At 38.5% G+C, this 59,024-nt stretch overlaps 1 protein-coding gene across 1 annotated transcript; it reads left to right on the forward strand.

Moving 5' to 3' along the window:
• Positions 1–1,722: 1,722 nt before the first annotated feature.
• On the forward strand, positions 1,723–37,817 carry poc1bl (POC1 centriolar protein homolog B (Chlamydomonas), like). Its single transcript, XM_030147818.1, has 11 exons — positions 1,723–1,875; positions 9,785–10,227; positions 14,132–14,301; positions 16,908–17,097; positions 17,668–17,853; positions 19,744–19,861; positions 22,920–23,096; positions 25,221–25,352; positions 27,596–27,706; positions 30,348–30,500; positions 36,097–37,817. The coding sequence occupies exons 2-11, from the start codon at positions 9,851–9,853 to the stop codon at positions 36,226–36,228; spliced, it is 1,746 nt and encodes a 581-aa protein (XP_030003678.1). The 5' UTR covers positions 1,723–1,875; positions 9,785–9,850; the 3' UTR covers positions 36,229–37,817.
• The last annotated feature ends 21,207 nt before the right edge of the window (positions 37,818–59,024 follow it).

Genomic DNA, 59,024 nt, shown 5'->3' on the forward strand with positions numbered 1-59,024 from the left:
TCAAAATGCAGTAATGTCCCATCAGAGTTAAATTTAATTGATTGCCATTCCAACATTTATTTCAATATAAAGTAGCTCCTTGTTTTGGATAGTCCCTTATGGACCAACTAAAGCAAAAATGCATTTAAAAGTAAAAATGTGGGTCAAATTGTCTCTAAAATGTCCCTTCAGAGAGATTTTGAATACCGTTTTTTGACCCTAATCAAGATATTTTTCCTGAGTGTTTTTATTCCTCTTTAGGCATTAAAAAAACCCCAATGCGAATGAAATTTGTTTTATGAACCTATTTTTCATGGAGTTGCAAAAATATCCACTCAGCTGGACATCATGCATTTAATTTTTAAAGCAAAGAAACATGTATTTACTAACACACTGTGTGAAAAGTATGAAATAATTTTTTTTAATGCTGCTAATCTGGTGTTTTGTCACATTTTAACATACTCTAATATCAGTTATTATTCACTTTATGAAGATATTATGCAACAAACAAACAAGCTTTTTTGTTTAAGAAAAATGGTTAATTACAATCTATTAACAATAACAAGCAATTGATTTACCCTCAGACCTGTTACTGTAGATCAGGTTTATCAAGAACAGCAAAGTTACAGTAATGGTATGAATGTCAGTGTATGGGATGATGCATGATGTCCACTGCGTTGGCTGATATGGAACTAAAACAATAAAATCCATGAATATATAAGAGAACCGCTGTAGAATAGCAGTCCACTGTAGTGACCACTATGCATGAAAGGGTTAAAGGTTGTTTTCCATACATCAGTCCACAACATAACCAATCATATTAGCCCTAAATTCTGACAAGTGTAGTTGCAGATGTGTTTTAGTATTAGCACAAAGATCAATAGCCTGAAAAATTGTATCTACTTCATATTAATTTTATTACACACATGCATTATGTTGCTTTGTTAACAGTGCACCTGACTGCCGAGTGTGCAAACAATGACACCCTCTGCATACAGTCTAAAGTTCATTAACTCAACTAGATGGCCCATAAAACTTTACTGCTAAAATAAAACTGAGAATACAAATGGGGTATTTTATGGGTACACACTCAAGGACACAGTTAGGATATAAAAATTACAGCACCCTAACTTTATCAATGACAAGGCATGTGAATGTATTTCACAGCTTTGTAACCCTAACTCAAAGCTGTTGTAAACTTTAGTGTTTTCAATATGTCCACGACTTACAACTTTTTCTTTTAATTCTCAAACATTTGCATATTGTGCTAATCAGTGTCAGTGTCACAGTCTAATCATTTCTATTGAGAAATCGCAGAGCAGCTAACAGTGGCTAACGTAAAGTGCGTCAAGTTACATGGAAATGGCCCAATGAAACCGGAAGTAGATAACAATAAACGTCACCCTTTTCATTTTTTGGAAGTTTAATACACGGAAGTAATAAGTCGATACTTAATAGTCAAAGCTATTCAATAGGCAGTGTTGCACATTTTAATGTATGGTTTACCGATTTTTACGCTAAGTTAAAATACTTCAAAGCTGTTTCTATGGGGAATGTACAAAATATTTTTAGATGTAAAGGTATTTGAAGTTCTTACATATTATTTTGGACGTGTTTGACTGATTCATTGTATTTTTTTTGTAGTTTGTAGAAAATAAAAACATTACGTTACAATCGGTCGGGCTCTTATTGTGACAGGTCTGACCGGAAACTGCGCAGTTTGTGCAGCTGCTTCGACAAAATGTCAGAAGCCCAACGTGGAGGAGGAGAGGAGGATGTGGGTATGCTGACATCTGCAAGCCAGAGGTGTAAGTGGAAGGAGACCGAGGGGAAGCTGTCGAACTACGGACTGAGTCACCTGGAAGAAAACTCCGAGACATGTAACTTGTTGTGAAGGTAAGAACACTTTACTCCACAGGCGAACTCCGCACTTTTCCGACTGACATGTGTTAGTGTAACTGTCACGTACACAATGTTCAAAAACAATCTTGTCACGGGGTTGTGTTTTTCAGAGTAACCTTTGGTGTCACAGTTTGCATTTCTGACTTCCTTTAGTGGAGTTAAACCATTGTTTGGCTCGATATTGGATTTGCAATGAAGTTAATACAAACAGGAAGTCATTACTTAGTTATTAGTTAGTTGTACTTAATCGATTTTCTCAATATCTCCCACTCAGTTATTGCTGCCATACTATACGTATTTAAAATTACGATTATAGAGAGATTAGTATGAGATTTATAAGTGGAATATATGATATGTCGCAAAGGGACGACCTGTTGCTGAACTCTAACTCTGTTCTTTTCTCTGACATGTTTGGTTGTAACACCTGTAGGTCCAGTCTGCTCTCATTACATGCAGTAAATCTCCTGCGGATATTTGTGCAGCTAGATCAGATGTTGAACCTTGAAAACACACTTCAGCCTTACCATTTCATTTCATGTAGTTTAACAACAGTGGAGAGTGAGTTTAACTTTTCCTTTCAAGTGGTGAAGGAAAATGAGAGTTGGTGAAGTGAGTGAGAGAACAGAAGCACTATTAGTTAAAGCTGTCTTCTTTCTTTGTGACTCAGTTCAAGTTGTGTTTATTTGGATGTGTGTCAGAAACCATGAGATGAAAAAGTCTCCATCCAACTTTTAAATTAAGCTGACATCACTCACTGCAGCCAGGCTCCTTTAAAACAGTTGCTGTCAGTGTTGTATACTCTGAATGTAATCAGCTAAGAGCTGTTTGTGTTCTGAAGAGGAGTCAGCAATTCTGATCTGTGAGTTTTTGGCAAACAGGGCAACATCAGCCGGTTAGTGGGAAAACCTGCTTCTTTCAAATGTTTGTGTAACCTGTATCACTGCTGCTTATTGGATGTTGCACATGCTACATCTATCTGTAATGGGCTGTAAGGGTAAATGAGCCATGCATTGCAGCCTGTTCATTCCTGACTAACCATGGAGAGAAATGGGATCTGTTCATGTGCCACAAAGTAGTTAACCTTAATGCTGACATCAAGATGTCTCTTTTTCTTCTCTACATCATGTTGCACTGGGCCATATTTCTCTTTGCTCTCTCCTTTTAGTTTGTTTTTAGTTTAAAAGCATGAAGCAAGCACCAGAGATAGCTGCCTATGAGGCAAATACAAATCTTATTCCTCTCCTCTTTTTTTTTTTATTGTTTCACTACAATTTGCCTAAAAGTGGGGCAGGGTTTAAGCTGCATCCTAAGCTCTGTGTCCCATCCTGTTCCAAATAGCTCCCCAGTAAGGCTATCAGATTCAGAGAGAGTGGAAGGTGTGATGGACAGCCAATAAAAGGGGGTTTTGTTTGCAGGCGTCTCCATTTTGTAACCTCAGGACTCCCAAGTCCTTTGGCCACGGCCCAGGATGGAGTGAAAGGGCTGTGGTGCTGCCATGAAGGACGCCAGTTGAAACTGAGTTTCCTCTGACTCTGAGACTCCACAATGCACTGCAAAAGACCTCCAATCTATAGACTCTCAGAGAGCACTAAGCCTATATGCAGAATTGCCCACTGTTTACATGATTATGAAATGTTCATCCCTGTACCGTTGTAGGGGAGAGGAGAAGGATGGCTAGTGTGTGTGTCTGTGTGCATCTGTATTACTGCTAAGCCTGGCTGGCACTTGCTGGAACTTCTGTAAATGGCACCCTGCTCTAATATTAATGCTGAACAATTATGTGATTACATTCATTGCAATGTAAACATTGCTAAGTGGTTGGCTTTCGCTCTGCAGCCCTTTTCAAATCCTGCCATGCTAAGCTCATCTGTCAGACATGAATGTCTTAATTGCTAGCTTCATGTATCTACAAACCACAGCTAATCCTATTTTTAAAACAGCTCAATAGGCATCTGTACTCGTACAAATATTCCACCCTCCCAGGTTTTTGGGTAACTATTATTGACTGTTTAGAAGAGAACGGAAATCTCTAAAATGAGGAACCTTTCAAAAGAAAAGAAACACATAATTTCATTTTAAAAAAGTCTGCGTGTGTCATGTTCAAAATCCTGACTCACTGTGAATATATTGGGAATCTTGTACAGCTTATGCTTGTACATCTTATATTGAAAACACTTGATGCTTCCACCATGGCAGTATGAGGTTAAATCTCAGATTTTTCTAAAATGATTCAGTTCAGTTCCATTTGTATATAGCTCCAAATGATACTCTTTATGTAGTAAGGTCAAGACATTGTAATAATATTGAGAAGTACAATGTGTCTATGGAACAAGCACTTGATGACAGTGAAAAAGAAAAAAAACTACTTTTTTAAAGGGAAGAAACCTTCACCCGAGTGTGGGCAGCCATCTGCTTTGATTGGTTGGGGTGAGTGGAGTTCAGAAAGTGAAAAGAAAAGCACGGACAGTACAAACAATCACTGCCAGCTCTGGAGACAGGAATACCTTCAGCAAAGGAATAAGGAGAGACAAGTTAGAGAAGAAACAAACTACAGGAGACAGAAGACACAAATAACACACAACGGTGGCCTATAGAGGAGAAGAGAAGAGAGCATCATGGGAGGGACCCCAGCAGTCTAAGTTTACAGCAGCAAAACAATAGGATAGGTCAGGGTCAGCCAAGCCAACTCTGACTATAAGCACTGTACAAAACAAAAGGTTTAAGCCTAATCTGAAAAGTAGAGAGGATGTCTGTCTGCTGAACCCAAAGTGGGAGCTCATTCCACAGGAGAGGAGCCTGATAACTGAAGGATTGGCCTCCCATGATACTTTTCAGAACTCTAGGAACCACAAGTAAACCTGCTCTCTGATGGCTAAGTGTTCTATTAGGATAATATTGCACCATGAGATCTCTTAGATTGGATTGAGCATGGTCATTAAATTCTATACTTGATTTTACAGAGCACCAGTGAAGAGAAGCTAATGTGAGGGCAATGTAATCTCTATTGGTGGTTCCTGTTAGCACTGTGAAGATAATGACTTTTCATTACAATAGTGGTCAATTTTTTTTTCTATTCATATTGTCCTATAATCCTAGCAAAAGTTTATATACACACACAAGCACACCAAATGAAGAATTTATTTATTATCTGTTTATTATCTATTTATGGGCAGTGAAACATACATTGAAAAAAATACAGGGTGGGGAAGCAAAATTTACAATATTTTGAGGCAGGGATTGAAAGACAGTGTATGACCAATTAGTTTATTGAAAGTCATGAGAATTTATTTGCCACAAGAAAATGTACATAATAGAAAATGTTTTTATTCTATGTGTCCTCCTTCTTTCTCAATAACTGCCTTCACACGCTTCCTGAAACTTGCGCAAGTGTTCCTCAAATATTCGGGTGACAACTTCTCCCATTCTTCTTTAATAGTATCTTCCAGACTTTCTCGTAATAGTTTTGCTCATAGTCATTCTCTTTACATTATAAACAGTCTTTATGGACACTCCAACACTCCAACTATTTTTGAAATCTCCTTTGGTGTGACGAGTGCATTCAGCAAATCACAGACTCTTTGACGTTTGCTTTCCTGATTACTCATATGGGCAAAAGTTTCTGAAAAGGTATGGATAATAGGTGTTAGGTATGATTATGACATCAATATGTGTTTGGTTTCAAAACAACCGACATAGTGCCTGCTGAGAAAAAACAACTAAATGTTCATTGTAAATTTTGCTTCCCCACCCTGTATATAAAATTCTTTTTTTTTTTTGCCTTTTTAGGCTTTGGAAACAACAGTTGTACAGGCTAGATTCAACACAAATGACTTTATAATACACAAAGTGTACTCCTTCACTTCTATTGATATCTGTTGTTATTAGTAAATTTCCTGGATTTTAGTATGATATTGATTAGTTTCTTCCATCTATTTTTATACTTGACAATTAATAACCATAATTGTGGTATGGTAGGCCCAGTCCCTGCAAGTCCTCACATGATACAGAAGAATTACATAAGGACCCAAACAGATGACTCTTGAGGTGCTGTTGACTGATTAAATTAAAGCTTCAATTAAAATATATGGAGTTTTTTCAGTTTGATTGCAATGCTTAAACCATGAAAAGACACGCAAACTCTTATTGCTTTGTCAGAACCTCTGAAGTCCCTGAGATGAACCATGTCATACATCATCTTCACTCAGACAAAGGAGAATATTTACAATTAGACTAGATTAGACTATCCATTAATAATTTGTTGGTTGACCTTATCAATCGATTAACGATTAATTGATAAGTGGAAATTTTCCCAAGAACTTGAATTTCTCTTTTGATAGGGTCTATAAGAATAAAAGCTAAATATTGTTTATATACTTCATGAAAAAAGCATGTCATATTCCTTAATGATTGATTTATTGTACCATTGGGGATACAGTACAGGCAATGACATTTATGGAGTAGAACTAAAGAAATTCTGCAGAGAAATTCCATAAAATAAATGGATCTGAAGAGGGGCAGTTTAGAAGAAATGGGCATTTCTGACTTTGCATTACTACCTGACATGATGGAGTCAGATTTCAGCGGAAAGGCTGATAATTGATAGTCGATTAATTGTTTATATCCCTAAATTAGACGTAAGTGGCTTTTCCATTTGTCATCTGTGCAAAACTTTACTGATGTTTACTAAATGTCGAAAAAACAGAAGTGCATAATATTGGTTTTTCCATTAAATCACAAATACGATGATTTATTTATTTATTGCCGCGAGATGACACAAGAAGTCATTCCATAAACATGGCGATGAACATAAATATCATGTTGAGATATATTCATTATTATTATATATTGCCCACTATCCTGTACTAAATAAAAAATGATTTGGTATCCTGGTGTGTCCACACATACCACGCCATGTTTCTTTTAAAACTCTTCTTTGCTTGTTGTAACATCCATCATCATCTATTTTTTTTTTTGTTCATGTGACTCTAGTTGTGGACAAAGGTCTTTCCATTGCAGTTTTGTGTGATATACCAATTTCGCAGCGCCTTGCCAGTGTAAAAACTTGTCATCGAAAAACGATTTTTGGCGAAATTGTCATTTTTCCATTAGGCAAATTTTTATGTGCAACTTATATTCACGCAATTTGAGGGTCAGTGGAAAAGCAACAAAAGACACATGTATCCTCCATGCAGCCTCCTTATGAGAGACATAAAACTAATGCAGCAACCTGGATATGTTATGGCTGGATCTGGCCAGCCTATCTCTAAAACGGCTCATCCTTTCCACTTACCCTCCAATCCTGCGTCCTCAGGGTCACATAGTCCAGGAGAATGATAAGAGGCTGTGCAGAAGGGATTGGGATGCTCTTTCAGCATTGCAAAGAGTTGCATTCCCATATATAAAATGACACACAGCTTGTATGTTTCTGAGAAATGGAAAATGTACACCAAGTATAACATGAACATACACAGAAATGTCATTTTTTAAAATGTTGTGTCCTTTAGACTCACTGCAGCATTTTGCAGAAACTAAAGCTTTTCAGGGGATTGCTGGGACAGCCTGATAATAGGGAATTACAATAGTCCACCCCACGCTAGAAGAAACAAATACTCAGTCTAGTTTTTCTGCATCACTTTGAACCCCCAGTAGGTCTGAATCAGCTGACTGGAAAATGCATAAGACATTAATTTTGTAAGTAAGTGTGAGTAAAAGTTTACAGCTGTAATGAAGTTCTTTAGTTTGAAACATTTCTTACTGCAGTGCTTCACAGGCTTGAATTATTCAGTGCATTACTGGACTGTAAACCATCATTTAGCCTCAGCGGTCTTTGCAATTTGTATTTAATGAGTCTCTTAATGCCGCCCTGAGCCTGTGATTATATTTATGATGTCAGTGTTGATTTCTTACTACTGTTCTGATCTTGTGGTTCAGTGTCCTCAGAGCACCAGGAGTCAATGTAGAGGAAAAACACACTCTCTGTTCAGTAGAATAACTGTGACAGGCTAATGCATGAGGGGAACATTGATTAAAGAGTTCAGTTTTATAAATCTTCCATTGACAGTGTTAATTATGTTGCTTTTTGTGTTTATTTTTTTATTTATTTATTTGTCATGCTTACATTTAGGGCTGCACAATTTGGCCAAAAATAAAATCCCAATGTTTTTCCTCTAAAAACTCGCTTTTCCATTTTGATTAGGGCTGGTTGTGACGTTTTAGCTGGCATGTCGTTTTTGAAGCCCACAATGCAATGCACTGCTCCCACTCTAGCGTGTGATGAAATTTTAGGTGCTGAAATAAGTTGGTTAAGCTGTTGTCTTTCATAGATACCGCCTTCAGGCTGAGTTTGCAGCGAGGAATGATTTGGTCTAGGGATGCAAATTATCGATTAATCCATTAATCATTAGTTGGTTGACCTTATCGATCGATTAACAATTAATTGATAAACGGCGATTTTCCTGAGAACGTGAATTTCTCTTTCGATAGGGTCTATCAGAATTAAAGCTAAACATTGTTTATATACTTCATGAAAAAAGCATGTCATATATCTTAATGATTGATTTCTTGTACCATTGGATACAGTACAGGCAGTGACATTTATGGAGTAGAACTAAAGAAATTCTGCAGAGAAATTCCATAAAATAAATGGATCTGAAGAGGGGCAGTTTAGAAGAAATGCCGTTACTTACTTACTTACTTACTTACTTAATGTGCATTTCTGACTTTGCATCACTACCTGACATGATGGAGTCAGACTTCAGCGGAGATGCTGATAATTGATAGTCGATTAATTGTTTACATCCCTAAATTAGACGTAAGTGGCTTTCCCATTGGTCATCTGTGCAAAACTTTACTGATGTTTACTAAATGTCGAAAAAACAGAAGTGCATAATGTTGGTTTTTCCATTAAATCACAAATGCGATGATTTATTTATTTATTGTCGCAAGATGACACAAGAAGTCATTCCATAAACATGGTAATGAACATAAATATCATGTTGAGATATATTCATTATTATTATATGTTGCCCCTCTAAATAAAAAATGATTTGGTATCCTGGTGTGTCCACACATACCACGCCATGTTTCTTTTAAAACTCTTCTTTGCTTGTTGTAACATCCGTCAACATCTGTTTTTTTTTCTTTTTTTTTTTTTATTCACGTGACTGTAGTTGTGGACAAAGGTCTTTCCATTGCAGTTTTGTGTGGTATACCAATTTCACAGCGCCTTGCCAGTGTAGAAACTTGTCATTGAAAAACAAGTTTTGGCAAAATTGTCGTTTTTCCATTAGGCAAACTTTTATGTGCAACTTATATTCACGCAGTTTGAGGGTCAGTGGAAAAGCAGCGAAAGGCCCCCCATCACCGCCAAAATTTTATCAGTTCTTCCTTGTGCCAGTATCAACATTTCCTGAAAATTTCATGAAAATCCGTCCATAACTTTTTGAGTTATCTTGCTAACAAACAAACAAACACGCACACAAACACACAAAGCAAAGTGATCACAATACCTCCTGGTGGAGATAATTAATTGATAGTCGATTAATTACTTACATACCTAGTTTGGTCTTCATCGGAAACTTTGAAGCCATACGAATTCCACACAACCGACTTGCTCTTGCTTTTTTTAGCCACAAACCTCTCACTCTCCTTAGCAAACGGCATTTTTGTACTGGTGTGTGGAGACCAAAGATTGTGGAGACTGCCAGAGACACAAGAAAGATGAAATCTGATTTGACAATTACCCTTTTATAAATGTCGTCCTCATTAAATAATCAGATTTCGATTTAAAATTCAATTAATCGTCCAGCCCTACTTACATTTAATGCCTGTTTTCACTGTGTTTTTCCCAGACCTGATTTTAAATATTAATGATGATGTTGTGTTTTGTGCCTCTGTCTTCCAGTGGTTCGTGTCCTGTAGGGCACCCTGACACTCAACCGGTCACAGTGCCTCCCCGGGGCTTGCTGCCATGAGGGGCCGCTGCTCTCGAAAACTGGGCGTGCTGGCCAAGGCGATCTTCCTACTGTGGCTGCTGTGGCTGGGCTACCTTTTCTTAGCACGTTCCACTTTTCCCTCCTCCTCCTCTTCCATAGAGGATGATGTTGACGACCATCATGTTGTGGCGCACCAGCGGGACGTAGAAGACAGCCAGCTCGCTAAACCCCTCTACAGTAAACCACTGCCGGACAACAATGCACCAGGGGAGTGGGGTCGGGCCACACACCTCAACCTCAGCCCTGAAGAAAAGAAGCTGGAACAGGACAGTATAGAACGCTATGCTCTCAATATCTACGTCAGTGATAAAATTTCCCTTCACCGGCACATCCAGGACCACAGGATGACTGAGTGAGTAGAACTATTGAGAAATGAGTCAGCGACCCACTAATGGAAACATAGGCCTCGGTTGAGTGAAACTGTTTTGTTTGATCAGATCAATATTTTCTTTATGATTCTAGTAAAAATACTTATAACTACATATCTGGCCTTGAATGCTTTGTGGAGCTAATGGTTTTTCTCCAGTTGTCAGGGATGCATTACTCAATAGAGATTAAGCGGAGCTCTTTACTGGAATCAGTTTTCCACCGTCAGAAACAAGGATGAAAGCTCTTATAATGTATTGCAGGGCTTATTAAGGTTAGTGTAAGCGGCTCTCTGCCTGAATGGATTTATTCCATCCAGAGTTGTTGTCCACAGCTCTTTTCAGCTAAACCTCTGTGATGCTGGCACACACAGTTATGACGAGGATAGCTTTTAGTCATTGTTTTTCTTTTCCGCCTTTGCTTTATCCCTTACTGATTCCCCCCCTAATGAAGCCCAGATGGTGTATCTATCAGTGCGGTGAGAACCATCTTTCATTGGGTTAAAAGTATGCATTTGTACTTTATATTCCTTACATGTACTGTGTGTGATTACATCTTAGCATGCATTTTCTGAATGTCCAGCCCTTAATATGCTGTGATACATTTTTATACTTTGATGTTAAATGTCACACACGGAGAGAGTGAATCTCAGAGGTCACCCAGGGGAAACTAGAATCCCACCTTTTAGAACACAGACAGTATAGGTAGGCAGAGAAGATGCTTTGATCTCACTGCCTGGGAGAAGAAGCTGCCTGGGAGGTTAAAAGCTTAATGGCATTCTGTTGCAGCATCTGGAAGACTTGAAAACAGACTCCAGCACTTAGGGACTTCTGACTTGATTTCACTTTGTGCTAGCAGTCTGAGGTTTTTGACACATGCACAGCCTCCACTACTTTTGGGCATTTTAGAAGCTCAGTAAGGCGTAATAGCAGACATCAGGGAAATCTTTTTTGCTGTGGTTATCTGCCTGTTCATACAGGATGTCCCAAAAAATGTATACGCACTTTAAATAATTGTAAAGTAGGTGTTTATTAAAATGTAGGGATGCACCGATACCACTTTTTTCCAGACCGAGTATGAGTATGAGTATGAGTACTTCAATTTGAGTACTTGCCGATACCGAGTACTGATATGAATACTTAATAATCCCATTCCTGTTCTTAGTTCCTTTTGTAAATGTGCTTTATTGTCGTTGTCATTAGTCTGACTGGAACAAAGTGTTGCTACTGACATTTAATGTGTTGGAATGAGTGTTTCTCAATTAATTCACCAGGGGGCGCTGCTCTGAATTAACCATACTGGACAAATACCACGAAGAAGAGTAAAGTTTTTTGAGAAGAAGGAGAAGAAAGTCAGTAATAACAAACCTGTAGACGACAGAGGCAACACTAATGTGATAGTAATATTGCAGTGTTTTCGCTGGTAAGGTTTAAAAGCGAAGCTTCAGCAGGTAGAGAAAAGAGAAATGAGCGATAAGTTTGGTTTTCACTTCCTCTGGCGGCGGTCTGCACTGCTCCATACTCTTGGTGGTATTCTCCATGTGGGTACTCACCTGCCAGCACCTGGAAAACAGATGGAATGTACGCAGAGGATGGACAGAACGTTGCGTCCGTATCTGCCTGTGTCTTTAACATTACTTGCAGTCAGCATTACTTTTATCACCGTCATTTATTTTGAAAAATCTCCACACTCTTCAAACTCCACACACATTATTCCTCCTCCTCGTACCTGCTGCACTGAACTGTGAATGTCACACGGCTGTAAGTGGTATCGGTGCATTTGTATTGGATATCTTTTACGAGTACAAATACAAGTACACACACTGAGTATCGGAGCCGATGCCTGATACTCATATCGGTATCGGTGCATCCCTATTGAAATTCATTTAATTTTCAAAATGTAATAGAATTTACAAACATCATTTTTTTGTTTTGTCACCTCCTGTTCTCAAGCTGACGTCCGTTCTGGTCCAGACACTGCTGACAATGTGGAACAATGGAATCGCACACATCACAAAACAGTATCCTTGGTATTTGTGCGCATTCATGTTCAATGGCTGCTCTAAATTCAGCGACTGTTGCAGGTCTCATAGCGTAGACTTTGTCTTTTAGGTATCCCCATTAAAAAAGGCTAGTGGTGTGAGGTCTGGTGAACTTGCCAAACAGGTGGATCGGATGGAGGGGTTTCATTGAATGCCCTCCACATTCATCAGAGAGCAGCCATTGAACGTGAATGCAAGCAAATACCAAGGGAATTGTTTCGTGATGTGTGCGGTTCCATTGCTTGGCGTTGTCAGCAGTGTCTGAACCAGAACGGACGTCAGTTTGAGAACAGGCGGTGACAAAAACAATAAAATGATGTTTGTAAATTCTATTACATTTTGAAAATTAAATGAATTGTAAGAAACACCTACTTTACAATTATTTAAAGTGTGTATACATTTTTTGGGACACCCTGTATTGGTGGATGATACATGACACAGTGGTGAGACTGGTGTCCATTAGCTTCCTACTCTGTGTAATTATACTTAGAATAAGAAAGAGTGATTCATGCTAAACACACAAGGGAGTACCACACCCCAACAAGAAGACAGTAGCAAGAGTGTGTGTGTATTGTATGAGCACAACCTCTAGTAAAATCAGAATTAGATAGACAGACTGATAAGACGCAGGTTCAAGGTGAGGCATCGGATTTCTGAAACAACTCATGCATAGTAATATCAGTATTTTAAAATGTGTGTGGTTTGAGCTGAGAGAGTTTGAGGAAGTTGATAAGCAGCCACCGCCTAAAACTAACTGTCATTGTCTGTCTTTTTTGGGTCAGCTGCTTCACTTAAACTTATGTTTTCAAATATTACCAGTCCTTGAAAAGTCATGACAATGCTTAGAATTATGTGGTAAAAGCCTGTATCTGTGTATGAACAAGTGTTGTGCTTAAATTCTGATCTTCATTATAACTAATACACATAGAATAACAGGACAAATAGGTGCTAATTTCCTCCTCTCTGTTGTCAAACTGTGCCAGGTGTCTGCTTGGCATATGCCTAGCAACAAAAGTGTTTTGTGCCTCCAAGCAGATTTATTTTAAGGTTGTGTCTGTTTGCCAGTTGTGCGTATTCCATAATTACATCCTCCTGGGAACGGAAGTGGCAGATTCATTTTGTGCTGCTCTTTCCACCACGACACTTACTGCAACATTTTAAACAACAGTATTTTTAAAGGAGAAAGAAACGGCTCACTTGATTGGTCGTGACTATCACTCGTCAGTAACATATTCCTTGTGATCTTGCCCTTCATCCAGTAATTACATAGTTGTGGCCTGGGCCTCTCGTGACAGAATCCCAAAGTCATTCAGCCTGTGCCAGCGGTTGCTCTGTCTCTGTGTATATTATCTGATTCACAGAAACACAGCTTGGCCCAGCTCGCACCCCATGCTCTCCGTCTTTTGTTCTCATTCTCTCAAGTTTTGGTTTGTCCAGATTTGTTGAGACTAATTTGAGTTTTTGTCTGTGTCCCCTCACTCTTTCTCTCTCTCTCTCTCTCTCTTTCTCTCTCTGTTCTGCCCTTTTCGTCTCTGTTTGCTCAAGTTTCTGTGGTCTCTCCCAGAGCACTGCTGTGGTATGTTGCTCATTGGTGTAACACCCTCCCCGCCCCCATCGTGTTTTTGCGGCCCTTTATTGTTTTAATGACTGCCATCTGGATTAAGATCAGACACCTCCTCCTGCCTTTATAGCTGCAGAAGTGTCTCTGCTCACATATATAAATATCCTGAGTTCTTCCAGACAGGATGCCTCTTTTTTTTTGGTGAATTCACATTATACATATGTACTTCTGCTCACATTATGCATAACTCTGTCTCTTCTCTCACCTTCCTGACACCCACACATAAAGATGCCGAAGCAAGAAATTTGACTACCGACGGTTACCCACCACCTCAGTGATCATAGCGTTCTACAACGAGGCCTGGTCCACGCTGCTGAGGACGATTCACAGTGTCCTGGAAACCACACCTGCCATCCTCTTAAAAGAGATTATCCTCATTGATGACTACAGTGATCGAGGTTTGACACCCTTAAATAAACAAATGTATTTTCTTTTTTTTGATCCGGGTAAAAATAAAATCAACAGAAATAAGTGTTTTAAGCTTAGTTTAAAAAGCATGCTGATCACTGACAGTTTTGTCCTAGTTTTTTCTAAAGCAGACAAAGTAAACCTCCAGTGGGCTTTGATTTCAGAGTCATAGACAGAGTGGAAGGGAATAAGTTAAGCAATGGAGTGGTATTTATAGAAGGAGGTGCTATATATGGTGCAAAGAAAAGATAAGGCTTCTGGACACAAGCCTGAAAGCAATTAGAAAACTCTGAAATGAGATGGGATGCATTCCTTTAATGACAGACCAGACTGTGAAGATACTTCCGGACATGCTGTGGGTTGCTGCTTTATTTAGCTGATTTCTAAGGGCTGTAATGTTATGAAAGAGCTCTGTAATAGAAATGGATAGAAACAATATAATTTATGTGTACTGTTCTGTGATAGTAGCAGTAACTTAGTAGTAGCAGTGACATTTTTCTTTAATAATAACTTCCAAATTCAATACTGTCTTATTTTAGGCCAGCTGATGAGGCAGTTCTAAATAATGTATATTATCCATAAATCTCTAATGTTACTGCCATGTCTTAACATCTATATGGTGTAGTACACGTGTGAACTTGAGCACGGTGGTTCAGTCATGACCTTGGAAACACAATACGTGCGACAAAACAGACTTCACTCCAATTACCACCTCCCTACCACCTCTTCTGGTCTTCATCACGGAATGGAAGGGGAACTGATTTGTGCAGACGTGTGCCTACTGAAATGATACTACATCTTAGAAACTAGATCTAGGAGTAGTTTCATGTCTGTCTGCATTAATGGAATTAGTATTCAGTCCCTGCCAGTCTGTCTGTGTGTATCAGAGACATTACCCTATAATGATGACTTCAGTGTGCACCGAGCTCCCATGACATCATTTCCTCTGACCAAATGGAATGCTAGACATGCCACTCCCCGACCTCAAACCAGTTACTCCAGGCAGAACGAAAGACAGACAGACAGACAGACAGACAGACTGTCACTGGATGACTGACAGGTTTCCAAGATGGTCGGACAAGAAAGATAGACGAAAGAGATTTCCCTGATGATACTCTGTGTCTTGATATTAAGAGAAGCAGGTGGTCTAACCTGCATTCGTTATTAATTATTAATGTTTTAATTGAATCAAACAACCTAAGTCACATGAAAAACGTCTAATGGAAAAAGCTGTTAAATCACAGTGAAAACCTGATGTTTTTTAGTCTATAGCAAAGTTATAATAGTTTTGGATTTTTCATTATAGTTTAGTTTTATTTAGTTTAGACTTTTTTTTTCTGTAACTCAGTTTCAGTTAGTTTTTAGAGCAGGTTTGCTAGTTTTTATTTGTTTCTGTTTTTTCTAAATGCTTAGTTTTACTTTTGTTTTAGTATTAGTTTTAGTTTTTTCATATCTTTTATCTTCCTCACCGTTGTATTCAAACAAATCCAATACAGGACTCTGCTGCTTTCTCCCTACTGTAGTCTCAATTTTTCCAGGTAGAGTAAGGAAGAGAAGCCGACTTTAAACAACAAGTATTGTGAAGTGATGGACCATGAAGCGCCATATGGTGCCAGCAGCTAAGATTACTCGAGCGAAATAAATCGATTTCATATCAGTCCGACATTGACAAAAATGAAGGGAATTTTATCCATAACTTTTACACGTTTTAGTTAGTTTTGTAAGCACACCATACAGTTTCCGTTTGTTATCGTTTTTTCTTTTAATTATATTTTTATTTATTTCAGTTAACGAAGATGTTTTTTCAATTCTAGTTTTTGTCATTTTGTTAGTATTTGTTAACAATTATAACCTTGGTCTATAGCTTATTATTTTTGATTTTGTAGTCTCCAAATGTAGCTCATGCTCGAAATTTCAGCAGTTTTCAGTTAAAATAAATGATAATGCAGCTTCATTCCACTGCATTTGTAAGTTTGCAATTGTTGTTAACGTGTTGCTCAAAGTTAATATTAATGACTTGGTAGTAGCTGGTCTAGTGTGGAAATGAAGCCACTTTTCCAAGCTTTTGTGTTGAGATATGGAGTAGAGCAGTAGAACTGCATTCACATTGCATCTGATCAGTGATTGGTAATTATAGCTGTCAATCATATGTCACGTCTGAAAACACCTGTGATCAGACAAAATCTGCATCACAATAGAGGACAATTTCAAGAGCCTGACAACACTTGTAGGAGTAGATGTAGAGATCTGATGTCCTCTTAGACCGCGTGAATTATAATATGAAAAGGTAATTGTGGATTTTTTGTGAGCACTGCATCACCTGCTCTTGATTTAAGATACTGTTACGTACTACTGATGAGTATGGACCAAAGTTTATATCCACTTTGCTAAAAGATAAGATTTAGTTGGTTGCAATTTGTAACTTCATCACTAGATGTCACTAAATATTACACACTTATACATTTTGATATTTTGTATCTTACTTAATGTGTACAAATGGGATGATGTTTTCACTTGTTAAAGATAAAACATTTACATTTAAAGCAGAGAAATGCCTTCATGATTAGTCTGTTTTTGTGTCTGTTAACAATATTAGGCTACCTGAAATCTCAACTGGCTGACTACATCAGTAATCTGGAACGTGTTCGACTCATCCAAACCAACAAAAGGGAAGGACTTGTTCGTGCACGTCTCATTGGTGCCACCTATGCTACTGGAGACGTACTTACATTTCTGGACTGCCACTGCGAATGTGTCCCTGGATGGATCGAGCCTCTTTTGGAAAGGTGGGTTGTTGAGGTAGATGAGATGAGTAATGACTAGGGATGTAATGATTACCGGTATGATGATAAACCGTGGTAAAATTCTTGACGGTTAGTATTACCGTTTGAATTCTAATTATCATGATAACTGTGTTTGATTACCACACTTTCAACTCAAACTTGATATGGAAAATGGTCAAACAATGGCTTTAAGGTGCCATCTTTAATGCACATTTGTTTGTTTGATGTTGCATGTTAATATTTGAATGTTTCTGCCAGCAGAAAGTACATTGTGCCTGTTATTTTATTTGGTGGTGGTGGTGGTGGTGGTGGTGGGGGTTTGTTTCTTTTTTTTTTTTTCAAAATACAACTTGGTTAAATTATTTGAGGTTGTGTATAAGACAAGAACTTTTTGAACATTTCAAGCACATTTCAACAATACCGTGATAATAATGATAACTGTGATAATTTTGGTCACAATAACCGTGATATGAAATTTTCACATTGTTACATCCTTAGTAATGACTGTCTTTCAGAAAAATAGAAACTCTTGTCATGTTGTTGTCTGTTCTTCCCTCTCTGTGCTTTGTTTAGGATCAGTGAGAATAAAAGTACCATTGTGTGCCCTGTCATTGACACTATTGATTGGAACACCTTCGAGTTTTATATGCAAACTGATGAGCCGATGATCGGAGGATTTGACTGGAGACTCACCTTTCAATGGCACTCAGTTCCCGAAGTGGAGCGTAAGAGGCGAAAGTCTCGCATTGACCCCATCAGGTGACAGTTTGATACTTCTACAAGGTCACAGGATCACTTTATCAGATTGGCACGCAGCAACGTAGAACTCCAAATGCAATACACCTCTCATGGTTACATTGTCACTCAAACTGTTTTATTACTTGCTTATTATATTCAGCCTCTATTACAAACACATCAGAAACTACATTAACTTATACATGAAGATACAATCCATAACATCTCTTCCCCTGAAGTGGAATCAATGTATTTTTATTCATCAAACATACAAAAAGTAAGACAAACACTGAGACATATAACATAGGACGCCACAAAAAGTAAATAAATAAATAAATGAAAAGAAAATTGAAAGGTTCCACTATGTACACACATTAACCAGAGTCAAGGTGCATTGTCAGCTGTTCTACAAAAGAAATAAAAGGTTCCCATACCACATTTAACTTCCCCATTGATCTATTCAGTGTGTATCTAATCTTTTTTTTTTTTTTATTTGAACAATTAACATTGAACAGTAAATATACATAATAGTATACAACAACAAGGGTAGAAAGTTCCATGATTCACAAAATCTTTTACATTATATAGAGAAATACATGTAAGTGAAAACATTAGGAAAGAAAAATAAATAAATAAATAAATAAAAATAATAAAATAAATAAAAATAAATAAAAATATGTAATAAAAATAAAAAATTGCTCGAGGAATAAATAGAAATTATACAAATTGAATAAGATTATACATTTGACATATTTTTTTTGTTTTATTTGCTTAAGAATTTATACTGTTTCTCAAATTGTCTACGTAATTGGAAAAAAGGGCTTTGAAAACAGTGATGTTTGGACATTGATGTGCAAATTTGGAGCAATGAATGTGAAATTTGGCAAAAATAATCAAAAGGTCAATAATATATCTTTTTTCTGGAGTTATTTTATCAATGTGTGATAGGCCAAATAAAATGTGTTGAAAGTTCAATTTACACGAAGAGTCAATTTTTGTGTTTATAAAATTATTTAAATCAATCCAAAATATATGTGTGTAGGTGCAATCCCAAAATAAATGACATATTGTTTCCTCTGCGTTGCTGCAAAAAGAACAAAGAGTATTAATATTTCTTTTATATTTACTCATATAGGTCTTCACCGGATAACATCTATGGATCAATTTAAAAGTAACTTCTCGTACCTTATTAGTAATAATAAATTTCTTTGACAGGATCCAAGTGTTTTTCCAGTTTATGTCATAGTAAATATTATTCCAATAAAAAACAGCTGCAGGTTTGGAAACAATATCTCTTTGAATAATTTCTCTAATACATTGATTAGTGGCTTTATCACTCAGTAAAGGACAGATATTACCAATATATATGTTAACAGGATTTAGTTCTGGGACAATACAACTTTTACCTTTAGGAGCAGACATAGTGTGTATCTAATCTTTTCTTTTTTAAGGAAAAACATGACATCACATATCCATCTGCCAAAGGAGGGGGGTTTGTCATTCTTCCAATTTAAAAGAATGAGTCGCTGTACTAAAAGGGAGGAGTAGGCTGTACTGAAGTGGATTCTTTTAAAGATCAACTTAATGCTGAATCTTTTACACAGCAGAGAGGTTTAAGTATTTTGTGCACATAGTCAGAGTTAGGTGTGGTCCAGTCAGCTGTGGACAGGATCAATAGCCTGGGTGTAGTACCTCTGAACTTGTAATAATGCAGTTCACATCCTCTAAATGTGGTGCATTATGTAGTTGAGTAACTGTATGGTTGTAAATTAAAAAAAAGAGCTTAGTTATTTCAGTATGAGCTGTGGGTTTGTGTGCAGTCCTGCTCATACCATGTTCATTACACTTCCTGTCACCTGGGGAAAAAAATACCCCAATTTAAATAACATTGTTTTTCTATTGTATTTCTTCTAGGTCTCCTACAATGGCAGGAGGATTATTTGCTGTGAGCAAGAACTACTTTGAGTACCTGGGAACATATGATATGGGGATGGAGGTGTGGGGAGGAGAGAACCTGGAACTTTCCTTCAGGGTGAGTTCAAAGCGTAGCCACTGTTTTACTGCTGCCAGGCCACTTTGTAAAATGAGGCTCGGGTGAAGCATGAAGAGACGGTGTAAGATGGAACCGGATTAAGAAGTCTCTATCATTTTACCACAGTCACTAAGGCTGTGTTCAAACTGCCAGCCTTAGGTTATTTGCAGGTTGTAGATTTATTCCCCGGATCAAATTTTTTTGTTTAGCTCCTCACTTTTTAAAAAAAATGTATTAAATGTAGCTCATATCAAATTTCAGTCTGAAATGGTCATGATCTTGAACTGCCACATGTATAAAAGCACTGGTTTCTGCAGTGGTGTTCCTTCAATAAATATACAAATGCACATGGTGAAAAATACGAAGTTTAGCTGAGTTGAGCAAGTTTTTAGTGAAAAATATGTAACAGTCAGTGTTTTACAATCCATGTATCATTCGTTCATTTGTTTTTCAATTTAAAACCAAAAATCAAAAAACAAAAAAAAGACTCGTTTTTTTGTTTTTTCAATTTCAAAACGAGAATGAAAAATGTATAACGGTTCATTTTTACATTTCCTGATTTTGTGCTCAAATGAAAAATGGAAAAAACGGATAACGACCGTTTAATCCGATTTTGCTATTTTGAGTATAGTTAAGCTGTCTGACCTGGAAGTAGTCGTAACTAGGGAAAAAATAAACAAACGGAATCATGGCCGGACTGGAGGAATATTTTGCTGTAATTAAGCAGCTGTTTGATACAGAAGTGAATTGCATTCACACAAAAAAATAAATTCGGCTCAATTTTTCTGAATTAACAAGATAAACAGCAGCTTAATTATAGCAAAATATTCCTCCAGTCCGGCCATGATTCCATTTGTTTATTTTTTCCATAGTTACGACTACTTCCGTGTCAGACAACTTAACTATATTGAAAACAGCAGAATCGGATGAAACAGTCGTTATCCGTTTTTTTTGCCATTTTTCATTTGAGCACAAAATCAGGAAATGTAAAAATGAACCGTTATCCGTTTTTCATTCTGGTTTTGAAAATGAAAAACAAAAAAAAACGAGTCATTTTTTTGTGTTTGGATTTTTGGTTTTAAAAATCAAAAATCACTTGAAAAGGAGTGGGAGGAAGTATATTTTATTTAATCCCACCCCTTCAACACTCAAACATGTTACTGCAGATCCGATTTATATAGAACAGCAAAGTTACACTGATGGTATGAATTACAGTGGATGGAATGATGCATAAGCGTCCACTGTGTTGGCTGATATGGAACTAAAACAACAAAACCCATGAATATACAAGAGAATGGCTTTGGATAGCTGTCTACTGTAGTGACCAGTGTGCATGAAAGGGTTAAGTACTCATATCAGTACTCGTTATCGGCAATTAATCAAATGTAAGTACTTGTACTCGGTTCTGGAAAAAAGTGATATATCCCTAACTGAAACTGCACCCTGATATCCACCTGTACTGTGTTTTGAAGTCGATGTCACTTTTTACTTGTTTATGCCAATCTGTCAATCACATTGGCACAGATTTTAGGTTGTGTGAGAGTTTGTAGCAGATGAAAGAACAAGCAGTGCAGATAGTGTGTGCAGGATTTGTAGGTGTGTATGTTGCTGCAATGCGAAGATGATCCCCTGAGTGATGTGTTATTCATGTGGAAATAAAAATGCCTCTTACTGGGACTTTTTGCTATAAATAATTTATGCATAGTGAACTGGTCTTCAACTCTGTTTGGAAATGTTTAAAAAGTATTAAATGCCTGGTGATTTGAGCTCTTTACTGTTGATATATGGTAATGATGTGGCCTCATGTAATTGAAGGATAGCTCTGCTGAGTATTAAGAAGTACTTTGTTAATAATTTTTCATATTTTAAGGGTGTTGTTCTTTTTTTTTTCATCATTTTTGTAGTCTCTGGTGAAAGATCAAGCAATTATATGATGCAAATTACTACAATATATTCATGCTGTATTGAACTGCTTTCATAGAACAAAAAGCAATGGCTGAATTTTCATGGTGTGAAAGAAGGCAGGGAACACACAGCTTTGTCTGTCGTTCAAGTCGATCATTAGCATTGATTCAGTGTGCAAATATTACCATTTCATTCAATGTCCGTTTTATATTCTTGCTCATGTAAAAACTGTGTACCATAATTTGCAGAAAAACTGATCCCTGCAGCTCTAGAAATACATTTATGTAGTGTAATTGCAAACTTCAAGCTGTCGGTTTATGTATCTGCTCACAGACTTAATGGTAAGTTGCATTCAAATGACCAATAATGCCAGCCCAACCATGGGAAATTATCATAGCTAAGCCTCTGTTGTGTTCAAGAAAATGGTGCATGACTGTGTGTAATTTCTCCAAATTTCTCTCGCTGTTTTATTGTAACAGTCATTATAGTTAGAAGACAGTTCCACACTGTTAGTTGTCAATACATGGTTTTCCTTATTATCATTCATCAAATTATGTGCCATTCCTTTAAGGGATTTAAGAATTTATATGTAAATACTGGATTTAAAGGGTATTTGGGAGGATCTAACTGTGAGGATGGAATAGAATATAAAAATATATGATCATGTTTTAGTGTGTAATTGTATAAAATTATGAGTTGTTGTGTTATCTTTGGATGAGCTGTTGTTATTGACAGAGCAAGCTGGTAGGCTTTGATGAATATGCAGCCATGTTTCTACGGTATCTCAGAAAGTTTTTCCTCTTTTTATTGTTTTGTAGTAAGTGGCATCAAGGTGGATACCTGTGGCCTCTGAGGTTCGTAGTGTTGAAAAGGTATAAATCTGAATTTAAATAAATGTACAAGTTGAAGTCTAAAAAACACAAAATGGACATATTAAACATTTCCAGTGTTACTGAGGGGTTTTTCACAGCCACCATAGGTGAGTGTGTGGGGATACTCAGGTGGATCCTGTACTTTCACCACCGGATGGCACTAAATAAAACACACAGAACTTTCAAACTGAGGCATGAAGTCATGAAACAGAAAAATATTACACCCTTTTTGGTCTGAGAAGAGTTCACCCACTACTTCCTGTTGTGTTTCACCATGTCAGGTGTGGCAGTGTGGGGGCAGCCTGGAGATTCATCCCTGTTCTCATGTGGGCCACGTGTTCCCTAAGAAGGCCCCTTACGCACGGCCAAACTTTCTTCAAAACACTGTAAGAGCTGCTGAGGTTTGGATGGACTCTTATAAACAACACTTCTACAACAGGAATCCCCCAGCGAGAAAGGTAGGGCACTTATGAATTGGAATTGATGTAACTGAGTTTTCCAAACGCATGGTGAGTTTGCTGACCCAGAAACTTTATTGACCACATTTGGGCAAATATATTCCCAAAGCACAGAGATGGTTCTCATTCATTCAGCCTGAGCTAAATTGAGGCTTTGCTGCACCATGTTTCACCAGGCGGCACCGTGTTCATATTGTATGGTGAGTTGTTCAGCTTTGATGTTAGGATTAGATATTTCATATGATATGATTCACCTGTCAAGGTGTCGGCACATGATGAAATACTGTCTGTCTGACTGGGTCAGGAGTATGTGTGTGTGGACGTGCACATGCACATAAGCATGTGCACTGTGTGTGTGTTGTGCCTCTCAGGTTCTGAGTATTGGGCACCATCAAAAATTAATGTATCTCAGTTTCACCTAACTGAAAAAGTACATTATTAATGTCAGGGATCTTTGATCAAACAATAAATTAGCTGGTCAGGGGGAGATTGAACACAGTGATGCCAGAACACCCACATCAAATCTATGTTCCCATCATACAACCTGAAAGACAGTGCTCTTTTTATGTCACTGGGTCAGTGACAGGAAGCACAGTCTCTGCTTTCATATGTTCAATTAAAAAGGGTTCAAAGTGAACTAACACCATTATTTAGAGGACCTGGTCCAAAACTTCAGCTTTGTGCTAATAATACTCTACCAGACTATGTTATGCTTTACATTGTCCATTATGTACCAACTTTGAGTAATAACAATAAAACTGTTATTTTAAAAAGACTTTGGGAGAATATTTCAGAGATGAATGTAAAAAGTGTTCATGTTATGTAACGCTAAGAATTTTATACTACATAAGCAAATGAATGTAATTAAAAATGTAATTGTAAGTTAGTATTTTTCATAAAATATGATCATATGCAGGAAATATCTTCAATTTATGAGAGTATATAAGGCTAAAATTTATATATAATCCTACTAAAATCTGTTTTCATATGATCACATCATTATTACCTCCGCCAAGGAGGTTATGTTTTTGCCAGATTTTGTTTGTCTGTCTGTCTGTTTGTTTGTCTGTCTGTTAGTGTGCAACATAACTCAAAAAGTTATGGACAGATTTTGATGAAATTTTCAGGGTTTGTTGGAAATGGGATAAGGAAGAAATGATTAAATTTTGGTGGTGATTGGGGGTGGGGGGGCCCACGGGGGGGGCCACTGATCAGCCTTGGCGGAGGTCTGCGCTCTCTGAGTGCTTCTAGTATTATTATGTATTATATTCATATCTGGGTGAATAAAATACTTATTAATTCAATGGAATAATTTACACTTTTTCACATTTTTATGCATTTGCACTGTTACGATTTGTAACAAATGGGAAGAGGTCTTTTTATATGACATGTTTTACAAACCTGGTGCAAGCTTTCAAACTCCTTTTATTGATCTTTTTTTTTTTCCTTCTTTCATGTTTTCAACCATCGTTAGTCACTGACCCAGATACATTTAGTTACATGTGCATATACTTCCTATATTATCATTTTATTAAGTTCAATGTTGGCTGTCAGTGCAGAGTTGTGTTAATCAGTTTTAGCCTCCTGTAGATTAAATTCTTGACTTAGTTAATTTAAGTGGTTTGGTTGATTAATTTAATTGAAAAACTGCATAGGTCAATTGTTTATCTAGTGTTTTCTGTGTACTGACTTTAAACGACCGGTAACTGTTAAACTGTCTGTGAAATAATTGGCTCTGACCCTGTAATGACATCTTGTTCTCAGGCAGTGTAAAGGTAAACTCAAATATGTGTGACGGTTGAGGACTTTGAATCAGTCTGAAGTTAAGGTGGAGTCCTCCATGTTAACAAACACAGCTTATCTCAGATATGTACACAACCACTCACACCACAGCTGGCTTCCTCAACATGTCATCAGTTCATTATTGTTGAGAAATGTTTGTAGGATTTAGCCGTTACTATTGAGGATGTAAATATTTACCTTTATGGTGGGGCACTTCTATATTCAATACATTTGAAAATGTCACACCTACACTGTAATAACAGAATATATTTAATTAAGAAAGTCCAGCCCTTCTTTTTAACTATGGAAATGTGATGAGTTCATTGTGTGCTTTGTTCACAGGAGACCTACGGGGATATCTCACAACGTCTACTGCTAAGGCAGAAGCTGAAGTGCAACAGTTTTGATTGGTATCTGAAGAATATTTACCCTGAGCTCCATGTACCAGAGGACAGGGAGGGCTGGCATGGGGCTGTGAGTCTGTTTTGTCTTTTTTTCTTTCAAAGACATGCTAAACACTGTTTTAAATACACTAGTCAATACTTACCCTGATGTGCATTAACATACTGTACTTATTGGGGTCCCATACCAGATAGAAGGCGTTTTAGTTGCACTGTTTGCTTAAATCTGTCTGCTCTGAGCCTCAGTCCAGCTGGGTGTTAGACTGAGGCGTGATATGGGAAAATCCTGTTGAAAGGGAGAAGGCTGAACGTGAACAAACAGTGGCTTTGAAACCTAATTTGGCAGGACTCTAGACTGTTGTAATGGAGACACCCGGATTATGACGAAATGCGTAGCGCGAAATTCCCGGTTGGCACAGTGTTTTAAAATGATTGCATTTGAAGGAATCAAGGTCCAATTATTATGTCATAGCTTTCCAAAGGTCTTTATATGATGTAAAAATCATAATCATCTTCCTACATTATTTCTCACACTGTTGCCCAGTTTAAATTCAGGTTTTTTCAGCACTGGTATACAACAGGCAAAACTTCTAAAAAAAATGTGTGCTTGTCTTAAAGGTACAGTGTTTTAGATATACAGGGATTAAACAGGATCTAATAATGGAAATAGAATATTATCATACTTATGTTTTTGTTAGAATAGAAAAATAGATTAGAGTCTCTATTGTCATTGTAACAAGTACAATGAAATTAAAAGTGCCATCCAATCTGTACATCATATATAAAACCCACTATAAAAATAGAAATAAAAGTGGCTAAAATTAGTGCATAATCATTTGAAAATTAGAGTCATTGTTTTTCGTTACTTTAAAATGAAATAGAAGCGTAGAGTAGAAAAACATGCCATATACAACCCTGGAAAAAAATAGGAGACCCCTGCAAAATTATCACTTTCTCTGATTTTACCATTTATAGGTATGTGTTTGAGTAAAATGAACATTTTTGTTTTATTCTCTAAACTACTGACAACATTTCTCCCAAATTCCAAATAAAAATATTGTTATTTAGAGCAAGTATTTGCAGAACATGACACATGATACATGATAACAAAAAGATGCAGTATTTTCAGACCTCAAATAATGCAAGGAAAACCAGTTCATATTCATTTCTAAACAACACAATACTAATGTTGTAACATGGGAAAAGTTCAGACATCAATATTTGGTGGAATAGCCCTGATTTTCAGTGACAGCTTTCATTTGTCTTGGTTCTCCACCATTTCTGTTGGATGTCTTTATGCAGCTCCTGGCAGAGAAATTCAAGAAGCTCAGTGATGTTCGATGGCTTGTGACCATCCATCTTCCTCCAGAAGTTTTCAAAGTGGGTTCAGGTCTGGAGATTGGGCAGGACATGACAGGGTCTTCATCTGGTGGTCCATCATCCGCACCTTTATGGACCAAGCTGAGGCCAGGAGCATTGTCCTGATAGAAAAACCAGTCCTCAGAGTTTGGGAACATTATCAGAGCAGAAGCCCAGTAGTTTTCAAGAGTTATTTTTGGATTCCAATTACTTCTGTGGTACTAATAGCACTGTTTTTGCCTATTGTAAGAAGACAGTGATGGACATAGTAGTGGTTTTTATACTTCTCTTTCTTAAATAAGACATGGATCAGGTGTTTGTTCAGTAGAATAAGGTGTGTTTGTGTTGGAATTCAACAGAAACAGGAATGGAATGGCTGTCAAACATGCAGACATGATGATTTCACAGGAAATTGCAGTGGTCTCTTATTTTTTTCCAGAGCTATATGTAAAATTTGTATTCTAGTTGGAAAATCAGACAACAGAAAAAGGTGTGTGATTCGTTTTAGTAAAGGCAGCCCTTAGCTGAAAAGCAGACAAAACAGACACTGGCTCTAATAATGAGGGTCTTGGGGAGTTTTGCAGCCACTACAGGTCAGGCTCGGGGTGAAGGCAGAGCAGTGCCATCTATAACCAGGATAGATGTCAATAAATATTACACACTCAGTCTTTAGTGGCCCTAGTGTGGGCATTTAGGTGTGAGAATTGGTCAGTACATGTGTGTCTATATTGACTGTTTAAATGGTATGTTTTGATGTGGAAACTAAGACTGTACTAATCATCTAAAAGTTTAAAATCACATTTGGTTGAGTGTAATCTGTCTTTCCAAAGGCCTGAATTTTCAAGCTTCATTGGTTTTGTTGACAGTGACCTTGAGTCTGACCCGCCAGTAGAGAATAAAAACAGGAGGAAATGACTTTGTATTTTTATTCATATTTATTCTTCTGGTTCCTTTCAGGTGCGCAGCTCAGGGATACACTCAGAGTGTCTGGACTACAACGCTCCAGAGCACAGTCCCACCGGTGCCCACCTCTCTCTGTTTGGCTGCCACGGTCAGGGAGGCAACCAGGTACATGAAACATTTCACACCTTGTTTATCTTGTCTTTCTCCGTCTCCCTCTTGCACATACTCCAGTCTGTGACAGTCACATAACCTCTCTTGGCCCTGACTGGGGGCTATATCTTAAAATGTCACTGCCTTCTGCTAACCCCTAAAATGAGCTGCCACAGTTGATTCACACCAGAATATTGCTCTCTGCTGGTGAGTCCAGCGTGACTTGAATGTAACACACAGAAGACACGGTTTGGTATTGCACTCGCATCCCTCCAAAATATCTTGAATCACGGGTTCTTACAAAGTGAATCTGCCAGCCACAGTGATGGATGTGTTTAGCAACCAGGAGATTATTTGTCTGCAAGGATGCATATTTAATGTTGCAGTCAGACAATGAGCAGAGCCCCTTTCTGTGAATCACTAACCTTGATATCTCTGATTACCCCACTGATGTGCCGCATCAGGTGTCAGCAGTCACAAAAAGTACAACATGTCACCGAAAATCAATGTTTCAATGGCTCTTCCCTGAAACAAAAACCTGAGGGCCCTTCAGTGCCTGCCTCCCCCCGGCCCCCCTTCGCTGGCCCACATAAGAACCACGTTCCACTTTAAAAGATACATGAGCCTTGCAGGCAGAATGAGTGGCACAGGCCGGGTAAATAAGTTTGAAGCCAGTCACCGTCTTTTATTAGAATTGACCATTACGGGGATACCTGATGCACCTGAAAGATGTATGAAATGTGAGGAGGAGGATGGGGAAGTATGAAGACTGATTACCTGAACCTTCATTCAGCAGTTAAGCACAGGAAGTTTGTATCTTTAGTCCTATATTTACCTTTTATTTAACCAGGTAAAAAAGCCTCATTGAGATTGCAAATCTTTTTCAAGAGTACCTGGCCAAGAAAAGCAGTGTAACACACAGTTTCTGACAAGACAAGACATAATCAACACGTAATAAAAAAACCCAAAAAAACTTTCAATCAATAGTGACAAAACAATCATTTGTACAAGTTTAAAAACAGCTACATTGACCAAGTTCATTGATTTCACGCTCCTTTAAAATAGCTTTAAATTCACCTATAGCAGGGGTGTCAAACTCATTATAGTTCAGGGGCCACATTCAGCTAAATTTGATCTGAAGTGGGCCGAACCATTAAATTAATAACATAAAATTATATAAATAATCTCAACTCTAAACTTTCCTCTATGTGTTAGTGTGAAAAAAGTAAGATTACATTAAGAAAATGTTTACATCTACAAATTATCCTTTAAAACAATGTGAATAACATGAACAAACTGAATAAATATGTGCAATTTTAACAATATTATGCTTCAGTTTATTATTTACAGACATAATATTGTTAAAATTGCACTTACTTCTCTTAAGACATTTCAGGTGGTTCATATTTGTTCAGGTTATTCACAGTTTTTGCAAAATTATACTTAGTTTTAGTGTACATTCATGAAAATGTTTACTTTTACAAAGAGAAAAATTTGGAGTTGTGAGGCTATTACTGTAGTATTTTACTAATCTGACCCCCTTTAGATCGTATTGGTCTGAATGTGGAACGTGAACTAAAATGATTGTTAATATCGTAGTGTAATTTTGGAATTTCACACACTCATCCAAAGGGCTGGACTATAAACTCTTTGGCAGGCCGGATTTGGCCCCCGGGCCGCATGTTTGACACCTGTGACCTATAGTAAGAAGTTCAGATAGATTTAGGTTGTTTTGCAGGGCGTTCCATGCAGAGGGGCCAGCATATTGAAATGCAGTCTTACCTAACTGTTCTGGCTCTAGGAACCACCATCAGCATATTTTGTGTTATCCTAGTATGTCCATGTGAGGCTCAGTGTGTTGAAACTAAACCAGACGAGGAGAGCTGGATTTGTGTTCACGTCTTGTTTGTTAATTGAGAGAACCAAGGCCCTGCCCCATCCTTACTGAGATCCTTCGACACACATGTGAGCACACTCACAGTCTATGCACCAGTAGTTTAACTAGTATTTGGTCCCACAGTTGAGTACAGTAAAAACATCCTGTAATCCTAGCCAGAAATGGATGCCAACCTGCTCTGGTGTCAGTGTGAATAGAGAGATTTGGGTACAAAGAGGCATGTCCTGAAACAACTAGAAATGTTTTAATCCGCTACTGGTGCTTAGGGCATATACTAATGTGGGAGATATAGCTCTTATACTGTTTGTGTTGGTTAGTCTGTCACCTGCAAAACAAATTGCCCTACAGGGATATTAAAGTTGTACTCTCTAGAGAATTATTATGCACCAAGCAAGCCAGTATTCATTAATTTACACGCATTAAATTTTCATGACTTGGTTGATTGTAAAACTGCACAGATAATGTTTGAAGCACAGAATAATTTACTTCCAAACAATCAGAGGTTGTTTGATTTAAACAAAATAAGAACAGAGAGGAATAGGTGTGTTTGAAACTAAAAAAAGGAGATGTATACTGGGTCAAAGATGTGGAGAGATGTGTGTAGGACAAGGAACTGAGGGTGTGGAGTTGAATTTATATTGTTTCATTCAATTTTGCTTGTTTTCCCTGTAATTTAGCATCAAGTGTTTGCATAGATTCTGGAAAACTTTCAATAGACTCATGCAAATGAACTAAACTATGTTCTGTCCTCTTTGCCAGTACTTTGAATACACATCTCAGAGGGAGATCCGTTTCAACTCCGTCACAGAGTTGTGTGCTGAAGTGTTGGAGGGACAGACTTCCATTGGGATGAGGCACTGCCCTCGTGATGGAGACCTCAAACCATCAAGTATTGTCTGGGAGTTCAGAAATGTAAGGGTGCACATTACACACATATTTACACCAGTGTTATTGTATTTTTTTTTTTTTTTTTAATAAAAAAAATAAAAATAAAAGTAACACCCAAAAATGTACCACGAACAATGCAACACAGACTAAAAGAAAATAGAACTGCAGGTAAATCGTCTTCCTTTTCTCCCTCAGTTCGCGCTGTGGATGCTGAATCACACTTTTGTTATACGATAGTGTCTTGAATGGAGATGACACGATTACACACTAGTTCCAGAGAGAGTCAGTATTACAACACACAAAGCCAGTTGTTGAAAAACACAAAAAAGTAAGAAGCAGAAAAGCAGAAGCTGCTTGATGTGCAAAAAATATTCTGAAAATAACTACCAGGCAGAAGTTAGCCCAGTCCTATGTAGGAATACTTTGACTTCAGGGTTAGAGACAGGACAAATTACACAAGATAATTCAAATATTAGTATGAACACTCTTGTCTCAGAAGAAATAATTCAATACGTTCTCTATAGGGAAACAGCTTGATTTAAACAGATCTTCTTCAGGCAAATTCACAACGAGACAGTGTTGAATGAAACACAAACATGTATTTGATTATGTGTGTAGATTCAGATGCAAACACTAAAGCTAAATAAAAACCAATAAAACCATTCAATTCCTCAACATTGGAATTGAAAGAACCATTTATTCACTTCTAAAACTAAACAGGCTAAATATAAAACATAATGAAGTTTACCAAAACTACTTTTTTTTAATAGATATTTCCGATTTTAATGAAAGGAAAATTACTTTACACATTATGATATGTATGATATCAATATAAAGTTTTATAGTTTTTAGCTCCTCTATATTTTTATACATTCTGAGCAGTTTTATAATGTAGAAAATATGAACCCATTCACCACTGTTTGAGCTCTTTAGTTTTATGTTTCAGCACAATGGCATTTTTCCACTCAAAGTACTTACAGTTTATGGTTTATTAGTTTATTTAACAGGGACATTGTACATTGACTCACATTGCTGTAAATGCACCACAGTTAGTCTAAGGGCTATCTTTCATCTGCAGCCCTTGAACAGATGTTAAATTGTCACACTAAAAGGTAGCACAAGGTTATAAACATACAAATTTTAAAACAAAATTTTAAAATGCCTAAATACAGATGAGTACAATACAAGTTTTGCAATACAAAACTTACAATTAATAACACATCAGACAAAGTTAAGCAGGGTACACACATAAGGATTTTCTAAATCTGAAGAGATTTTTTATCTGTTACAGACCCCACACATGAAGATATAAAATCAGGCATTGAACAGTTTTGATCGTACCCTCTGATAATCTCAACACAGGACACCACACACATAACCATTCTGTCCCACCACCAATCTAGAATCTCATCCTCCAAGCCAGAAATCTCACGTGATGAAACATGATCTAACAGAAACGAAGAAGAGGAAACATAGAAACAACCGGAAAACACAACACACAACACCTCATTTCAGTTGTGGTAAGACTTGGCGGAGACACTGAATAGATATTCTCAGGTTACCCATAGCTCCACGAGCTGGTCGTCCATTTCTGAGGTCCACCGAACTTTATGTTTTAGGTCGGCCATGCTTGTTTTTATTCACGCCTGCTTCCTTGTTCCTCAGTCAGCTTGCTTCTTGATTGGCTACATTCCATTCCACATCACAATTCACGGAGTCAGGTCTTGTTGGTTTTCCCCACACATGAAGTTTTTTTTTGGTTGTACATATTGAACAAGTTTAATATTTACAATCATTGGGAGAAATTCACTCTTAACTAGGGATGCACCGATACCAGTATTTTCCAGACCGAGTACAAATGCAAGGACTTACATTTGAGTACTTCCCAATACCGAGTACCGATATGAGTACTTAATAATACCATTACAATGTCTTTTATTGTCATTGTCATCAGTCTGACTGTAACAAAGTGCTGCTACTGACATTTAATGCGTTGGAATGAGCGTTTCTCAATCAATCCACCAGAAGGCGCTGCTCTTAATTAACCATACTGGACAAATACCACAAAGAAGAGTAAAGTTTTTTGAGAAGAAGAAAGTCAGTAATAGCTAGAAAAGCACTCGGAGAACGCAGACCTCCGCCAAGGCAGATCAGTGCCCCCCCCCCCCATCACCACCGCAATTTAATCATTTGTTCCTTGTGCCAGTATCAACATTTCCCGAAATTTACATCCAAATCCGTCCATAAATTTTGAGTTACATTGCACATGGTGAGACAGACAGACAAACCAACACTGGCAAAAACATAACCTCCTTGGCGAAGGAAACAAACATGGTGATGACAGAAGAGGTAATACTAATGTGGATACTAATGTTGATATTGATGGGGGTAGTTGTCATAAATATGTCAGTAGTTTTTCACTAACTCACAGTTGCTCTTTGAAAAGTTGTGCTACCTCCACAGTTCCTAGTGGTACTACTCTGTGTTCTCTGTCTGGGTATGCATTCGCAGGCTCCTGGAAAATGGACAAAATGTAGGCAGAAGATGGATAATACACTCCACCCGTACCCCTCTGTATCTTTAACGTAACTTGCAGTCAGTGTTACTTTTGTCACCGTCGTTTATTTTGAAAAATCTCTGCACCGCTGATATTACCGCTTCACCATGTACCTACTGTACTATGAGGTGAACATCATGCTGGCGTAAAGCGGTATCGGTGTATTTGTATTGGACCACTTTTTTGAGTACGAGTAGAAGTACACACGCTCAGTATCGGACTGATTCCCTATACTGGTATCAGTGTCGGTGCATCCCTACTCTTAACACACCTCAGACCACAGGATAATCTTATAGGATAATCTCATAAAATATAAAATAATCTGGGGTTTGCCATCCTTAATCGGTAAGGGGGAAAATCGAGACAAAAACAGCCCCATTATCTTTGTATGTGTACCCCGCTTTAGTAAAAATGATTAAAATACACCTGGAACTTATTACAGGATCCTGCAGGGTCTAAAAAGGTCTTAAAAGTCTTGAATTTACAAATCTGCATTCAATACCTTAAAATGTCTTTAAAAGGTATTACATTTGATATGGTAGGTTTTAAGTGATGTTGCCATAAACTTGTTCTCTGTATTGTGTTTAAATGTGTGTTAAATGTCCAATTTGCAAAGAAAGTAACATTAGTCGACTCAGTTCCACTCGTTCCAAGCCGACAATTTACACTGAAATTAGAAATCAAGTATCTCCAACTTTGCAGCCCCCGGTGAGGAATGATTCGGAATGGTGGGAATGTTGGAGTAACTAAATACTAGTAGTTCACAATAGTAACTAAATAATTTTCCTAAATTCTAGGAGTCACAAATTTTTGCCAATATGGTTGTGAAATAGGCATTAAATTCTGTTCTAAGTTGTCTTAAAAAGGTCTTGAAAAGTCTTTAATTTGTAGAAACCTGTAGGAACCCTGTATTATTGGTATATATAAAAAAAAAATGCATAGACAGGACTAAAATATTTGTAATGTTGGCAGCTCCAATTATTAATGCACCAGTTTTTTAGATCGATTTTGAACTCCGGCTAAAATTTCCTTAGGGGGTCAAATGAGTGGCCATTTTTGTCAAAAAAAAAAAAAAAAGTTGTAAGAAATGCATAGAACTGTGTTGAAATAATGCTAATCTGTTTGTGCACAGACTACTGATATTATTTGACAGTGGAAGCTATATTTTCAGAAATATTGGATTTGGAATAGCACGTGTATGTGAAAACTTTTGCTGGTGGACAGACGTGACATTAACCATGATGCTCTGGTCAGTACCAGTACTTTATTAGTAATAAACTTATATACTTACTATTGCTAATTCTCCTCTTATTCATAAATGTTAGTATTGTGGATCTAAAACAATAACAGCTGACACAAAAACACAAAATGTGGCAGTGGACGGATGTGACATGGTTGTTACAGATCCCATCATACTGATGCTGGGCAGCCATGTCACCGTTTACACTAATGATCCCTGTGCAAAAACTAGGATCAGAATTATTTATTGTATAGTTTATCATCATACTAAAGAGGAAATAACAATATAGAATTGTTATTTCTTTATAAAAATACTTATTATTAGAAAACTGTTGATTTAAAAAGTGACGTGTGACATTCTTAATGTATGTATTGGCGTAACATAAGCAGGATGGATCAGCACCATACTCCATATTGAACCTGTAAAAATAAAACATGTGATATGTAGTACAGAATCTGGTAAGAAAAACTGGGGAATCTAAAAGCATAGAATATTTGTTTTTCAGGTAAATTCAGTTAAAATATAACTTGGCCATTTGTGACATGAAAATATAGCATTAATTGTGATGAAATTGGACATTTTTGACCTGAAAACATAGTTCATATGACCATCAACATGTTGAACAGAACTGAAATCCTGTAAATGTGCAGGACTTGGATTTACCAACACAAAGTTCCTTTGGGAATTCACTTCTATTGATTTCTTACGCACAAAGACAGAAATAAGACCTCTAAGCAAATTTTAGCCGACTCATTATAACATAAAAGTTCTCTGATTGCCACTGGAATAAAGTTCCACTCATGTGAAGCTGTAACTGCAAATGATTACACTCACATAGTATGAGGGAATAAATGTATTATTGTGTTTATTCTGTTGTTTTACTTGGTATTTTTATTTCACCATTTTTAATTGTACAGCTGTTTTTATGTCTTTTTAATCTATTGTTGTATTTTAGTTTATTATTTTGCTTATTTTTTTCTTCTGTACAACACTGTTTTTAATTGTACAGCTGTTTTTATGTCTTTTTAATCTATTCTTGTATTTTAATCTATCATTTTGCTTTTTTTATTCTTCTGTATGACACTGTTTTCGATTGTACAGCTGTTTTTATGTCTTTTTAATCTATTCTTGTATTTTAGTTTATTATTTTGCTTATTTTTTTCTTCTGTACGACACTGTTTTTAATTGTACAGCTGTTTTTTATGTATTTTTAATCTATTCTTGTATTTTAATCTATCATTTTGCTTTTTTTATTCTTCTGTACGACAGTTTTCAATTGTACAGCTGTTTTTATGTCTTTTTAATCTATTCTTGTATTTTAGTTTATTATTTTGCTTATTTTTTTCTTCTGTACGACACTGTTTTTAATTGTACAGCTGTTTTTTATGTCTTTTTAATCTATTCTTGTATTTTAATCTATCATTTTGCTTTTTTTTATTCTTCTGTACGACACTGTTTTCAATTGTCCAGCTGTTTTTATGCCTTCTTAATCTATTCTTGTATTTTTATCATTTTGCTTATTTTTTTCTTCTGTACAATTCTGTTTTTAATTGTACAGCTCTTTTATGTGTTTAATCTATTCTTGTAGTTTTTATTTTGGTTTTTCCCCTGTAAGTTGCTTTGGAAAAAAGCGTCTGCCATATGCATAAACGTAAATATAAATGTAAATTAATAAAAACGTGTACAAGCTGTCCCTTTGCGCCACATGGAAGGGCACTGAAAGTGACTCTTCACAGTATCAGAGACGTTATCTAATCATTTCGGTATCCACGTTATCGTTTTGCCTCTAATCTGCATGTCTTTTTTCCCCTCAATCCTCTCAGGACGGGACCATCTACCACCCTCACTCAGACACGTGCGTCACCGCCTACCGCACACCGGAGGGCCGCACGGACGCGCAGATGAGGAAATGTAACCCCAGAGACAAAAACCAGCAGTGGAAGTTCGAGTGGTAGAAGGAGAAAGTGAAAAACAGCAGCAGGGAAACCGTCAAGTGACCTTCTTTTGACCACAGTGCAATTACTACAGCGGGAGTCTTCCTCCGCTGTTCACCACTGTCCCTCACTCCAGCTCTGTGCTTCGTTTAAAAAGGAAGGGCAAGCAAAACAAAAGGCAGTGGAAAGTCACTCGAAGCCAATGATTCACTCGAATTCAGCTTTTGTGCCCTTGTGAATACCTGAATAGGTGCAGATCGTGACACAGAGCGGAGGAGAATTGCAAAGGTCAGGTTTGTCTGGTTGTTTGAAGGAGACCGACTGAAGACTTTTACTTGGTGTTAAATTCCATCCAAGTGCCTCTGCAACCAAAATGGAGTCCAGCATCCGTACGCCCGAAGTGTCATTATTGTCATGTGTGTTTTGTCGTTGAACGTTCTAAAACGATTTGGCTGTCCAGTGTTTGTAAAGAAGTGCCTTTGAAAAGTCATTGGAAAAACCATGTTGCACTATAGAATGTTTCCTTAACGTGCAATTAATAGGATTATTATTATTAGATCCTCATGCTTATTTTTTCGGAGATAGGGGAAAAAAAAAAAAAACTAATTTAAAGGACAGGCTGTTCAAAAGAAGTGCCAGGAATGTAAGGTCAGCAGCATTTAGCCCCAAACCAGCTGCTTTGTAACACGCTCTATCATGTGAGTGGAAAACAGGGAGAAGTCAGCCACAGTAGACTGCCTCTCTATTGTAATCTCATATCTGCGGAGCTGGTTTCAGAATGGAATGCTGTCTGAACAAGACCCGGAGCACTCTTTTAAGCATTTCTACAAAGTGCAATTTTCCTTCAGAGGGAACAAGTCGACAGGAATGTTGTGATCTTTTTTTTTTTTTTTTCCCTGTTGTGTAAAATTAAGAATACCCATCCAAAGTCATCTGTCACTGTGCCTTTTGGGAAGGTTATCAGCTCTTCAACAGGTGTCGTAGGTGCCCAAACAATAGTGCCAGTGGACGTTAGAGGTGTTAAATATGCTGGAACCAACACTGGCTAAATGCACTTAATTTATATTTTAGTGACAAAAGCCTTAAAATGAAGCACCTTTGGAATGGAATCCCTCAACTTGTATGTGCCACACTGTTTTGTTAAGACTCCTGTGTGTAAACTGTACTTGAAATGGCAAAGACACTCTGTTTTTGTTTTTTGTTTTCACTCTTTTCACTCAAGATCCCATTGACATTTCTGCTGGGGTTTGAGAAGCAACACCCGCGATGTAACTCTTGTAATGTTTGCATATGTGCAGACGGCTTATTGCCAAGCAGTGTTTGGTCTCCGCGGCCCTTTGCATTTATGAATATGAGATTTTTACTCTAGTCAGTGGAAACGGTGGGAAACATACAAGATGACTCCTGTTTTGTGTTTTCTTTTGTAAATATTGTTCGGTTTAAGGGACCAGAGGGCCACAGTGCTCATGTCAAGCACCTCTAAACTACTGATAATGCAAAAGGGATGTTGATTACTTGATATGAAGAAGAGGGGAATAAAATGGGATAAATCTATGAAGAAAGATTACAAATCTTGGGATGACTGAAAGAATAAAAAGACTAACCACAGATGAATATTAGTATCGTCTTTTTCATGTCATGTATTTTTATTCATATTCAGTCTTTCAAACATACAAAAAGTAAAACAAACACTGAGACATACAGGGTGGGGAAGCAAAATTTACAATGAACATTTAGTTGTTTTTTCTCAGCAGGCACTACGTCAATTGTTTTGAAACCAAACATATATTGATGTCATAATCATACCTAACACTATTATCCATACCTTTTCAGAAACTTTTGCCCATATGAGTAATCAGGAAAGCAAACGTCAAAGAGTGTGTGATTTGCTGAATACACTCGTCACACCAAAGGAGATTTCAAAAATAGTTGGAGTGTCCATAAAGACTGTTTATAATGTAAAGAAGAGAATGACTATGAGCAAAACTATTACGAGAAAGTCTGGAAGATACTATTAAAGAAGAATGGGAGAAGTTGTCACCCGAATATTTGAGGAACACTTGCGCAAGTTTCAGGAAGCGTGTGAAGGCAGTTATTGAGAAAGAAGGAGGACACATAGAATAAAAACATTTTCTATTATGTACATTTTCTTGTGGGAAATAAATTCTCATGACTTTCAATAAACTAATTGGTCATACACTGTCGTTCAATCCCTGCCTCAAAATATTGTAAATTTTGCTTCCCCATCCTGTATAACAGAGGTATAAGACGCCACAAAAAAAAAAAAATTAAAAAAAATTCAAATTAAAGTGTTCCACAATAATTACCCAATCACTTTGTACACAGCACACATTAACCAGAGTCAAGGTGCATTGTCATTTCATGTCAAAGTTTAACATACAGTATACTGTACATCACAGGTGTCAAACATGTGGTCCGTGGGCCAAAGCTGGCCCGCCACAGGGTCCAGTCTGGCCCGCAGGATGAATCTGAAATCTGCACAAATTACATTGAAGATGTTAATCATTGTAGTTCAGGTTCCACATTCAAGTGGGTCAGACCAGTGAATACTATCATAATAACCTAGAAATAATGAAAACTGCAAATTTTCTCTTTCTTTTTGTGTAAAATTACATGAAAATATTCACATTTACAAACTATACTTTTACAAAAAATGTGAACAAACTGAAATGACTGAGGAAAAGTGAGTGTAATTTTACCAATAGTCTGCTTGTTACTAAATGTTTTGTGTAATTGTAATTGTAATGTAACTTGTAATGCACATGTGTAAATGATAAACTGAGGCATAATATTGTTAAAATTGCACTTATTTTTCTTAAAACATTTCAGGTTGTTCGTGTTTTTTCAGGAAACTTTGTAGATGTAAACATTTTCATCATGTAATTTTACTTTTTTCACCTATTATGTTACTGGTCCGGCCCATTTGAGATCATACTGGCCTGAATGTGGCTCCTGAACTAAAATCAGTTTGACCCCCCTGCTATACATGGATCATTCCTGTTCGCTGGGGACATATAGACTTACAATTTTTTAAAAAAAAAAAGTTTTCATGGTTTTATCATTCTATCAGAATAGTGTTTACATGTTAATATTTTAGGAATGTATGCTAGAGTTCCAAAAGTATAAAGCAGACAAGATAGATGGAAAAAAAGAAAGAAAAACATACCTTCCAATCATTTCTCTTAGAACTTCCACCCTGTTACAACACAACAGAGTAGAGCATTTACAACTGGTATTGATTTAAGTCGATTTTATATCTTTGAGTCACATTTAGCGGCTGAACCTTCTACACATGAACACAGCTTTTATAATTAGATTTTTTGCCAGACACGAATTGTGGCTAAAATCGAACAGGGTGTGATGAACAAGATAACATAAAAAGACAAAGGTGTGGACTTATAGATAAAAGTTGGCTTCAGTTTGTACCGCTGAATTCTCGTAGAAAAACCATTTGTCATTTCCTGAAAACGGTCTCAGCTGAACTGTAGAATTCTGGTCTAGTGGAAAACAACTTCAAGGACGCACAGTAAACACAGCGAACAAAAACAAAAGTGGAGTTTCACCTGATTTATTAGTCCCACCGTCACACTTCAGTCTCCTGTGTAACTAAGACGATTCTGAGTCAGAGTTGTGGACGTCGATTTCCACAAACTGAAGAGAAGAGAATAGAATAGAATAGAATACAATACAATAGAATAGACTAGAACAAAATAGAACAGACTAGAACAAAATAGAACAGAATAGAACAAAATAGAATAGAACAGAACAGAATAGAACAAAATAGAATAGAACATAATAGAACAGAATAGAATAGAATAGAACAAAATAGAATAGAATAGAACAGAACAGAATAGAACAAAACAGAATAGAACAGAGTAGAACAGAATGCAATAGAATACAATAGAATAGAAATAGAATAGAACAGAACAAAATAGAATAGAAATAGAATAGAACAAAATAGAATAGAACAGAATGGAATAGAATAGAATAGAATAGAACAGAATACAATAGAATAGAACAAAATAGAATAGAATAGAAATAGAATAGAACAAAATAGAATAGAACAAAATAGAATAGAATAGAAATAGAATAGAACAGAATAGAAAAGAAATAGAACAGAATAGAACAGAATGCAATAGAATAGAATAGAATAGAAATAGAACAGAACAGAATAGAACAGAATGCAATAGGATAGAACAGAACAGAATAGAACAAAATAGAATACAATAGAATAGAACAAAATTGAATAGAATAGAAATAGAATAGAACAAAATAGAATAGAACAAAATAGAATAGAATAGAATAGAATAGAAATAGAATAGAACAGAATAGAAAAGAAATAGAACAGAATGCAATAGGATAGAATAGAACAGAATAGAATAGAATAGAACAGAATAGAACAAAATAGAATACAATAGAATAGAACAAAATAGAATAGAATAGAATAGAAATAGAACAGAATAGAAAAGAAATAGAACAGAACAGAATGCAATAGAATAGAATAGAACAGAACAGAACAGAATAGAACAGAATGCAATAGGATAGAATAGAATAGAATAGATCAGAACAGAAAAGAATAGAAAAGAATGCAATAGAATAGAATAGAAATAGAACAGAATAGAAATAGAACAGAACAGAACAGAAAAGAACAGAACAATGCAATAGAATAGAATAGAATAGAAACAGAACAGAGTAGAACAATGCAATAGAATAGAAATAGAACAGAATAGAGTAGAATAGAATAGAAAAGAATGCAATAGAATAGAATAGAACAGAACAGAACAGAACAGAATAGAATAGAATGTTTATTTGTCAGTAGTAGTTTGTCACATGTAAATATGCAGCACACACTGAATTGTGTCTTCTACCTTTAACCCATCACTAGATCATGCATCACACACACTGCATGTAAGGAGCACTGGGCTCACCATGTCAGGCACGGCACCTGGGGAGCAAACTGGCAGGGTTAAGTGCCTTGCACAAGGGCACATCAGCAGCAACTCTCCGCCAGTCCAGCAAATCAGTCACAAGCTAACTCTCCAGCCATCTGGGCCACGGCTGCCCCCAGGGTTAGGGTCAGAGAAGGTTAATAACATAACATGCTGTGCACTTTTAATCCCCCTTGGCCAAATATAGTGGACGATTCTGCTGAAAGTTTCTGCCCTATATTTTACATTAGATTGTCTTTGTGTGAAACTTATTGCATACATGTTTATATTTGAAAGTACTCACAAGGCTGTTTCAAACAAAGTTATCACCCCAACAAAGGGGTCATGTCTACATTTAACACCATTTGACCTGGGAAAAGTAGGTTGAGGTCACCTACTTTTAACGGTTTCATGCATGAATTTTGAGAACCTTAATCAGGACCCCCCCCCCCCCCCTGTTTTATTCCTCTTTAGTTATGAAAAAAACAATGTGATTGAAAATTTTCTTATGAACTTATTTTTCATGGAGTTGCAAAAATGTCCATGTGAAGCCGGTTACCGGACGTTAGTCTGGGGTTGTCTGTCTTCTATGTTTGTCTGTCACTTCCTGTTTTATTTTGTTAAGTTTTCCTCATGTGTCTTGTCTATTGTCTTTACTTCCCTTCCTGTTTGGTGTTCACCTTTACCCTGATTTCCTGACTCCGCCCTAATTTGTTCCACCTGTGTCTCGTTGTCTTCCCTCCCTTTTGTGTATTTATACCCTGCCTTTTCCCCTGATCAGACGCCAGTTCGTTTTCTCTTGTAGATTACTTACCAGCGTTCTGATCCTGTTTGTCCGTTTGCCTTACCGTGTTCGACCTGTTTTTTGTCATCCTGTTTGCCTGTCTTTTGCCTGCTCCCTGTCGGTTTTTGTCAGCCTCCATCTGCCTTCCTGGTTTTTTGACGCCTTCGCCTGATTATTCGGTACGTGAGTTTGCCTTTTCCCTTTGTCCTGTCGCCTGTCTGATTGCCTCCCTGTGCATGACCTGTTTCCGTACCTGACCTCCCTCTGCCTTCCCCTAGTTGGTGATCCGGCATTAAATCCGGTGCCGAACCGTGGGTTCGCGTCCGAAACCCGGAGGACGGTTCAGACGAGGACTTCCTTGCCCGCTGTCCTCAAGATCCTGTTCATTATCATTATCATCCTAATTGTATTCAATAAACCCTGTAAACTTTTACATCCGTCTCTGCGTTCTGCATTTGGGTTCTGGGTCTGTGCTGAAAGCATTACAGTACGAACTGGCCAGAAAATGAACCCAGCAGAACTTAATCAGGTCCGGGAAGCAATACAATCCCAGGGACAGAGACTAGGGGGACATGATCAAGCCCTCCATACCCTGCTGGATAAGATGAATCAACTGACAACTGAGGTCTCGCTGCTCACCAGTACCCAGGCTGCGGCCACGGCCGCCTCAGGCGAATCCAGGGTTACCAATCCCCCGACGAGAGGTTCGGATGAGCCTAACATCCCTCCTCCCTCTAAGTACACAGGTAACCCTGACACTTGTCGTAATTTTTTCACTCAGCTTCAACTCATTTTTGACTGTCAACCCACTCGTTTTTCTAAAGACTCTGTCAAGATTGCTTACGTAGCTAGTCTGTTGGAAGGCCCTCCCCTGAGCTACTTTAATGCTCTATTTGAACAAAGCTCCCCGGCCGTTCAGTCTTTTTCCGGTCTGGTAGCTGAGCTAAAAAGGGTTTATGATCACCCAGTTAGAAACCAACTAGCCAGTCACGAGCTATTGAGGCTGAGACAGGGAGACAGACCTATCAGGCAGTATGTTAGTGATTTTCGGTCCCTAGCGGTAGAATCTGGCTGGAACAATCAGGCCTTGATTGCTGCCTTCCTAGGCGGCTTATGCCGCGTAGTGGGCCGAGAGATGGCGCTCCGTCAGCAGCTCCATTCTCTGGATGACGTCATCGCCGAGGCGATCCGGGTCGCTGACCAGGAGTCAGTTTGGCGGGCAGACGGATCTGAGAATCACCCATCCGCTTCGTCTGGTACTGTGGTCGCTCGAGAGACTTTTCATTTCCCGGTTAAAGAGACTGGTAGACCACCTAAGGAGGAACCCATGCAGCTGGGGCGTACCCATTTATCCTCTGAAGAACGACGACGACGCCTGACCGAGGGTCTCTGTTTATACTGTGGTAAGGAGGGCCACAGAGTCGCCAACTGCCCTACGAAGCCTGAGGGCAAGTCAGGTGAGGGGCCCCTGTTAAGCAGGACTGTATGTTTATCCTCTTCATCTCGTCAGTTTCCACTGGTTCTTCTCTGTTCTGATTCTGTGTCTCTGCAGCTTCCCATTCTGATCGATTCCGGGTCAGACGCGAATTTAATGGACAGTAGCCTGGCCAAGAGGCTGAACCTGGAACTGGTCCCAGTACAGCGTCCGTTGGAGGCCCGGGCCCTGGATGACCATGTTATCTGTCGTGTGACTCATCGTACCCAACCTGTCAACATACAGTTTCCGGATGGGCACACAGAGAATCTCAGTTTTCATGTGTATAAGTCTGATTCACAGCCCCTTATTTTGGGGTTTCCCTGGCTTCAACTACATGCCCCTCATATTGACTGGACCACGGGGGAGGTCCAGTCTTGGGGTAAGGGATGTGAGACCCATTGTTTGAGTGTGAATTCTTTTGTGACTTTATCTGAGGCTCCACAGATTGCTGTGGCACCGGTCTACCTCCCTAAGAATAGTGAAGAGGAGTTTCCAGCCTTAGAGAAGGTTCCTCCTTGTTACCATGATCTTAAGGAGGTTTTTAGTAAATCCAAGGCCACGTCCCTTCCTCCACATCGGCCGTATGACTGTGCCATTGAACTGCGCCCTGGCACTTCTCCCCCTAAGGGGAGATTGTATTCCCTATCGGGACCTGAAACTACGGCTATGAGGAAGTATATAGACGAGTCGCTGGCGGCCGGCCTTATTAGACCCTCCTCGTCCCCTGCGGGGGCTGGTTTCTTTTTTGTCGACAAGAAAGATAAGTCACTCAGACCATGTATTGATTATCGAGGATTAAATGACATTACTGTGCGTAACAGATATCCTTTACCTCTAATGTCTTCTGCTTTTGAACTGCTGCATGGGGCTAAGATTTTCACTAAATTGGATCTCCGTAATGCCTATCATTTGGTGAGGATTAGAGAGGGGGATGAGTGGAAGACAGCCTTTAACACCCCTAGCGGCCACTACGAGTATCTCGTAATGCCTTTTGGTCTTACTAATGCCCCTGCTGTGTTTCAAGCTCTGGTGAATGACGTGCTCAGAGACATGTTGAACGTTTTTGTTTTTGTGTGTCTGGACGACATTCTAATTTTCTCTCCAGACAAAGAGTCTCATGTGCAGCACGTTCGTCAGGTCCTACAGAGGCTCCTCGAGAATCAGCTGTTTGTCAAAGCGGAGAAGTGTGAGTTTCACCGTCCGACTGTTTCGTTCCTGGGTTTCATCGTCTCCGAGGGAAGGGTTCAAATGGACCCTGAGAAGGTTAGTGCTGTCAAGGATTGGCCCACGCCTTCGTCTTGGAAGGACGTTCAGCGATTTTTAGGGTTTGCTAACTTCTACAGAAAGTTTATCCGGGGGTTCAGCAGAGTGGCTGCCCCCCTGCATAGTCTCACTTCTCCCAAGTCTGTGTTTAGATGGAGCGTGGAGGCGAATAGGGCTTTTAACACCCTTAAAGGAGCCTTCTCCTCGGCTCCCATCCTGTCTGTGCCGGATCCGTCCCTGCAGTTCGTGGTGGAGGTCGATGCATCTGATCTGGGGCTGGGGGCGGTAATCTCCCAGCGTTCTCTGAAGGACAATAAGCTCCACCCGTGCGCCTTTCTGTCCAGAAGACTCTCTCAGGCAGAGAGGAACTATGACATCGGCAATCGAGAACTGTTAGCCATCAAGGTGGCCTTGGAGGAGTGGCGACACTGGTTGGAGGGGACGGAGGTTCCGTTCCTGATCTGGACCGACCACAAGAACCTTGAATACCTAAGGTCAGCTAAACGTCTCAATTCCCGTCAGGCTAGATGGGCCCTATTCTTTACTCGTTTCAACTTCACCCTGTCCTACCGTCCCGGATCTAAGAATGGCAAACCGGATGCTCTGTCTAGGGTTTTTCACCCCGATAACTCTGTTGATGTCCCTGAAACCATTTTACCGGGCTCATGTTTTGTGGGGGCTTTTCTGTGGGACATAGAAAGAACTGTTGCTAATGCACTGGTTAATTATGCTGTCCCGGATGGTGTTCCGCCAGACCGGCTGTTTGTTCCCCCTAACCTTCGTTCCCAGGTGATTAGTTGGGCCCATACCACCAAGATGGCCTGTCACCCCGGGGTGAAGAGGACCCTGTTCATCATTAAACAGCGGTTTTGGTGGAGAGGAATGGATAAGGAGGTGACAGAGTATGTGGCTGCCTGTCCCGTTTGCGCCTCCTGTAAGTCGTCAAGCAGATCTCCGTCCGGACTGTTGCGCCCGCTTCCGACCCCTAAGAGGCCCTGGTCGGATATTGCCCTGGATTTTGTGACTGGCCTTCCCCCTTCTGACGGTAACACTGCTGTATTGACTGTGGTGGATAGGTTTTCTAAGATGGTTCACTTCATCCCTATGCCTAAGTTGCCTTCTGCGAAAGAGACTGCTGAGGCGCTGTTGAAACATGTGTGTCGGTTACATGGTTTTCCTAAAGACATTGTCTCGGACAGAGGTCCGCAGTTTATTGCTAGATTTTGGCGTGCCTTCTGCTCCCTGATTGGGGCCTCTGTCAGTCTCTCTTCTGGTTTCCACCCACAGACTAATGGACAGACGGAGCGTTTGAACCAGGTGTTGGAGGTGGGGCTTCGGGTTTTGGCTTCGCAGAACCCCGCCTCTTGGTGTCGTCAGCTGTTGTGGGTGGAGTATGCTCACAACTCACTACCCTGTGCTTCGTCTGGGCTGTCCCCGTTTCATGTGGTGTACGGCTATCAACCACCTCTGTTCCCTTCCTTGGAAAGGGAGGTTAGTGTCCCTTCAGCGCTGGCGCTGATCCGGAGATGTAAGAGGACGTGGTTCCGGGCCAGGCAGGCCCTGTTAAAGGCTTCTGCACGGTACAAGTCGGCTGCTGATCGTCATAGGACTCCAGCTCCAGTCTACCATCCTGACCAGCGGGTGTGGTTGTCCACGAAGCACCTCCCCCTGAGAGTGGAGAGCCGCAAGCTGGCACCCAGGTTCGTTGGTCCTTTCCCTATTTCTAAAGTGACTAATCCTGTCTCTGTTCGTTTGAAACTACCAAGGTCTATGAGAATTCACCCTACCTTTCATGTGAGCCAAGTGAAGCCGGCCAAGGAGAGCCGTTTGGTTCCACCCGCCCAACCTCCGCCGCCCCCCCGCCTCATCGATGGAGACCCGGCCTACTCTGTCCGTCGCCTTATGGCAGCTCGTCGCCGTGGGAGAGGTTTCCAATACCTCGTGGACTGGGAGGGGTACGGACCTGAGGAACGATCCTGGGTGCCGGCCTCCTTCATCTTGGATCCAGACCTGATTCGGGACTTCCATAGACGTCATCCTGATGCCCCTGGTCCGTCTGGTGCCGTCCCTAGAGGGGGGGGTACTGTGAAGCCGGTTACCGGACGTTAGTCTGGGGTTGTCTGTCTTCTATGTTTGTCTGTCATTTCCTGTTTTATTTTGTTAAGTTTTCCTCATGTGTCTTGTCTGCTGTCTTTACTTCCCTTCCTGTTTGGTGTTCACCTTTACCCTGATTTCCTGACTCCGCCCTAATTTGTTCCACCTGTGTCTCGTTGTCTTCCCTCCCTTTTGTGTATTTATACCCTGCCTTTTCCCCTGATCAGACGCCAGTTCGTTTTCTCTTGTAGATTACTTACCAGCGTTCTGATCCTGTTTGTCCGTTTGCCTTACCGTGTTCGACCTGTTTTTTGTCATCCTGTTTGCCTGTCTTTTGCCTGCTCCCTGTCGGTTTTTGTCAGCCTCCATCTGCCTTCCTGGTTTTTTGACGCCTTCGCCTGATTATTCGGTACGTGAGTTTGCCTTTTCCCTTTGTCCTGTCGCCTGTCTGATTGCCTCCCTGTGCATGACCTGTTTCTGTCCCTGACCTCCCTCTGCTTTCCCCTAGTCGGTGATCCGGCATTAAATCCGGTGCCGAACCGTGGGTTCGCGTCCGAAACCCGGAGGACGGTTCAGACGAGGACTTCCTTGCCCGCTGTCCTCAAGATCCTGTTCATTATCATTATCATCCTAATTGTATTCAATAAACCTGTAAACTTTTACATCCATCTGTGCGTTCTGCATTTGGGTTCTGGGTCTGTGCTGAAAGCATTACAGTCCACTCAGCTGGACTCCATGTGTTTAATATTTGAAGCAAAGAAAAATGTATTTACTGATATATTGTGTGAAAGCTACGAATCAAAACACTCCTAATGCTGCTAATCTGTTGTTTTCTCACATTTTAACATACTATAATACTAGTTATTACTCACTTCATGGAGATAATATGCAAAAAAAAAAAAAAAAAAATTGTTAATGACAGTCTAATAACAATAACAAACAATTGATTTACACTCAAACATGTTAGTGCAGATCAGGTTTAGAACAGCAAAGTTACAGTAATGGTATGAACTGCAGTGTATGAGATGATGCATAAGCGTCCACTGTGTTGGCTGATATGGAACTGAAACAACAACATCCATGAATAGACCCTCCTGAGACCCAGTAAGTAAACATTTTCGCCATTTTACATTAAATAATTGCCTTAATTGGAAACAGCAGGATGCAATAGTTTTTTCAGATATTTTTTAATATATATATATATATATATAATGTCCTTTTCAGTGGACATTTATTTATTTTTGAAGTAAAGATGTGAAACTCTTGTCCACTACAGAAGACAAAGATGCATTGCTGGGTCTCAGGAGGATATAAGAGAACATCTTTGAATAGCTGTCCACTGTAGTGACCACTATGCATGAAAGGGTTAATGTATGGTGGCCATGGCTCAGATGGTAGAGCGGGTCGTCCAATAACCAAAGGGTTGGCAGTTCGAATCCCACTCTGTTTGCAGACACTTCACCCTCCTTGCCTCCAGTGCTGCTACTCACACTGGTGTTTGAATGCGTATAAATGTTTGGTGGTGTCGGAGGGGCTGTAGGCGTGGATTGGCAGCCACGCGTCTGTCAGTCTGCCCCAGGGCAACTGTGGATACAAATGTAGTTTACCACCACCACAGTGAGAACTAGAAGCACTCGGAGAGCGCAGACCTCCGCCAAGGCTGATCAGTGCCCCCCCCCCGTGGGCCCCCCCACCCCCGATCACCACCAAAATTTAATCATTTCTGCCTTATCCCATTTCCAACAAACCCTGAAAATTTCATCCAAATCTGTCCATAACTTTTTGAGTTATGTTGCACACTAACGGACAGACAAACAAACAAACAGACAAACAAACAAACTAGAAGCACTCGGAGAGCGCAGACCTCCGCCAAGGCTGATCAGTGGCCCCCCCCACGCCAAGGAGGTTATGTTTTTGCCAGGGTTTGTTTGTTTGTCTGTCTGTTTGTCTGTCCGTTAGTGTGCAACATAACTCAAAAAGTTATGGACAGATTTTGATGAAATTTTCAGGGTTTGTTGGAAATGGGCCCCCCCATGGGCCCCCCCACCCCCGATCACCACCAAAATTTAATCATTTCTTCCTTATCCCATTTCCAACAAACCCTGAAAATTTCATCCAAATCTGTCCATAACTTTTTGAGTTATGTTGCACACTAACGGACAGACAAACAAACAAACAGACAAACAAACAAACAAACAAACAAACAAACAAACCCTGGCAAAAACATAACCTCCTTGGCGGAGGTAATGAGTAATGGATGGATCTGCACGCACTTTGAATATGCGCTCATAGAAAAAGCACTATATAAATCTAATCCATGATGATGATGATTATTATTATGATTCTTCTTCTTCTTCTTCTTCTTCTTATTATTATTATTATTATAGGCTGCTCCATGCTAAGATGCATCCACAGTATAAGTTTGGTGCAGATATCTCAGTGCATTCTTCAGATAATGTGATTATGTTGCTGAATGGACAGACAGACAGACGACAAAACGATAACAATATCCCTTCAACCACAAGCTGGCCGAGGGGTAAAAACAGAATGTAAAATATAAAAGTAGATTTTTATTGTCTATATCTGTTTAACTGACTAGAAAGACCTAAATATATAATTCAAGCATTTTCCTATGAATGTGTCTGTAGCTCCTTTTATTTCGTACCAGTAGAATACATACCACTGTATGCATACTGGAGTTATTTTTACACAACAGTACCTATTCTATAATCCAAGGGTGGAATAGTAAAGTAGCTGGAATTCTATAGTTAAAGCATGGTCATAAAATTAAAAGTGGATATTTCAGGGTGGAGATGAAAGTAAATTGATACTCTACTCCACCAAGTACTTGCTTTGTAATGTTTTGGTTCAGGAACTCCTCAAGACTGACGATGTTTTTGGGGGGATCAGCGATCGCCCCGAGCACAAACTAAGCCTTCTTCTGCTCAGTTCAGTTTAGTTGAGCTGTATTTATATTGTAACAAACATAAGACACCATTGCCTCAAATTCAGGTCCAGGCCTTAAAAATACTACACAGAAAAGAAACTCTGTAAAACCTCCAAGAGCAAGCCCAGGGCGACAGTGGAGAAAAAATCCCCATCAGAACCAAGGTCCTGGTAGGCGGCCATCTGCCTCGAGCAGTTGGAGTCAGTGGAAAGAAGAGAGAGAAGCAAACAGCACAGACACTAGACGACACAGGTAACAACAGCATGGAGTCCAGGACCATACATCAGGAAGGAACGGCTCCAGAACCAGAGGCCTGGAGATTTAGAAGGATGGGGATGGGGGGGAGACGTTACTGACATAATGGTGACAAACAGAAATAAATGGAAGAAGAAGGACAGGAGCAATGTACTCAGTATGACCATCCATCAGAAGAACTAGGACTGTACAGCAGAGGGGGCAAACATGCGGCCTGCGGGCCAAAACTGGCCCACCAAAAGTTCCAATCTGGTCCATAGGTCAGATTTGCAACAGAGGTGACTTCTCACAGACTGCAAGGGAAGCCCGGCTTCCCTTAAAATTACAAAAATTAAATGGTCAAATATGTTCGGTTGTGCTGACATTTCATTGACTACAAATGTGTTAGAACATGTTCATCTCACAGACGAGTTTGTTCAGAATCAGCTTTATCACAAATCAACAGACTCGATGTTGTTCACTTCTCATACATTCCCGTTGCGCTGTTTTCTCATTCGATCTCTGCTCAGTGCATTTGTCCGTAGACGCTCAGCATCCATGCACTTCAATGGGACTGAGTGGAACAGTTTTTTTCATTGCCTTAAAACTGGACAGTAATTGGATAAATGCCATGATGTTGTCCCGCCCCCGGATGCTCAGCGTCTCTGGGGGTGAATGGAGCTGTGGGCGGAGCTCGGCTGGGCTGGATGCTGGGCTTCCACATGCTGATTGGAGGATCAGTCAAAAGGCTGAATCCCGTTTGATTGACAGCTATTTTCAGATCTACTCCTTCACTGACACAGTTCAGTTTAATACCGTCGCACATTCTGCTGTGAAATCGAGAGAGAAACCACTACGAAATTACCTGTTCATTTCTTGCACTGTAAATAAAACACACTCATTGTACTTCCTTGTATCAATTTAACATAATTTCAAAGTTTTCTTGTTTACTTGGTATGATAAGGTCACTGACCAATTTCTTAAAAAGGAACAGAGGGATGAATTTATGTTTAAAAAACCTGACTGTTTTTTTGATTTAAGCCAACAATGAGCTTCCCCTGTCTGACAGACAAGCACCCACCACTGATTTACAACATACACAGAAGTTACACTGAAGATATTTCAAGGTTAAGGATGTCAAACTTGTTTTAGTTCAGGGGTCATATATGGACCATTTGTGATCTCATGTAAAAAAAAAACAAAACAGCATAATAGCCGATAGCCTGGTCAGACATCTGCTTTCCACAGTGTGTTCAGTACTGAGAAAACAGTCTGGTAGCGGGCCAGTTACTGTGAAATATGCACGATCTGTTCTATACCGACCAATCACAAGCCAGGGGGGTGGGTATTTCACATTGCGTCATACTTCTTTTTGTTGTGAGTCAAAGTCAGTACTGAGTTCGCAAATTTCTTTACAACTGTTGTTTATTTGATTTAAAAATAAGGATTGAATTACAGATTACACCCTGTACTCTCAAGTTTCTCTGACAAAAGCGTCACACCTGTGATTGGTTTACTCAGCACCTGTTAGTCCCGCCTTCATATTTGGATTCAAGCCCTGCAATTCCAGATGGATTTCTAATTGAGAAAGACGGATAGCTGGCCAGGCTAAATAACCTATACATAATTTAATGTAAAAAAAAAAATTATATTATGTCTATAAATACTGATAACAATTTTTTCTCTTAGTTTTAGTGCAAAAAAACCTTAAATAATGAAAATATTTCTATTAACACACTATCCTTTAACAATAAAATGTGAACAACTTGAACAAATATGAACAACCTGAAATGTCTAAAGAAAATTAAGAGTAGTTTTAACAATATTCTGCCTGTTATGAAGTATTTTGTGCCTTTGTAGATCCAGTCCGTAGTGCATAGGTATAAATGATAAATTGAGGTATAATAATTGTTAAAACTGCACTTATTTTTCTTCAGAAATATCTATTTATTTTATTTATTTTTTTTGGTTGTGGTGTTAGTGTTAATTTTGACTTAATGTGTGTATGTCAGTGTTTATTGGCCTTTTTGTGTTTGTTTTTGTATTTTTGTAGAGCTGCACTATGAGTGAGAGCCATAGGAAGAACAATGGCGTTCCTCTTCATCTATGATTTAGTACAATGTAAATTCATAAGCGTAGCGAAAGCACAAACACTTCCTCTACTGGGAAATTACTTTAATGTAATTTCTTGCCAAATTTCCATCCATACTACAATATCTTATGTTGAGAACTTTAACAAAAGATTTTATATTGCAAAAGATTGTACTTTAAATCAGCTCGGAAGTGAGTACAATGAACTGATGATATTAAGTCTAATGATTATACAAAGCAACTGACACTGCTACAAATATTAAGTTAAATGAACTTAGCATTTAGTGTGTTGTACTTAAAATAGCAATTCCATTCAAATCAAGCATTTAAGTTTAATACACTCAAGTTTCCATTACTCATTACTTAAATATTTTAAGGTAACCGGTTTCCTCAAATTTTTGAAGTGAACTCAACTTATCCGGTCTTACAGTGCATCAGTACCATTACTTTATGGTTCTGAAATGTCAAAATTATATCACTTGAGTAACTATCCAAACCATATCACTCATGCAATTCCTATCTGACCCATTAGTGCAATTCCTGTCTAACTGGGCTAACTTCTATCACTTGTATAATTCTGAACTAACGTCACACCTCTGGTCTCACTGTACTCACACAGTCACAACATACACTATCTGTATCTACTTTCACAGCACGTTCTCTGTTATCAAGGACAGTAGTCGCCGTGTGTATCAGGGAACACAAAGCATCTCACACTGACGTACATGAGCAGCGCCAAATCACCCCTTCAGTATTTTCCTTCATATGAAGGGCCCCTGAACCCATCCTGACCCCTCCCACAGAACCCTGGATTACCTCATGACGTTGGACCACTTGTCAGCTGTCTAAGACTGTAACCTTGCTTTTGTCATTGTCCTGTCTTCTTCTGTATATAATGCTTACTGCTCCAGTCTCACTAGCCGCTTTTCCATTGGACATTAAAACTTTACCAATATTTACTAAATGTGGAAAAAACAGAAGTGCATAGTGTTGGTTTTTCCATTAAATCACAATGCGATGATTTGTTTATTATCGCGAGATGACTCGAGACGTCATTCCATAAACATGGCGACGAACCTAAATATGGTGTTGATTACCTCCACCAGGAGGCATTGTGATCACTTTGCTTGTGTGTTTGTTTGCGTGTTCGTTTGTTTGTTTGTTTGTTTATTAGCAAATTTATGGGAAAACTATTCTTTACCAAATTGTACCCACAGATAGGCCTAGGCCCTAGGACCAACCCAATCAATTTTGGGCCAAGTAGGCCAAAGTTCAAGGTCACAGCAAGGTCAAAAAATCTACAATTTTCCTATCTCTCATTATTGAACAATTTTTGAAAATTCATAAAAAAATTCAAAACGAGTCCAATTTGATCCACCCCTAGCTTATAACAATATTTTGTGTCTGGCGCAAAATTGTCCACATCCACTGTGGAGTGTGGAGTCTGTGGACGTTTCAATTTAACATTGAAAATCCCATTTTCGACATATTTTTCATTATAACTCAACAAATATTGATTGGAATTTAATATAATTTGACATACACATGACTGGAACCAAGCTTCAACTTTTTCTGTTGTATGGAACAACCTTGAAACTGTTGAATTTAAAAAGAAATAGTCGATCCACACATGCACACCGTTCAGGGTGCTTGGTGGAGGTTTGCGTTCTCTGAACACTTGTTTACAGATATAGTCATTATTATCATTATTATATTACCCCTCTATCTTGTACTAAATTAAAAAATGATTGGGTTTCCTGGTGTGTCCACACATACCGCATCATGTTTCTTCTTCGTTTGTTGTAACGTACGTCAACATCCGTTTTTTTTAATTCACCTGACTCTAGTTGCAAAAAAAGGTCTTTCCATTGCATTTGCGCTACCCCCAAAAAACCACCTCTAGCCAGTGCAAAAACTTTTAATCGAAAAATGAGACTTTTGGCGAAATTGTTGTTTTTCCATTGGGTAAATTTTTACGTGCAAGTTATATTTGTGCAATTTGAGGGTCAATGGAAAAGCGACTACTTACTCTCTCCTACGACTCGTTCGGGGGAAGTTCTTCCTGCAGGAAGCAATAAATTCACACGAAAGACCAGTTTTGACTCTGGAGTTCTCAGTTGACAGATTTTCTCACCACAGTACCGAACAAAGCAGGTCCACTCACTGTTCATGCAGAGCTGGACCTTACAGACCCTGGAGACCACATTAGAACTGAGACTGTTTACTCACTGTCCTCACTGTAAATGTTGCTGCTGCTGTCTTGGAATGTATGTGGAAATGATCAAAAATAGTCACTTGCCTGATAAAGGGTTAAAGAAAAATGTTACACAAAATTAATTTTCTATACCTGTAAAGTTATCTTTTTCCAGACAGTTTGGGTGAAGTAAGTGGTAAGTAGGGGTGTGTATTGGCAAGAATCTGGTGATGCGATACAAATCACAATACTAGGATTGCGATACAATATATCACGATATATCATGATACTGTTAAAAAGGCAATTTTTTTGTTTGTTTCTTTTTATGAAATGATTATTTCCTGGAAGAATGAAATTACACCAGAAATATGAACAAATACTAAACACATTTTTATTTGATCACAACAGGATCTAATGCTATATCACAAAATGTTCCTGTGTTAAAAAATTAAATGATATTTTATAGACATTAGAGTTTAAGATCCTGCTCAAATGTTCATATTCTATTAGTTCATAACTAACATAATGTCATAACATTGTTTTTGTGCAGTTCCAATAAAGGAACTACCATCTGCTTCTCTCAGACATTAAAAAGTGCTTTTAGGATGCTTCAAATAACCATTCTTTAATAAAACAGGGTTAAATAAAAATTCATAAGATACAAACAATGAAGAAAACCAAATACCAAAAATGAACCTCCACCATATCTGCAATTGAATAAATACCTAAAAATATCAGTACAGTACTTTTTGATATCGATACATTATTGTGAAATGAAATATCACAATATATTGCAGAATAGATATTTTCAATACCCCTAGTGGTTAGTGGTAGAAATCTCTAAAATGGAAACCATGCACCGATGCACTTCAACCCAAACATGATGGTAATTATTGTTGGTTCTACAGCAGCAAAACTGTCCCGACACAGTGACACAGTGAAACATTTTGGAAGTTTTCCGTGTTGACCCGACCTGATCGGCTCTGATACTGAGTTTAATTCTTCATTAAGGTTGATGTTCATGTCTGTAAGTAAACTTGACCATTCATTCAGAATTAGAATCAGAATCACACAAAAAAAACAAACTTTATTTATCCCCAAGGGGTGATGAGGAGGATGAAGAGTGGCACATGAAAAGAGAAAAGAAAATCTACACAGAGGTGGGTGGGCAAAAGCAGCAGATAGTGTGGAATGGAAGACCTGCTACCAGGAATAATATTAGCTTCTGTGGAGGTAATCATTCATTCATTCATTCATTCATTTTCTGAACTGCTTACAGTATGAAGCCTTGTTTCATTCATTCATTCATTCATTTTCTGAACTGCTTACAGTATGAGGCCTTCATTCATTCATTCATTCATTCATTCGTTCATTCTTTCATTCTTTCCTTCATTTTCAGAACTGCTTACAGTATGAAGCCTTGTTTCTCTTATTCATTCATTCATTAATTCATTCATTTTCTGAACTGCTTACAGTATGAGGCCTTCATTCATTCATTCATTCATTCATTTTCTGAACTGCTTACAGTATGAGGCCTTCATTCATTCATTCATTCATTCGTTCATTCTTTCCTTCATTTTCAGAACTGCTTACAGTATGAAGCCTTGTTTCTTTCTTTCTTTCATTCATTCATTCATTCATTCATTCTTTCATTTTCTGAACTGCTTACAGTATGAAGCCTTGTTTCTTTCTTTCATTCATTCATTCATTCATTCATTCTTTCATTTTCTGAACTGCTTACAGTATGAAGCCTTGTTTCATTCATTCATTCATTCATTCATTCTCTGAACTGCTTACAGTATGAGGCCTTCATTCATTCATTCATTCATTCATTCTTTCCTTCATTTTCTGAACTGCTTACAGTATGAAGCCTTGTTTCTTTCTTTCATTCATTCATTCATTCATTCATTTTATGAACTGCTTACAGTGTGAAGGCTTGTTTCATTCATCCATTCATTCATTCATTTTCTAAACTGCTTACAGTACGAGGCCTTGTTTCATTCATTCATTCATTCATTTTCTGAACTGCTTACCATATGAAGCCTTGTTTCCTGGAGCTGAACATCCCACAGTGACACAGCGCTTTGTTTGACTGTGGCCCCATTGTGTTTTTCATTGGACAGTAAAGACATGACCCAACACTGACCAAGTCCTTGAACCTTGTGACTTTCCTGGGGCTGAACTCACAGTCAGTACATTTACAGTGTACTGTGTTTTGTTATTTGTCATTACCATAGCATTGCAGCAGGGTGCCTTTCCGCTGCTTTTAGGGGTTGTTATGTTTTTTTTTAGTGTTTTGTAATGACTTCACAGACTCAGGTGCACCATTAGAACATATTTCCAGCCTGTGGAGGATCCAAGCAATTCAGATCCAGGTGCATCAAAATGTGAAAAACAACTGCTGATGGGTGGTTTGGCTCAGAAATGTGAGCCTGCATAGTTGTAATTCTCATAGTTTTAGGCAATTTAGTAACCCTTTACTACACAGGCTGCAGTCTTCACTGCACACGCTTACAAGATATGTTTTAGAGAAAAAAAATCACTAAATCAAAGAGTGACTGTATGTCTAGTATAACAGAAATAAACAGTGTAGCTGTGTCAGTAACAACAAAAGCTTACACTTAGGCTTTTGCACAACACATTAGTGGTGTGGAAACAAAAGCAGACATGAAGAAGCTGCTGCAGCTCTGTTATTGTTCCAGCTGAGTGCCAAGAGGTGATGGTACATAACAAACCAGTCATGACTGATTCACTCACCCTCATACTCTGGTCATTTGGCGCCACCTACTGATAGTAAAGAAAATAACAGTGAAGACCAATGGCTGGTCAGTCCATAAACTGACCACAGGGTCAAGGCAGGGGCGGGCTGCGGCAAAAAGTGGCCAGGGGGTGTGGATGGGGTGGTAGCGGTCAGCTGAAAATAATGTCATGTCTCATAAAACATTGATATTATTTAAGTTTATGTAACACAAATCAGCCTGAAACAAAATAATGACAGTGTATGTTTGACACACAAACCCTAGATTATATGCATGTGTAATTCTAACAGACGTGAACAGAACACCAAGTTCCACCAAAAGCAATAGTATTTGACCAAAACACATAATTATGTCTCTGAAAAACTCTTGCATATATGCATTGTAGAGGACCAAACATAAGGACCAGGACAAAGGTGGTAAATTAGGAAAAATGATCATCCACCAGCTCTGAAGGTTGGCGAACATTTGGCTGGAAAAACCTCATTCACTTTTTTATTACACCAAATATTAAAAGCAAACAATTAGGAAAACAGCAGCAATGCTGGAGAGGATGTGGTCACATGAATGTTAACCACTAATAATAATAATAATAATACATTTTATTTATAAGCACCTTTCAAGACACCCAAGGACACTGTACAACAAGATAAAACAAACAATCCATAAAATACAAAGAAATAAACAGATTAAAACAAATAATTACTATATATAGAAATGAAGTTGTAGAATGGAGAGTAGAGCTTATGGGGGGTAGGCTGTTCTGAAAAGGTGAGTTTTGAGTCTGGATTTGAATGTGGGGAGAGAGTCACTCATATATCTTCTGGACGTGTAAAAATGCAAATGTTTTGGAACCGTGTTGTTCAGACGATGGAGAATATTTTAAATTCTCAAATTCCAATGGACCCCCAGACTATCTACCTGGGTCTAACACCTGATGATGTAATTAAAAGACAAGACACTTACTTATGTAAAATTTTAATTCTTGCCTCCAAAAAGGTAATCACAAGGAACTGGTTAAAAAGTGATCCTGTTTGACCACAACAATGGCTGGACATTATAGACGAAATAAATACCATGGAAAAATTAACATTTCATCTGAGGATTAAGATAGGAATTTTTAAGTGAAGATGGGAGAAATGGACCATATTCAAGGACACTCATTTCTGATATCAGATCAGGTACGGAAAAGCAGTCAAACGTATCAGGAACAGCATCCCCCCTTGTTGTATTGTGTGTGTGTGTGTTTTTTTTTCTGCACTGTAAAAGTGATTTAAAATATTAATATAAAAAGTGAAAAAAATAAAATAAAAAAATTGGGAAAAATGATAATTTAATAAAGTTAGAAAAATGTTAACACAAGCTCCACAAAATGTCAGTCAACAAATGAACAAAGATGGGCCCAACTGAGGTCTAGTAAACCAAACTACAACAGAACAAAAACTTACAGTACCAGACGATGAACCAAGGTGGGCTTAAATAGAAGGGGACTAACCCAAATCAAACACAAGGGGGGGGGGGGGGGGGGGGGGGGCATTACACTAAGAAATTAAACCAAACCATAAAATTAGTCAAAATAACATAAAAAGCAAATAATCATAACCAGACACAAAATACTAACTGTGTGAAACAAATGTGATTTAAACCAAGAATTTAAGTAACTACAAAGACACAAACAGTGCCCCCCCCCCAGTCTTGTGGTGATAGTCCCTTCCTGCTTCTTAAATGATGGCCAAACCCATTATTTAGGTCTTTTGTCTGGGAAACGTAAGTAAATAATTCAAACATAACTATTACGTGTGCACCTAAATTAGCATGTTTAAATAAAACACTTAAACTAAACCATGTGCTGTAATTATTAACTGTAACTTAAGAAACAAAAACTCATGAAATACCAAAAACTACCAACACAAGGTTGTGTTGGGTAAAGGATCCACCACATGCAGGTACACATTATTGAAGGGAAGTTATTCTTTGGCATCTGCCACCATTACTTACCTCTTTTTCTCTGATTTTTTCCTTTTCGTT

The sequence above is a fragment of the Sphaeramia orbicularis genome, chromosome 11 (genome assembly GCF_902148855.1).
Source record: "Sphaeramia orbicularis chromosome 11, fSphaOr1.1, whole genome shotgun sequence".
NCBI lineage: Eukaryota > Metazoa > Chordata > Actinopteri > Kurtiformes > Apogonidae > Sphaeramia > Sphaeramia orbicularis.

Coding starts and splice junctions, on each gene's coding strand:
- poc1bl (XM_030147818.1), top strand. CDS start 9,851: ATGAGGGGCCGCTGCTCTCGAAAACTGGGCGTGCTGGCCAAGGCGATC. Junction 17,098..17,667: donor ATCGAGCCTCTTTTGGAAAG/GTGGGTTGTTGA, acceptor TGCTTTGTTTAG/GATCAGTGAGAATAAAAGTA. Junction 23,097..25,220: donor GGAATCCCCCAGCGAGAAAG/GTAGGGCACTTA, acceptor CTTTGTTCACAG/GAGACCTACGGGGATATCTC.